The sequence below is a fragment of the Salmo salar genome, chromosome 15 (assembly GCF_965601325.2).
Source record: "Salmo salar chromosome 15, fSalSal1, whole genome shotgun sequence".
Classification (NCBI taxonomy): Eukaryota; Metazoa; Chordata; class Actinopteri; order Salmoniformes; family Salmonidae; genus Salmo; species Salmo salar.
The window spans coordinates 84780874-84836211 of NC_138305.1; the positions used below are offsets into that span (position 1 = coordinate 84780874).

The 55338-nt window shown below is 42.9% G+C and overlaps 1 protein-coding gene across 4 annotated transcripts; it reads left to right on the forward strand.

The window, feature by feature from the left end:
- The first annotated feature begins 420 nt into the window (after window positions 1-420).
- On the forward strand, window positions 421-40806 carry LOC106572016 (msx2-interacting protein). 4 transcript variants are annotated; one of them, XM_014145713.3, is made up of 15 exons: window positions 421-837; window positions 4534-4854; window positions 10746-11351; window positions 24535-24695; window positions 28074-28289; window positions 28408-28559; window positions 28670-28795; window positions 28938-29051; window positions 29183-29296; window positions 29422-29522; window positions 29621-37505; window positions 37715-38050; window positions 38220-38414; window positions 38585-38743; window positions 38891-40806. In XM_014145713.3, the coding sequence occupies exons 1-15, from the start codon at window positions 755-757 to the stop codon at window positions 39017-39019; spliced, it is 10698 nt and encodes a 3565-aa protein (XP_014001188.2). In that variant the 5' UTR covers window positions 421-754; the 3' UTR covers window positions 39020-40806. The 4 variants fall into 4 exon arrangements, with proteins under 4 accessions (XP_014001188.2, XP_014001190.2, XP_014001189.2 ...); XM_014145715.3 differs by having other exon boundaries at window positions 28074-28274; XM_014145714.3 differs by having other exon boundaries at window positions 24538-24695.
- The last annotated feature ends 14532 nt before the right edge of the window (window positions 40807-55338 follow it).

The window sequence follows — 55338 nt, forward strand, 5'->3', positions numbered from 1 at the left end:
ATTAATTCAACCTATTTAAGCACAACGTCAAATTCTTGAAAATAATACATGTCTATAAGCTTATAAATGCCATATAAGCTTAGTAAAACTGTCTAATAAAGGTTTTATTACTAAATGTGTTGTTTTTGTCATTTGCGTCTTTGTATAGCAACTGCAGTAACCTACAGTTTTATATGTTTTCTTATCCAATCGATAAGACACTATTCAATGTCACAATGTAAAACATGTTTCAATGGCCTGTTGTAGGACTGTTTTCCAGTTGCTGCCTGTGTGTGTGAAAGATTAATGTCATACCCTTCGTATACCAAAACCAATGACCCAAACCCCAAACTCACGCATTCGATGCCCACGCATGCGCAAGATGAAAGGCGATCTCATCTGAAAGCGAAAAAAAGAGTTCACACACAGTGCCACGCGTGCGCTGTGTGCGCCACATTGCGAGCAAGGTTGCTGCATCTTTTTAGGTAGCTACAAGCATTATTTCGACAGCCAAAGGTCGCATGGTGTCAGGGACGCGCCTAGTCACGGGAATGGTAATAGACCGCATGCTCGTACACCCAGATCGCGCACAGTAAAGGAAATCAAACAGAGTGCAATAATTGAACCTAATGGTTACATTGGGTCAGAACAAACAGTTGATGATCTACGCACAATACTTTGCTGCGCTCAATTTCGCAACGTATTTTACTTTGTATCGGAAAAGATAAGGACATCACAAACTCTTCTGTATGATCGGGGGACAGGAGCGCACAGTATGGTCCGTGAAACCAGACATTTATGGGTGGGAAATTTACCCGAAAATGTACGAGAGGAGAAAATCATTGAGCACTTCAAGCGGTGAGTAAACGATCTTATTCAGAATATTTGATTGAGTAGCCCACAACTGTCAGCATCTGTCTGCCTGATTCCTCTAAAATCAGAAGATGATCAATCCTGGAGCGAATTGCCCAGACAGTGACAGTAGGTAGCCTGGCTAGGCATCTGCCAGCAAAACAAGCTCACAAAACTCGGGTGAAGAGTAAGTCGATAGATATTTTAGTTAACTAACATGAACGTACAAATTGCAATCTTATGACCCACACCTGCATTTCGCGGTCTTGTAAGCCATCTTTCCCACACGGTGGACTTGGAAATAGCCTAGCTAGCTAATTGCTTTAGCAAAACAGCTATAGCTAGCGCCACTGAATACTCTTGCCACTGTAACAGCCTACCGGTTGTGGTGTGTTAAGACAGTGACTTGAATTGTGTTTACAGTTTTATGGTTAGCCTAAAACTTGCCAGTTGCGGAGAGTGTCTCGTGCAATGGAATTCTAACTAAAGCAAAAACAATTGAGGTAGTTTGCAGTTCCGCCAAGACTCACTGCAAATATTGAGGTGGCTTGTGTGAAGTGATGCAGAGCTGACTCTTGCCATCAGCATCATAATGTAACTGATATGGCGTCAATTAGCCTAATGTCATTAAATGTCAGTGGCTAAACCAGTTGACTATCAAAATAAACTGAAATGTTCTTTGAATGTTGCTATTAGTTGTTATTCAGTTGATTAACATAACATTTGGTGTAGATTACAGTGATAGCTTACAATGTCACTAAGATTTCCTTCCTTTTTATTTTAATTGTATTTATTTCACCTTTATTTAACCAGGTAGGCTAGTTGAGAACAAGTTCTCATTTGCAACTGCGACCTGGCCAAGATAAAGCATTGCAATTCGACACATACAACAACAGAGTTACACATGGAATAAACAAAACATACAGTCAATAATACAGTACAACAAAAGAAAACAAAAAGTCTATATACATTGAGTGCAAATGAGGTAAGTTAAGGCAATAAATAGGCCATGGTGGCGAAGTAATTACAATATAGCAGTTAAACACTGGAATGGTAGATGTGCAGAAGATGAATGTGCAAGTAGAGATACTGGGGTGCAAAGGAGCAAGATAAATAAATACAGTATGGGGATGAGATAGGTAGATAGATGGGCTGTTTACAGATGGGCTATGTACAGGTGCAGTGATCTGTGAGCTGCTCTGACAGCTGGTGCTTAAAGCTAGTGAGAGGAGATGGGAATCTCCAGTTTCAGAGATTTTTGCAGTTCGTTCCAGTCATTGGCAGCAGAGAACTGGAAGGAAAGGCAGCTAAAGGAGGAATTGGCTTTGGGGGTGACCAGTGAGATAAACCTGCTGGAGCACGTGCTACGAGTGGGTGCTGCTATGGTGACCAGTGAGCTGAGATAAGGCGGGGCTTTACAGAGCAGAGACTTGTAGATAACCAGTAGCCAGTGGGTTTGGCGACGAGTATGAAGCGAGGGCCAACCAACGAGAGCGTACAGGTCGCAATGGTGGGTAGTATATGGGGCTTTGGTGACAAAACGGATGGCACCGTGATAGACTGCATCCAGTTTGTTATGTTGATTAACATAACATTTGGTTAGATTACAGTGATATCTTACGATGTCACTAAGATTTCCTTCCTTTACATTGGTTGCATTCATAAGTTGTGTAAACAAACGACCATATGATGATTATAAGCCCTAATGAAACTGCGAACATATAAGAAACACGGCTATATATGGCACGGATCATATTCTCTATTGTAGACTACATGTTGATATAGCAACATTTTTTTACAATTTTTTTTTACTTTATATAAAAACGATAGGCAATTGTTGCAAATAATTATTTTTCACTACTTAAATGTAAAGGGCAATATTTTGCCACATTGTTCCATTACTATTACTTCACATTGTTATCAGTATGTCAAATCAGATTTGACGGCGAAGGCTATCGTTTTTGTGCATTAAACATTTCCCAACATCTGAATACATTTGGTTCTTGTTTCGACGCTGTGTGCGCTCTCTAGCTCCATACTAGCTGCCAAGGAAAAAACAGCCCGCCTATCTTTCGATCTAGGCACGAGGAGTAGCCTAATTAAAAGATGTGACATCCATATTATTTCTTTACGTTAGCTGAAGTGCTGCATTCATGTAACATTATGGCTGTCTATCCTGTGTTGTAGGCTAAATGGCGTATGTATTTCTGCTACGATTTCAAGCGCAGTGTTTGCTATGCAGTGCATGTAGACAATATTCATCAGACCATTATGACTTTGAGAGTATCCTACAAAATACAGTCCGAAATGGCCAAAACGGACGTTTATTTAGGCATACTTTAATTCAATGTAATCCTTAGCCTTTGATGGTATTGTCAGATGCATGGATTATGATAGCCTAACTGTTTTTCAAATCTTGCGGGGCATTTATGTCATGCTTATGATTTTAATGCATTGGTTACGTCATAAGAATGTAATATGCTTTGGCTATAACACGTATAATAAGACAAACGTTTTGGACAATTGATCGCTTACATATTGTTTTGACTTTTGAGGATGAAGCATTTTGTTGAGGGGAATGAGTGCGCGTGGAAAACAGATTTCGGGGTAGCCTACTTACTCACTGCTCTTCAAGCAGCCTTTAGTTACAGCTTTTGTAACAAGAAACAGCCAGCGTATGCAGGTGCATGACAGCTAAATTTGTGATTGGAGTCCTTGAAGATGGGGGACGGCAGAATGAGGAAGCAGTGTGAACGGTTTTCTAAAATGGCGTCGGAGGGTATTCAATGTGGGAACTGGCATGACAGAGAGACTGCACTTATGGACATTCTCAGGGTGTCTTTCGGAGAAAATAAGCAGAAACAGATTTATGCTCTAGTTTTCATTGAATAGAAAAAAAGTGTTGCATGGAGCTAAACTCTCCAAGACTTTGGCAAATAACTCCAATCACACTTTTCTTTCTCCAGTTGGTTTATAAACGCCATAGGCTACAAGAGAAATACATTTTCAGGCAGTAAACACTTTTAATTATAAGGTACATTCAAGGTAACGATTGAAATCACTTTTTTTAAATATAGGAAAACATCACTTTTTTCTGTATTTCTCTTAAGCAAGCCTTATTGGAATGCCATATTGCATAAAACATTGCACCCACAAGCAAGAGGAAACCAGGAAATGTCACGTGTAGTTATGCTGCATTGTGCCGACCTCATCAGAGTTCCATCTTTGAATAGCTAGGAGGAACTTTAGTCATAACTAGAACACATCCTCTATTGAAAAATGTATGTATAGTGCTATGTGCTTAACCAAGAATGCATTATGAAAAATAACAAATAATGTTGCCTGGTGAGGTTGGGAAATGACACCAGTGGCCAAATAAATGTTTTGTAAGGACATCCCTTTGTGGAGTGTCACCCCCCCCCCCCCCCCCCCACACACACACACACACAGAGAGCTGTGCCAGTAACCAAAATGTTGCTGGTTCAAATCCCCAAGGTGGAAAAAATCTTTCAGTTGTGCCACTGACTAGGTTTTCCCTTCCATTTCAATATTATAAAACACATAGGTCTACTTTATGGTGAACAGTAGGCTCCTTTACCCATTGACTTGTTTCCATTTCCAATGAAATATGGCATACACCTTAAATCAATTGAGTATTTGTTGCTGATCTCTTTTTCTTATAATTCCCCCTTTCCTCCATAGATATGGACGTGTGGAGAGTGTCAAGGTCCTTCCAAAGCGGGGGTCAGAAGGTGGAGTTGCAGCCTTTGTTGATTTTGTGGACATTAAAAGTGCTCAGAAGGCTCATAATTCTATCAACAAGATGGGGGATAGAGACTTGCGCACTGATTACAATGAGCCAGGCACAATCCCTAGTGCCGTGAGAGGGCTGGACAATAGCCTGTCCTTAGGCTCTCGTGGGCGGGATGTTTCAGGGTTCACAAGGGTGGCAGGGGACCTGGTGTATGGGCCCCCTGCATTGCTCCACAGCAGAGAGGGACGCTATGAACGCAGACTAGACGGGTAAGTGGACAAAGTTTCTCTGAACGCAGGGGGAACTTGGTTTCTTGTAACGCCTTACCTCCAAGCATATTCCACAATCTATTCATTTACTTGTTTGGGGGTTAAAGAGGAAAATGAGGGGAAAATAAAAGAAGTTCATACGCAGGAATAAATCTGTAGGCATCCCTTCCAAAGTCCTCAGAGCGTCGCCATCGCTCATGGATTGATATGGTAGACACCAAGATATACTGTAAATGAGCATGTATGTACATCATGCACACAATTGTATTTCTATGTGTGTAGTAAATAGCGTATTGGCTGTTGGGGATTATCTTTGTAAACTTAAACATTCCTGTGAGGTGGATATCCCATTTGCAGAGAGTATGGGGCATATTGGATATCGTAAAATTCCCGGGATTAATGGATGCTGGAGAGAGTTTGTTCCAGCGGCCTTCCCTGGGATCGCCCTGATCTGGAGTACCATGCCCTCCTTGGTGGATTAATGGGTCATTTTTGTATAACAATTCAACCAAGAATACATATTTGCATAGTAAAGATGCATTAATTCGTTTTTGGGTTAGTAGAAATTGGGTTCTCGATCATTCCGCACCCATTCCAGTGGTGTTTTCAAATGCATCACTTCCCTTGTGGTCTGGAGTCATGTGGATAACCTAAACCGGATATGTATTCCCGTTGGATTAAAACTGGCCAATCACAAAAGGATATTCTATCATTCAATAAAGTTATGGGTTTTCCGGTTTTGTGTGGGATTATGTTTTGTTTCAGGTTTTAAGAATTAAATTCTGGGAGACCTCTACTGTTGATCAACTTTGTAGAGAAATTACAGAAATGTTGAGCAAATTACAAACACTTTTTTTTTTACTTCTAACTTAATTTTGTTGGTGGTTCAAATTATTTTTTAAATATTTTTGCTCTTGAAAGAGTGAGACTGTCCAATGGATGTAGGAGGAAGCATTAAACATAATAATTTATTAGAGGTTTGGACTATTTTTGGATCATACAAATCAATACAATTACATGGAAATATGGGGCTACCTGTCTTCTGTCATTGGATTACCTGCCTCCTGAATGTGGAACTACATCTGTCCATCCTTGGATACAATTATTCCCAGAATCAGAACACGCATCATCCTGTCAACTTCTTCCCAAAGAATAAGCCTACTGCCTTTAAGGGAACTGTACATGTTCGGGAGAATCATTGGGTGAACTGGATTACTTCTGACAGGTAAACTGTGTTACGGTCAGATAATTTTTGCTTCAATGGATCTAGTTGGACTATTGCTCAATTTTGCATACAGAATGTGGCGGACTATTAAAGATGAAGATGAAAGACTTTTCCATAAAATCGTGTGCCATGATGTTCCAGACTCATTGCTCATGGGGTATCAATAGAGCACTGTTTACAGAAGCTGGACAATTGGATATCATTTCTTGATTTGACTGGACTCTGTAGCCTCATTTTCCATGATTTTATTTTTAGCAGTTACGTTTTATGTAACCATTTCTGAAAGGATAGTTTAGTCCTATGACTATTTTCCACCACAGCAAAATCTTGTTACAATTGGATTTGATTTTTGGATTATCTGATCAAAGCAAGTGAGGATTCCTGCCATACTGACGTGGATTACTATTTTGAACATAAACCTACCTATATTGTGTGCTTTTCTCTGTGGATATATTTTTACATTGACTCTTTTTGGAATTAACACCGCAAACATCTGCTTGGAATAATTTATTATCTTGGCTGCAAAGACTTTTGTTTGAACATAAACCTACCAGAATGTTTTTGATACATTTTTATGCCCACCCTATGGTTTTTCCTTTTTTTGCTCACAAAGTTCTGTCTCCCTAGATTGTATTTGGAATTGTAGGTCGGGTTACCGCTGTCTCAAAAGGTTGGTATATCCTGCCCTGTGTATTTTAGCTGTTCTCTCTAACCCCTAGTTTGAACCCCTGTCTCTCTCCATATTTTTCACTAACAGAAGTAGCTGTTAAACATACTGTTTAACTGCTTGTTGTTATTTGCATAGTCTTTACTTTTTACCTGCTGTCTCCCCTCACCTTGAACCTACCCTGCCCACTTCCCAGCTCCTAATCCCTGCTCTCCCTAGTCAATAGTACCACTTTGCTGAAGCATTTTTCACATTAAAGTGAAAAATGTAGATACAGTTTAGATCATGGTAAACAGAGAAGGAATCATGCACCTCCTCTGAATGCTTTTTAAACCATGAACAATTATGTCAGATTTAATAGTTGTATCAGTTAATCAAAATCTGATTATATTCAACCCAATTTGAATTGCTATTGTATATTACATTTTACTGTCAGATTTGCCACCACTAAAGGGTTTATGCCAATGTTTAGATAGCTAGTCTCTCATTTGGTCTTGCTACATGATCGTTAGTAGCCTAACCTTGGAAACTTGTGGTCAAGTCCTTTTTCTTCTGAGCCCAAGAGCAGGATAAGTCCAGGAACAGATTCCTGATGTAGAATTTATACTGAAAGCCAAATGATCCATTGGCTTCAGCGACCCTAATTGTCACAATTTACAATGTTGCATGTAAAATCAGAGAACTGCGATTATTATAATTTTTTGTTGATATTGTTGGTAGCATGACATATTCACACTAACCTCACAGTTTTTACATGATACTGGCAGCCACAAAGTAGCTAAAAATATGTCAGTGCCAAAGAACCGTTATTCCTTATGGCTATGGGCAGTGCATGCACTTGACAGCAACACACCTACTACAGCAGCTAGCTAGCAATCCGCTCGCTGTATACAGTACCAGCATGTGATGGTAACAAACAATTATAGATACAAATCCTGCCTTAATAGGTTGAATTATTTTAGGAATCATGAATAATTCAAATTCCATGAGTGTCAGGACAATGGAGACACTGGCATTGTACACACATTTGAGATTAAAATATTCAGAAAGTCCCAAAATAGGTTAATGCGGTTCTGTCCAGATTTGGACTAAACAGCATAGTTGCAAATATCTACATGGAGGAGTTCACAAAAGTGTGCGTCCAAACCATAGAGCAGAGATCATCAACTAGATTTTGCTGCGGGCCGATTTTATTGTTGAGTGGATGGTCAGGGGGCCGGAACATAATTTCAAATAATTAGTAGACTGCAAATTGACCGCAAGAAGCCCAAAAAGATGTAATATGATATTCGACTAAAAGATAATAATTTCAAATCTTGCTTGCATTTGTATACGATCACGAGTCTCTGTTATGCTTGGGAATAATTGGGAACACATTTCCAACATTTAAAATCGCTTGGAGCTGATTTCCTGGTGTTTTTAAATATTTTATGTCCAATAATAAATAAATAAATACAAATATTTGCTCAGAAACTTGGGGGGGGGGGGGGCATATAAAACCAGCCACCAGTTGGACCCCTACCATAGAGAATGATAGAGGCCTCTAGTGACCATAAGGCTGTATTAGCATGGGCAGCGCCATTGAGGGCTTCCACCATTTTAATTTAGTCAACTGGGTGGGACTTATAACTTCATTGACATCTCTCATGGTGACCTTGTTGGAGTCATGTCCAACAATGTCATCAGGAGGGATCAGCCAATCGTGAAGAAGAAAATATACTACTTCAAAATAAAGATGGCATGTGCAGCACCATTGAGGCTATCACAGATGGTATAATGACACAGATACAAAGAGGAGTCCTCTATATAGCTCTATTGTCCAAACATGTCATCATGCAGCCATGCAAATCTACCTGAAAACATAAATATGTATGTATTTGCTAACAGAAAAAAGGCTAGTGGGCTCAATTGTTAAGTAATAGCTCATTACAAATAAATTGTTTTTCCACTTAAGTTGACTGTTTTTGTTTCACCCAGAATGGTTTTCATATGTATTTTTCTACTTAATAGCCAAACCTCATTCAGAAAATGTTTTGGGTTCACAGCCTTTTAGCTACATAATGTATCTAAAACAACTAGCAAACACTCTAATCCAAACTATCTCTTATAAATACATTTTTGAAAAGTCACTTAATTACGCAAAAAAATCTATTTTGTTTTGAAGGAAGATCCACTCCACCAGTTTGAGAATAGGCAGTACTATATTGTATTTTGCAATTCGGGAAATGCCCCATTGGCCATTCTTCTTAAAGTAACATTAGGTTTTGAAACTTTCTAATTGTGACTAACCAATCATTTAGACTTCCATCATACTCATCACTTTATTCGGAAAGGAAGTTATGGTAAAGCTTTATTTTACAGCTAGCTATGTATCAGACGCAAGGGGGTGTGGTCTATGGCCAATATACCACGGCTAAGGGATGTTCTTTTCACGACACAACGCGGAGTGCCTGGATACAATCCTTAGCCGAGGTATATTGGCCCTATACCACAAACCCCAGAGGTGCCTTATTGCTATTATATAAACTGGTTACCAACGTAATTAGAGCAATAAAAATAAATATTTTGTCATACCCGTGGTATACGATCTGATATACCAAGGCTGTCAGCCAATCAGCATTCAGTGCTCGAATCACCCAGTTTATAATTTCAATTAGATTATATATTAGTTATACTCTGGTTTCTTTGAGATTCATAGACTCAAGCAAAGCAGAAGTTACACCGCCAGCCCCTTTTAAACTGCGTCTCAATAAGTCACAGATTAATCTCATACGTATGAAAAAGGGAATTAATCATCTAAGTGTGTTTGCTACATTGTAAGCTGTTCCATTTTTAAGTAGGCATGAATTGGGCTTTTTTATTCCTCTGCCTTAATTCACACCATTTTAAAATATTTGTTGATAATTCACCACTTCGCAAACTCATGCATTTTTTATGGACCCCAACTGCCTCCTTATTGAGGTGGTGGTGTACCTGCTATAAGAACATAAATTAGTACAATTCTATTAATTAGTTATCAGAGCAGTGCATATCAATCAATTTCAGTGTACATTAAATCTTTCGATTGGTGTTTTAGGCCATTCCGACATAGATGAAGGCTGTCACACCTTGACAAGCTACCAGTTAGGAGGTCTGGTGATTTTCTACTTTAGATAGCAAGTTGCAGTATCTTGCAGGATAATCTTCAGAAACTTCTGTATTGTACTGATTACATAATTTATTATGGATAAGCGCGGTATCTTTCTAGCTAGCAGCTACCCCTGTGAATTTACTTAAAAGATAACATAACAAATTGTGCTGTCCAGAATAGGATATATATATATATATTTTAATAACGTTAGGTTTTAGCACTGCATCCATTGAAGTCTCCAGACTCTTGTTTTTCCACATCCGGTTGTGCTCTCTATTGTGTGGGTCATGAGAATTATATAGAAACTAGTTTTATTTTCATTCTGCTTTTCTGTCGAGCATATGTAATTCCATGTCCAAAATATCTACTCCTTTTATCTAGTTTTCATGACATTTTCCAATTGAGAAGATTTGGATGTTTGTCAAATACTAGGGAAAATAAATCACAAACAAGTGAAAGATTAATCGCCGTGCCTAGTTAGTAGTTGTTCAATTTAATTTAGATAGAAATCAGAAAGTATCTGCATAAAAGTGACAAATTCTACAAAATATTATGAGCAATATGAATTAATGAGAAATGTTTACAAATATCTAATAAGTAAAGTATGATATCAATTGATATGTTTACTGTATATTTTAAGTCTCAAATAAACAGAAACACCCTTTGAACACTCAACTTGATTGCTGTCTTAGTTATTTGATAGCCTGACACTTTTATTTACCACCTTGTAAAGCTCAACTAGTTGACTACTAATTAGTGTCAAAAAGCATAACGTGTCTCTCTCTCTCTCTCTCTCTCTCTCTCTCTCTCTCTCTCTCTCTCTCACACTCTCTCCATTTCCTCCTTCCATCCCTCTCCCTGTCACTCAGGACTGCTGAAAGTCGGGATCGAGCATATGATAACAGTGACTACGGACATCACGAGCGTGCTGGCAGTAGCTTTGACCGGCAGCGTCACTACGACTCAGACTATTACAGAGATACCAGGGAGAGAATGCTTAACACTGGCTCTGGCACTGCCAGTGGAGGTGCTGGGACTGGCTCTGCAGGGGTCAGTGGAGGAGTTGTAGGTACTTGCGTCAGTGCCTGTGGAACAGGTGGTGGGGCTGGGGCTGTGGCTGGAGGAAGTGGAGGATCTTCATCGGTTGGTGTGGGATATTATCGTTCACATAGCCGGAGCCCGAGCCACTTTGATACACCAGAGCCTCAATATGATACTCGTGCCAGAGAACCCTTTATACTGGGCAGCATAGTTCACAGGGATCTATACCAAGAAGAGCGGGGTCGACGTGGAGATCGATCTTACCACGACAGTCGCAGCCGGTCTCCACACTCTTCACATTCACGTAACCTCTCTCCACAAAGGTTGGCGAGTCCAGCATCCTGGCCTCCCCGCTCCCACAGTGGCTCCGGCTCTCGCAGCCGTTCCTCCAGTTCCAACTCTGTCAGCAGCACTAGCAGCAGCACCAGTGGCAGGTAGGTAGAGCGAGTACTCATCAGTTTCACTGTCATGCATTCTGTCCCCTGTAGTTTATTAAATGATGTCTCTCAGTAGCGGCTCGTCCATTAGAGGAGGCGCTCCACTTTTGATTGGTAAAAAAAGTAAAAATATATACAGTACCAGTCAAAAGTTTGGACACACCTACTCATTCAAGGGTTTCTCTTTATTTTTACTATATTCTACAGTGTAGAATAATAGTGAAGACATAAACTATGAAATAACACATATGGAATCATGTAGTAAACAAAAAAGTGTTAAACAAATCAAAATATATTTTATATTTGAGATTCTTATAGTAGCCACCCTTTGCCTTGATGACAGCTTTGCAAACTCTTTAAAAAAAATAATATTTAACCTTTATTTAACCAGGTAGGCTAGTTGAGAACAAGTTCTCATTGACAACTGCGACCTGGCCAAGATAAAGCAAAGCAGTGCAACACAAACAACAACAAAGAGGTACACATGGAATAAACAAACATACAGTCAATAACACAATAGAAAATAAGTCTTTGTACAGTGTGTGCAAATGAGGTAAGATAAGGGAGGTAAGGCAATATATAGGCCATAGTGGCAAAATAATTACAATTCAGCAATTAAACACTGGAGTGATAGATGTGCAGAAGATGAATGTGCAAGTAGAGATACTGGGGCGCAAAGGAACAAAAAAAAAACAGTATGGGGATGAGGTAGTTGGCTGGGCTATTTACAGAAGGGCTATGTACAGGTGCAGTGAGCTGTGAGCTGCTCTGACAGCTGGTGCTTAAAGTTAGTGAGGGAGATATGAGTCTCCAGCTTCAGTGATTTTTGCAGTTCGTTCCAGTCATTGGCAGCAGAGAACTGGAAGGAAAGGCGGCCAATCGTGGAATTGCCTTTGGGGGTGACCAGTGAAATATACCTGATGGAGTGTGTACTACTGGTGGGTGCTACTATGGAGACCAGTGAGCTGAGATAAGGCGGGGCTTTACCTAGCAAAGACTTATAGATGACCTGGAGCCAGTGGGTTTGGCGACGAATATGAAGCGAGGGCCAGCCAACGAGAGCATACAGGTCGCAGTGGTGGGTAGTATATGGGGCTTTGGTGACAAAACGGATGGCACTGTGATAGACTGCATCCAATTTGCTAAGTAGAGTGTTGGAGGCTATTTTATAAATGACATCGCCGAAGTTAAGGATCGGTACGATAGTCAGTTTTACGAGGGTATGTTTGGCAGCATGAGTGAAGGATGCTTTGTTTTGCGAAATAGGAAGCCGATTCTAGATTTAATTTTGGATTGGAGATGCGTAATGTGAGTCTGGAAGGAGAGTTTACAGTCTAACCAGACACCTAGGTATTTGTAATTGTCCACATATTCTAAGCCAGAACCTTCCAGAGTAGTGATGCTGGACGGGCGGGCAGGTGTGGGCAGCGATCGTTTGAAGAGCATGCATTTAGTTTTACTTGCATTTAAGAGCAGTTGGAGGCCATGAAAGGAGAGTTGTATGGCATTGAAGCTCGTCCAGAAGTATACAGGATTGTGTCGTCTGTGTAGAGGTGGATCAGAGAATCCCCAGCAGCAAGAGCGACATCATTGATGTATACAGAGAAAAGAGTCAGCTCGAGAATTGAACCCTGTGGCACCCCCATAGAGGCTGCCAGAGGTCCGGACAACAGGCCCTCCGATTTGACACACTGAACTCTGTCTGAGAAGTAGTTGGTGAACAAGGCGAGGCAGTCATTTGAGAAACCAAGGCTGTTGAGTCTTCCGATAAGAATGTGGTGATTGACAGAGTCGAAAGCCTTGGCCAGGTCGACGAATTGCACAGTATTGTCTTTTATCGATGGCGGTTATGATATCGTTTAGGACCTTGAGCGTGGCTGAGGTGCACCCACGACCAGCTCAGTGTCACGTCCTGGCCAGTATAAGGGTTAATTGTCATTTTAGTTTGGTCAGGACGTGGCAGAGGATATTTGTTTTATGTGGTTCAGGGTGGTGTGTTAGTTAGGAGGGCGTTTGATTTATTATTTCCGGGTTTTGAGTTATGGTCTATGTTGATGTATTTCTATGTGTAGTCTGGTTGATCTATTTCTATGTTGAGTTAATTGGGGTGGACTTCCAATTGAAGGCAGCTGTGTGGTGTTGCCTTTGATTGGAAGTCCTATATTAGTTGGGTGTGTTTGTCTGTGTATTTGTGGGAGATTGTTCTGTGTTTAGCCTTGTGCCTTGCCAGACTGGCTGTTGATCGGTCGTTCTCTTGTTCGTTATTTTTGTACGTTCATTCTGAGTTAATAAATGTCAAGATGAGCTTACACATACCTGCTGCGTTTTGGTCCTCCATTACCAACGACAATCGTGACACTCAGAAACCAGATTGCATAGCAGAAAAGGTACGGTGGGATTCGAAATAGTCTGTGATCTGTTTGTTAATTTGGCTTTCAAAGACCTTAGAAAGACAGGGTAGAATAGATCTAGGTCTGTAACAGTTTGGGTCTAGAGTGTTTCCCCCTTTTGAAGAGGGGGATGAACACTGCAGCTTTCCAATCTTTGGGGATCTCGGACGATACGAAAGAGAGGTTGAACAGGCTAGTAATAGGGGTTGCAACAATTGCGGCGGTTAATTTTAGAAAGAGAGGGTCCAGATTTGTTGGGGTCCAGATTTTGCAACTCTTTCAGAACATCAGCTATCTTGATTTGGGTGATGGAGAAATGGGGGAGGTTTGGGCAAGTTGCTGTGGGAGGGGGTGCAGGGCTGTTGATCGGGGTAGGGGTAGCCAGGTGGAAACCATGGCCAGCCATAGAAAAATGCTTATTGAAATTGTCAATTATCGTCCATTTATTGGTGGTGACAGTGTTTCCTAGCCTCAGTGCAGTGGGCAGCTGGAAGGAGGTGCTTTTTGGAGTTTGTGCTACATGATGGAAATTTCTGTTTGAAAAAGCTATCCGTTGCTTTCCTAACTGCCTGTGTATATTGGTTCCTAACTTCCCTGAAAAGTTGCATATCGCAGGGGCTATTTGATGCTAATGCAGTACGGCACAGGATGTTTTTGTGCTGGTCAAGGGCAGTCAGGTCTGGAGTGAGCCAGGGGCTATATCTGTTCCTGGTTCTACATTTTTTTTGAATGGGGCATGCTTATTTAAGATGGTGAGGAAAGCACTTTTAAAGAATAACCAGGCATCCTCTACTGATGGAATGAGGTCAATATCCTTCCAGGATACCTGGGCCAGGTCGATTAGAAAGGCCTGCTCGCTGAAGTGTTTTAGGGAGCGTTTGACAGTGATGAGGGGTGGTCGTTTGACCGCAGACCCATTACAGACACAGGCAATGATGCAGTGATCGCTGAGATCCTGGTTAAAGACAGCAGAGGTGTATTTGGAGGGCAGGTTGGTCAGGATGATATCTATGAGGGTGCCCGTGTTTACAGATTTGAGGTTGTACCTGGTAGGTTCATTGAACATTTGTGTGAGATTGAGGGCCTTTAGCTTAGATTGTGGGACAGCCGGGGTGTTAAGCATGTCCCAGTTTAGGTCACCTAACAGTACGAGCTCTGAAGATAGATGGGGGGCAATCAATTCACATATGGTGTCCAGGGCACAGCTGGGGCAGAAGGTGGTCTATAACAAGTGGTAACGGTGAGAGACTTGTTTCTGGAAAGGTGGATTTTTAGAAGTAGAAGCTCGAATTGTTTGGGCACAGACCTGGATAGTATGACAGAACTCTACAGGCTGTCTCTGCAGTAGATTGCCACTCCGCCCCCTTTGGCAGTTCTATCTTGTCGGAAAATGTTATAGTTAGGGATGGAAATTTCAGCCTTCCTAAGTCAGGATTCAGACACTGCTAGGACATCCAGGTTGGCGGAGTGTGCTAAAGCAGTGAGTAAAACAAACTTAGGGAGGAGGCTTCTAATGTTAACATGCATGAAACCAAGGCTTTTTACGGTTACAGAAGTCAACAAATGAGAGTGCCTGGGGAGTGGAGCTAGGTGCTGCAGGGCCTGGATTAACCTCTACATCACCAGAGGAACAGAGAAGGAGTAGGCTAAGGGTACGTCTAAAGGCTATAAGAACTGGTCGTCTAGTGCGTTCGGAACAGAGTGTAAAAGGAACAGGTTTCTGGGCGCGGAAGAATAGACTCAAGGCATAATGTACAGACAAGGGTATGGTAGGATGTGAATACAGTGGAGGTAAACCTTGGCGTTGAGTGACGGAGAGAGGTTTTGTAGTATTCAGACCACTTTTTCACATTTTGTTACGTTACAGCCTTATTCTAAAATGTATTTTATTTTTCTAAATCCTCTTCAATCTACACACAATACCCCATAATGACAAATGAAAACTGTTTATTTTTTATTTTTAACACAAGTATTCAGACCATTTGCTATGAGACTCAAAATTGAGCTCAGGTGCATCCTGTTTCCATTGATCATCCTTGAGATGTTTCTACAATTTTATTGGAGTCCACCTGTGGTAAATTCAATTGATTGGACATAGTTTGGAAAGGCACACAACTGTGGGACCTACAGTTGAAGTCGGAAGTTTACATACACTTAGGTTGGCGTCATTAAAACTCGTTTTTCAACTACTCCAAAAAATGTCTTGTTAACAAACTAAAGTTTTGGCAAGTCGGTTAGGACATCTACTTTGTGCATGACACAACACATTTTTCCAACAATTGTTTACAGATGGATTATTTCACTTATAATTCACTGTATCACAATTTCAGTGGGTCAGAAGTTTACATACACTAAGTTGACTGTGCCTTTAAACAGCTTGAAAAGTTCCAGAAATTGATGTCATGGCTTTAGAAGCTTCTGATAGGCTAATTGACATCATTTGAGTCAATTGGAGCTGTACCTGCACAAGTCTGGTTCATCCTTGGGAGCAATTTCCAAACGCCTGAAGGTACCACGTTCACCTGTACAAACAATAGTACGCAAGTATAAACACCATGGGACCACGCAGCCGTCATACTGCTAAGGAAGGAGACACATTCTGTCTCATAGAGATGAACGTACTTTGGTGTGAAAAGTGCAAATCAATCCCAGAACAACAGCAAAGGACCTTGTGAAGATGCTGGAGGAAACGGGTACAAAAGTATTATATCCACAGTAAAACGAGTACTATATCGACATAACCTGAAAGGCCGCTCTGCAAGGAAGAAGCCACTCCTCCAAAACCTCCATAAAAAAGCCAGACTACGGTTTGCAACTGCACATGGGGACAAAGATCGTACTTTTTGGAGAAATGTCCTCTGGTCTGATGAAACAAAAATGGAACTGTTTGGCCATAATGACCATCGTTATGTTTGGAGGGAAAAGGGGGAGGCTTGGAAGCCGAAGAACACCATCCCAACCGTGAAGCACGGGGGTGGCAGCACCATGTTGTGGAGGTGCTTTGCTGCAGGAGGGACTAGTGCACTGCACAAAATAGATGGCATCATGAGGCAGGAAAATTATGTGGATATATTGAAGCAACATCTCAAGACATCAGTCAGGAAGTTAAATCTGGTCGCAAATGGGTCTTCCAAATGGACAATGACCCCAAACATACTTCCAAAGTTGTGGCAAAATGGCTTAAGGACAACAAAGTCAAGGTATTGGAGTGGCCATCACAAAGCCTTGACCTCAATCACATAACTTTTTGGGCAGAACTGAAAAAGCGTGTGCGAGCATCGAGGCCTAAAAAGCAGACTTGGTTACATCAGCTCTGTCAGGAGGAATGGGCCAAAATTCACCGAACTTATTGTGGGAAGCTTGTGGAAGGCTACCCAAAACGTTTGACCCAAGTTCAACAATTTAAAGGCAATGCTACCAAATACTAATTGAGTGTATGTAAACTTCTGACCCACTGGGAATGTGATGAAAGAAATAAAAGCTGAAATAAATAATTCTCTCTACTGTTATTCTGACATTTCACATTCTTAAAATAAAGTGGTGATCCTAACTGACCTAAGACAGGGAATTCTTACTAGGATTAAATGTCAGGAATTGTGAAAAACTGAGTTCAAATGTACTTGGCAGAGGTGTATGTAAACATCCGACTTCAACTGTATATAAGGTCCCACAGTTGACAGTGCATGTCAGAGTAAAAACCAAGCCATGAGGTCAAAGGAATTGTCCGTTGAGCTCTGAGACAGGATTTTGTTGAGGCAAAGATCTGGGGAAGGGTACCAAAACATTTCTGCAGTATTGATGTTCCCCAAGAGCACAGTGGCTTCCATCATTCTTAATTGGAAGAAGTTTGACTACCCGATCAAACTGAGCAATCGGGGGACAAGGGCTTTGGTCAGGGAGGTAACCAAGAACCCAATGGTCACTCTGACAGAGCTCCTGAATTCCTCTGTGGAGATGGGAGAACCTTCCAGAAGGACAACCATCTCTGCAGCACTTCATCAATCAGGCCTTTATGGTAGAGTGGCCCGACGGAAGCCTCTCCTCAGCAAAATGCATGTGACAGCCCGCTTGGAGTTTGCCAAAAGGCACCTAAAGGACAGGCCATGCGAAACAAGATTATCTGGTCAAATGAAACCAAGATTGATCTCTTTGGCCAGAATGCCAAGTGTCACGTCTGGAGGGAACCTGGCACCATCCCTACGGTGAAGAATGTTGGTGGCAGCATCATGCTGTGAGGGATGTTTTTCAGCAGCAGGGACTGGGAGACTAGCCAGGATCGAGGGAAATATGAACCTGTCAGAGCTTGAGAATCTGCAGAGAAGAATGGGAGAAACTCCCCAAAAACATGCATGCCAAGCTTGTAATGTCATACCCAAGAAGACTCGAGGCTGTAATTACTGCCAAAGGTGCTTCAACAAAGTACTGTGTAAAGGGTCTGAATACCTATGTAAATGTGATATATCAGTTTAATTTTTTTTAGATATTAGCAAAAATGTCAAACCAGTTTTTGCTTTGTCATTATAGGGTATTGTGTGTAGATTGATGAGGATGAAAAAATAAATAATTTAATCCATTTTAGAATAAGACGGTAAAGTAACAACATTTGGAAAATGTCAAGGGGTCTGAATACTTTCCGAATGCACTGTAATTGGGCCGCTGAAATGAGCGCTCAGATCTTCTGGACCAGGTACTCAACAGATGGCACTTAAGTTGGAATTGACAGTGTTTTAACTACTTGCAGATATGAAACAAACAGACATTACCGTGTAGTTTAATAATAAAATGGTCTGATGGTGATGTGGAAATACTTTGTATTCATATCCCGAAAGAAAGAAATGATCTCACTAAAATAAATGTTAATAGAAAGTTAGCAAAAATAGATAAGATCTTGCTATTTGTGGAGAAATCACCCTGATTTAAGTCTTTAGTCATATCCCTGTATACATATTTACTTATGGCCAGGCCTACACCTAGTGACCTGTTCTTTTTAATTTTAATATATGAGCAAAAATATTCAATTTTATTTGGAACGGCAAGCCACACAATTAAACGGGCCTATTTATGTGATGAATATAAATTCAGAGGACAGAAATGATAAATATTAAAGCATTAGACCTCTCACTAAAGGCTTCAGTCATGCAAAAGTTATAATTAAATCTCAACTGGCTCTCTAGCAGATTAGTAAGTATGTCTCACCCCATGTTCAAGAATGGCCTTTTTCCCTTTATTCAGATTACAACCTCTCACTTTATTTCATTTTCAAATAACCGAATCTCCAAAATATTGCTATTTTTAAAACAAGTCATATAAAGTTTGTTGCAATTCCAGTTTAATCCACCAGAAATGACAGAACAAATAATAAAACAAATATTATTAAAAATAACATTATTTTCTTAAAAAAAGAAAAGGTATAATCTTTGTAAATTATATCATAAATAGGACTGCTGGAGTTATGTCACACAAAATATATGCAAATGTCTGCTCTAACCAAAATTACAACCAACTAATTGCAGCCTTACCGCAAAAGTGGAAGGGGAAAAAGTAAGGAACTTGTCTGTCGGCCCTGCATTAAAGACCAAAATTGGTTAAAGAAAATTGTGATGAATAAAAAAGTATACCAGTTTCATTTAAGGACAAAAAAACAACTGTGCCATATAGATTGTAAAATAGTTGGGAAGAGATTTTTGATATACCGATTCCATGTCACATGGTTTATGAACCAAAATGACGCCGGATTCAACACTTAGAATTTCTCAATTTAAATTATTACAAAATTCTTGCAACCAATAGAATGTTTATGTGTATATATATGTATGTATATGTATATATATGTGATACAACCATCCCAGCTCTGCAGATTTTGCCGCGAAGGGAAAGAATCATTAGATCATTTGTTTTGGTAATTTTTTTAATTTATTTTACCTTTATTTAACTGGGCAAGTCAGTTAAGAACAAATTCTTATTTTCAATGATGGCCTAGGAACAGTGGGTTAACTGCCTTGTTCAGGGGCAGAACGACAGATTTCTACCTTGTCAGCTCGGGGATTTGAACTTGTAACCTTTCGGTCCAACGCTCAAACCACTAGGCTACGCTGCCGCCCCGTAATGTCCATATGTAGCTTGTTTTTGGTCGCAGGTACAGGAATGGCTGAGAAATTGCCAAATTTACCTGGAGCTAACTCTGCAAATAGCACTGCTGAGTCTTTTGGAAAGTCATAGTCTGTCGATCAATAATATAATAATACTTTTAGCAAAAATTGTTACATTTACAATCTGTAGAAGCTATGAGAATAGAAAGGTTCAGAAATTTTGTGAAACATCACTGCACAGTTGAACAATATATGGCAAATAGAAATAAAAAATGGATGGTGTTAAGCGATAGATGGGAGGGGTTGAGTGGAGCTGAAGTGTGGGACTAAAAACAACAAGATAACTAATGTAAAATATACTGTCTGTAAAATGTATATAGGTTGAGAACTTTTGTTAAACACCACAGTTAAATGTATATGGCAAATAGAAATCAAACTGAATGGTCTTCAGAGATAGATGGGAGGGGTTGAAGGTAGCTGCATGGGATTAAAAACAACTATTGTAAAATATATTGTGTCTGTAAAATGTATCTAGTATGTATAAGTTGGAAGTAAAAGCCTGAGTGTCGTTGTCCATTGGTGTAGGGTTAGGGGAAAATAATATGTATATTTATTTACCAAAACATATATGGTGAGTTGAGAATGATGCAGACAATTACATTGATGGAAGCTACAATCTATTTGCAATATAAAAAAATAAAAAAAACAACAATCACTAAATTAGTAAAAAATATCAAATTCCCAGTTCATGCTTCAAAATCAACTTTATAAGAGGTTTAAAAGTAGGTTATATTTGATTTAACATTCCATGACATGCACTAAGGCATTGTTGGCAGAATAGATCGATGCAGTTCAATGCATGATTAATATAATTCACCAATACATTTATTGGAGTCCAAAACATATTGCTATCAGGTTGTAAATCACAGCTGGCCTGGTACATTGTTTGCTGCCTCTATTCGGGATGCACTGTTTCGGTTTCAATAACTCAATATTTTGGACATAAACGGACTAATGTAACTTTAAGGATGGGTTTGTCAATACAATCAAACTAGCAAGGACTAACAAGTCAATCATAACGTGGTTAATAGGCTAGCGTATTTAAGAATTTTCACCTAAAATGACATACCCAAATCTAACTGCCTGTAGCTCAGGACCTAAAGCAAGGATATGCATATTCTTGATACCATTTGAAAGGAAACACTATGAAGTTTGTGGAAATGTGAAATTAATGTAGGAGAATATAACACATTAGATCTGGTAAAAGATAATACAAAGAAAAACACATGCATCTTTTTTATTTTTTATTTCATCACCTTTGAAATGCAAGGGAAAGGCCAATGTATGACTTAGGAATCTAGGCGCTATTTAGATTTTGGCCACTAGATAGCAACAGTGTATGTGCAAAGTTTTAGACTGATCCAATGAAGCATTGCATTTATGTTCAAAATTTTGTATCAACACTGCCCAAATGTGCTTAATTGGTTTATTAATAAATTTTCAAGTTCATAACTGTGCACTCTCCAAACAGTAGCATGGTATTCTTTCACTGTAATAGCTACTGTAAATTGGACAGTGCAGTTAGATTAACAAGAATTTAAGCTTTCTGCCCATATCAGAAATGTCTATGTCCTGGGCTAATCACATTAGCCTACGTTAGCTCAACCGTCCCGAGGGGGGGGGGGACCGATACTGTAGAAGTTTTAAGCAACGTTGCTATTCCTCAATAAAGTTATTGGAAATGTTCTTAAGTTTTTTCCTGTGTTTCTTCCTAAGAAAAAAGTTAAGAAGAAATGGGATTCTTGAAAATAATGTTTTAAGATTTTTTTTCGTGGAAAAGTACTTAACTTTAGGACAGCTAAACCCTTGTCTTGTGACAACTGGATACTTTTGTAACCGTGAATGTTTTCTTGCGCCACTGCCACAGACAGTCTGCTTCCGGACATTTAAATACAGCAAGAAAACTTATTAAATGCACATTATCTAGCTAGCTAGTAATTAACAATATATTACTATATTCTAGAAGTGTTAAATAGCTAGTGTTAGCTTGTCAATTTGGAAAGAAGAACTTGGCTAACTCTCTTGCCATACCCCCGACGGGAGAGAGAGACTCGGCCACTCTCACCCATCCTCTCTTTTTGGTCTCTGCAGTGACTCCTGCAGTTATCGAGTCTCCCAAACAGCAACGTTTTCCTGGCTGTTATTTCCTCCACCATCAATTCAAGCTCTTGTTTGCTGAAGTTGTGCTTTTCTTGGTTATCCATTTTTGTTTTTGATATAACTAGTCTGATGGCTATAATGTGTGAAAAATGTTTATTTGTGTGTATAAAGGGTTTGCGAGCCAACTAAAAAATGTATATTCTTGAGACATAAAGCAGATAAATAATAAAATGGAAATATCAACACTTTATTATAATGGGCCAAATCCTATCATCCCTGTCACAGGTTTATTTATTGATTTCAAGCACGTCACTAATGTCAATGCCACATGAGAAGATATTTACAAAGTTCTTAGGAAGGATATTTACGAAGTTCCTAAGAAAATTAAGGAATGCACTTACGAACTATCATATGAACTTCTTGTTTTTTCCCATAAGAAACTTCTTACGTTTTTTCATAAGTAGTGTTTTGTGACTCTGGCCTCAGAGCCCTATACTATGAATCAGTTTTTTGTATTTTTTTATTTAACTAGGCAAGTCAGTTAAGAACAAATTCTTATTTACAATGATGGCCTACCTCAGCCAAACCCGGACGACGCTGGGCCAATTGTGCGCCACCCTATGGGACTCCCAATCATGGCCGGATGTGATACCGCCTGGATTTGAACCAGGGACTGTAGTGACACCTCTTGCACTAAGATGCAGTGCCTTAGACCGCTGCGCCACTCGAGGAGTTAGTGAGGTAACTTTGGTCAACTCGTTATAACTGCTGACACAGTGGCTCACCTTTTAGCCAGGTCAATTTCTATGGCAACAAATCCTTCAGAACAAACCTGCTCCGGGGAAGACTAACTCGAGGTTAACTCTACTTATCCTGAATGAAGTGTGTGAGCCATGAGTTGATGACCAATCAAAGTAGATTCCCTTCCTCTCGGAGAGTGTGTCATCATCCCTTCATTCTCCGGACTATATTTGAGGAAGATGACGGATTTAAATATTTTATTAATCAAATGTTCTTGTGTACAAAAATAAAAATAATAATAATATTCAAATACATATCACACAACACATTTAGTAATGACAGGACTAGGGTTGCAGAATTCTGAAAACGTTCAATAAATTCCCTGATTTTCGCTATATCCCGGTTGGATGATTCCCGGAATCAGGAGAGAATAAGCAGGATTTCTGGAAAACCAGGGTGTGCACTCTGCTGCACATGTGGTTTCAGGGAGAAATGCTACAGAGAATGTTTGGAGATGGCTGGTGCATTTTCTCACTGCCTACCTCTGTGTATGGGTGATAGCTCCCCCCTCCGTGAGATCCAGTTGGAACTGGACATTTCTGGCCACTGCTGGCTCCCTGCCCACTCCCACAGGCCAGGCTCCATTAGCAGCACTTCCGGGAGTGTTTGAGAGAAGGAGGAGGAGCAGCAGGAAAGAATTGACAGGGAGAAGGCTGAAAAATGGAGAAAGGAATATTGGGGTGTACTATTAAGGGAAAATTCTTGCAAATGGGAACATATTTAATGGTCATGTATACATATAGTGCCTTCAGACAGTATTCACACCCCTAGACTTTTCCCAAATTTTGTTGTGTTCTAGCCTGAATTTAAAATGGATTCAATTAGATTTTGTCATTGCCCTACACACGATACCCCATAATGTCAAAGTGGAGTTGTTTTTTGAATTTTATTCAAATTAATAAAAAATTAAAAGCTGAAATGTCTTGAGTCAGTAGGTATTCAACCCCTTTGCTTTGGCAAGCCTAAACAAGTTCAGGAGTAAAAATGTGCTTAACAAGTCACATATTAAGTTGCATGTGTGTGCAATAATAGTGTTAAACATGATTTTTGAATGACTAACTCATCTCTGTACCCCACACATGCATATAATTGTAAGGTCCCTCAGTCGAGTTGTGAATTTCAAACAGAGATTTAACAGCACAAGCAGTCTTCCGTCCAAATTGCGCTCTCTTTTCCCTATTGTAGTAGTTCTATGCTACTCTCCCAACCTTGGTTGTTAGTCAAGGTGATTTGATTCAAATACATATGGGCACGACCTGCTGAACATTTTGTGAAATTGGAACAATGGTGGCCAATATTTCAAGCCTTAATGCACTCGTGGGATAATTTGTATATTGAACGGTTATGCAGAATTTTCTGCTTCAACATATGAATAGAATAAACCCCGTATCAAAACAGATTTAATTTCATGTTGATGAATTGGGCCGATAACAGTGCCACTGCAAGACAAGTAATGGTATTACATATCTTCATGTTAGTTTAACCTTCATTATTTCCAACCTCATACAGAGGGTTGTTCAAACAAACCTGATTGAGTGTGTAATGGATTGATGATGTTTACGATATACATCAGATCTGTGAGCTATATCAAAATCTTTTGTAATTGTTCAGACAAAAGTACACCATTTCTGAATTGGAGTTCTTTACAGGGATTTACTCCTCTTCTTATGTCTGATATGTGAGATTCTGTGACATTCACAGTACGCTATTTTCCATTAAGCCTCTGTTCCTCTCCGGCAGCAGTGATTCCAGCAGTAGTTCGAGTGATGACTCCCCAGCACGTTCAGTTCAGTCTGCTGCCATCTCCGCACCTTCAGCTCTGGCTTTATCTGCCGTTGACAAGGATGAGCCTCGAAAAAGTTTTGGTGTCAAGGTCCAGAATCTTCCTGTGCGTTCTACAGGTGAGGATTTGACCCCTTTTCTGCTGTGTATATACCATACATTGTCTAGTCTAGACTACAGGTTAAATACAATGTTAGGATTTGGCAATAATTACATTTGTTGAGTTAATGACATTGTTGTTGAGGCTCTTTGTACTGCAGATATGAATTAGTCACTATGTACAGTGTATTCGTAAAGTATTCAGACCCCTTGACATTTTCCACGTTTTTTGTTACGTTACAGCCTTATTCTAAAATGGATTAATAGTATTTTCCCTCATCAATCTACATACAATACCTCATAATGACGAAGAAAAAACATTTGAGACATTTTTGCAAATTTATAAAAATAAAAAAATGAAATATACATTTACATAAGTATTCAGAACTTTTACTCAGTACTTTGTTGAAGCACCTTTGGCAGCGATTACAGCCTTGAGTCTTCTTGGGTATAATGCTACAAGCTTGGCACACCTGTATTTGGGGAGTTTCTCTGCAGATTCTCTCAAGCTCTGTCAGCTTGGATGGGGAGCGTCGCTGCCCAGCTATTTTCAGGTCTCTCTAGAGATGTTGGATCAGGTTCAAGTCTGGGCTCTGGCTGGGCCACTCAAGGACATTCAGAGAAGCCACTCCTGCATTGTCTTGGCTGTGTGCTTAGGGTTGTTGTCCTGTTGGAAGGTGAACCTTCGCTCCAGTCTGAGGTCCTGAGCACTCTGGAGCATGTTTTAATCAAGGATCTCTCTGTACTTTGCTCTGTTCATCTTTACCTCGATCCTGACTAGTCTCCCACTCCCTGCTGCTAAAAACATCCCCACAGCATGATGCTGCCACCACCATGCTTCACCCTAGGGATGGTGCCAGGTTTCCTCCAGATATGACGCTTGGCATTCAGGCTAAAGAGTTCAATCTTGGTTTCATCAGACCAGAGAATCTTGTTTCTCATGGTCTGAGAGTCTTTATGTGCCTTTTGGCAAACTCCAAACGGGCTGTCATGTGCCTTTTACTGAGGAGTGGCTTCAGTCTGGCCACTCTACCATAAAGGCCAGATTGATGGAGTGCTGCAAAGATTGTTGTCCTTCTGGAAGGTTCTCCCATATCCAAAGAGGAACTATAGAGCTCTGTCAGAGTGACCATTGGGTTCTTGGTCACCTCCCTGACCTAAGCACTTCTCCCCCGATTGCTCAGTTTGGCCGGGCGGCCAGCTCTAGGAAGAGTCTTGGGGGTTCCAAACTTCTTCCATTTAAGAATGATGGAGGCCATTGTGTTCTTGGGGACCTTCAATGCTGTGCCTTGACACAATCCTGTCTCGGGGATCTAAGGACAATTGCCCTGACCTCATGGCTTGGTTTTTGCTCTGTCATGCACTGTCAGCTGTGGGACCTTCAATAGACAGGTGTGTGCTTTTCCAAATCATGTCCAGTCAATTGAATTTACCACAGGTGGGCTCCAATCAAGTTGTAGAAACATCTCAAGGATGATCAAAGGATACCGGATGCACCGGAGCTCAATTTCGAGTCTCATAGCAAAGGATCTGAATACTTACAGTTGAAGTCAGAAGTTTACATACGTTTAGGTTGGAGTCATTAAAACTCGTTTTTCAACCACTCCACAAATTTCTTGTTAACAAACTATAGTTTTGGCAAGTCAGTTAGGACATCTGCTTTGTGCATGACGCAAGTCATTTTTCCAACAATTGTTTACAGACAGATTATTTCACTGTTTCACAATTCCAGTGGGTCAGAAATGTACATACACTAAGTTGACTGTGCCTTTAAACAGCTTGGAAAATTCCAGAAAAAGATGTCATGGCTCTAGAAGCTTCTGATAGGCTAATTGACATAATTTGAGTCAATTGGAGGTGTACCTGTGGATGTATTTCAAGGCCTACCTTCAAACTCAGTCCCTCTTTCCTTGACATCATGGGAAAATCAAAAGAAATCAGCCAAGACCTCAGAAAATAAATTGTATACCTCCACAAGTCTGGTTCATCCTTGGGAGCAATTTCCAAACGCCTGAAGGTACCACGTTCATCTGTACAAACAATAGTACGCAAGTATGGGACCACGCAGCCGTCATACCGCTCAGGAAGGAGACGCGTTCTGTCTCCTAGAGATTAACTTACTTTGGTGCGAAAAGTGAAAATCAATCCCAGAACAACAGCAAAGTACCTTGTGAAGATGCTAGAGGAAACTGGTACAAAAGTATCTATATCCACAGTAAAACGAGTGCTTATACGGACATAACCTGAAAGGCCGCTCAGCAAGGAAGAAGCCACTCCTCCAAAACCGCCATAAAAAAGCCAGACTACGGTTTGCAACTGCACATGGGGACAAAGATCGTACTTTTTGGAGAAATGTCCTCTGGTCTGATGAAGCAAAAATAGAACTGTTTGGGCATAATGACCATCATTATGTTTGGAGGGAAAAGGGGGAAGCTTGCAAGCTGAAGAACACCATCCCAACCATGAAGCACGGGGGTGGCAGCATCATGTTGTGGGACTGGTGCACTGCACAAAATAGATGGCATCATGAGGTAGGAAAATTATGTGGATACATTGAAGCAACATTTCAAGACATTAGTCAGGAAGTTAAAGCTTGGTCGCAAATGGGTCTTCTAAATGGACAATGACCCCAAGCATACTTCCAAAGTTGTGGCAGAAGGGCTTAAGGACAACAAAGTCAAGGTTTTGGAGTGGCCATCACAAATCCCTGACCTCAATCTTATAGAACATTTTTGGGCAGAACTGAAAAAGCGTGTGTGAACAAGGAGGCCTGCAAACCTGACTCAGTTACTTACACAAGCTCTGTCAGGAGGAATGGACCAAAATTCACCCAACTTATTGTGGGAAGCTTGTGGAAGGCTACCCAAAACGTTTGACCCAAGTTAAACAATTTAAAGGTAATGTTACCAAATACTAATCGAAAGTATGTAAACTTCTGACCCACTGGGAATGTGATGAGAGAAATAAAAGCTGAAATAAATGATTCTCTCTACTATTATTCTGACATTTCACATTCTTAAAATAAAGTGGTGATCCTAACTGACCTAAGACAGGGAATCTTCACTAGGATTAAATGTCAGGAATTGTGAAAAACTGAGTTTAAATGTATTTGGCTAAGGTGTATGTAAACTTCTGACTTCAACTGTATGTAAATACATTTTCTTTTGTTATATATTTAATTTAAACATTTGCAAACATTTCTAAAAACCTGTTTTCCCTTTGTCATTATGGGGTATTGTGTGTAGATTGATGATAACAAATGTTTTAATCCATTTTAGAATAAGGCTGTAACATAACAAAATGTGGAAAAAGTGAAGGGGTCTGAATACTTTGAGTGCACTGTATGCACCTGAAAGTATTTAGTCAAGCTTTTATATTGTCTTTTTTCCCTCTTTCAGATACAAGTCTGAAGGATGGCCTGTTCCATGAGTTCAAGAAGTATGGGAAGGTGAAGTCTGTGCAAATCCATGGAGCTTTAGAGGAGCGCTATGGACTTGTGTTCTTTCGCCAGCAAGAGGACCAGGAGAAGGCCCTTTGCGCATCAAAGGGGAAGCTGTTTTTTGGCATGCAAATTGAGGTCATCGTCTGGAATGGCCCTGGTGCGTCCACAACTGGTATATAAAGTGGCTTGAGTTTTTCCTAACCACTTAACCTGACCAGGAATATCTCTGGGCTCTACCTTTTTAAACATGATTTATACAGGTTTATGAAAACATTAATTTCTCTTTTTAGAGACTGAAAGCGAGAATGAGTTCCGGCCTCTGGATGAGAGGATAGACGAGTTTCACCCCAAAGCCACACGAACTCTGTTTATTGGCAACCTGGAAAAGACCACCAGCTACCATGACCTGCTCAATATCTTTCAGCGTTTTGGGGAGATAGTGGTATGTAAAATACATTCTGCATGTTGCAAAGGAGATTTTGTGAGGGAGGAATTGCCTAATTCAACACTGCCTCTCTAAATGTAGTGTTGCCTTTCTTTCCATTCACATAGGATATTGACATCAAGAAAGTTAATGGTGCCCCTCAGTATGCCTTTCTACAGTACTGTGACATTGGCAGTGTTTGTAAGGCCATAACGAAGATGGATGGAGAGTACCTCTGCAACAATAGGCTAAAGGTAAGGACAGCATTATAACTCACACTTTACACAAAACACTTATTTTGAATGTACAACTGAGATTTTAGTTGTTGATAGTAGTGACAGGAGTATTGTCAACAGGATAATATCGTTGATATGTTATTTATCCCTATTTTTACAGCTGGGATTTGGAAAAAGCATGCCCACAACTTGTGTTTGGTTGGATGGTTTAGCCTCCAACATCACAGAGCAGTATCTCACTCGTCATTTCTGTCGTTATGGACATGTTGTCAAGGTAAGCCTGCTGCTTATTCCTGTTTAAGCCATTTTCTCATGACACATTTCATTTCATTCCACATGTTATCTAAAGGAAGATCATATAGTTTTGCCAAATTTTTGTCATCCTTCTCTCCCCTCCCACCACAGGTTGTATTTGACAGACCCAAAGGAATGGCCCTTATCCTGTATAAAAACATTGAATATGCGCAGGCCGCTGTCAAAGAGACCAAGGGTTGGAAGATTGGTGGCAACAAAATTAAGGTCAGCAAAAAAACCATTTTGAACTAGAATGCCTGTCGGTTGGGGAACAGGTCAGATGATTGAAGACCATAGTCCAAACAATCATTTTTGTCCGCCTTATCAATTTCCATGTGTTTTGTTTGCAGGTGGACTTTGCCAATCAGGAAAGTCAGATGGCTTTCTATCGCTCAATGCAGGCATCTGGGCAGGACATTCGCGACTTCTATGAAATCCTATCTGAAGGAAGGTTTGTATAATTTAGCTCTAGATTTCTTTTGTCACAGATCCCCCATTGAAAAATAATATGATGATTTTGGTTCCTGTGTATATTTTTGTGTTTTTCAGTGATGAACGCAGGCCGCAATATGAGTTTGCAATTGAACGGCCATTCTTTGACAACAGTGTGCGAACACCTGGAGGAGCCTTAATAGAAGACCCCCGTCGCAAGTTACCTGCCAGAGGCCGCGAGTCCTACACTGAATGGGACCCATACCAGGGAGATTTCTATGACCCACGTTACTTTGATGACCCGCGTGAATACAGAGATCACAGAGACCCCTATGAGCAGGACATCCGCAAATACAGTTACTTGCAGAGGGAGCGTGAGAGGGAGCGCTTTGAAACAGACCGTGAACGTGACCATGGGCGGAGGACAATTGAACACAGCCAGAGCCCTTCTCACCCTAATCACCCTGTCAGTCCTACAGTGTCCCCCTCTCTCTCTGAGCGTCTACCAAGTGACTCTGATCGCCGCATTTGCTGTAGATCCTCAGAGCAAAGTGGCAGCTGCAGTTCACTCTCACCTCCAAGATTTGACAAGCCTGACAAGGAACACCCTGACCGGTATAATAAGAGTGATAAGCCAGAGAAGGAGAGATCCTTTGAAGTTGAACGTGGTATTGGCGGTGAAAAGGAAAGGCGGGCCGGGCGCAAGGAGAAGGGTGAAAAGGAGAAAGGCGAGAAACTGAGGCTGAGGAAATTTAAGTTGCTATCTCCCAGCATTCCATCGCCTGAGACGGACCCTGAACTTGAAAGAGAAGGTAGTCCAGGCCTTCGAAGCAAAGTCAGCAAGTTTCCTCCTAAGGAAAAAGAAGGCTTGGGCAAAGGACAGCTAGACCTACCACCTTGTGTGGTGCAGCTAACGCGTGTGAAGGAGAAGGAAGGAAAATCGCTTGGTCATGCTGTCCTAGAAAAACAAAAAAGTGGGAATGACAGTATTCGGCTTGAATCACCTTCAAGTGACCAGAACAGTCCTCCCTTTCACATAAAGCCTCAAAAAGGAGATATAATCAAGCATAGAAAGGTGCCAAAAGACAAAAACATGGCAAGACTGGTTGAAGTTGTAGAAAATGATGTTAAAATGAAAGCCAAAATACATATGAAAGCTGGCCCTGGGTTTGATGGTTCTAACTCTGTGGATGTTGACCGTCTAGCTGCACGAAAGAGGCGTTTTGAAGAATCCATGCTGAAGACCGATCGACTGAAGAGGGCTAGTCAGGAAGAGGAAGAGTGTGGTAGATTGGGACTCAGGAAGCCAGCTGACAGCGCAATGGCAGAGGAGAATGAGGGTGACAAGAGCCTATTGCAAAAAGGGGTTCATAAGAAAGAGCATTGCAAGGCTAAATCTGAGAGACTTGTTACTGTTTTCAGTCCTAAAGATAAACAAGAGTCTGATATTGTCCCCATGGGAATGGGCCTTGGACTCAGTTTGGAACTTCAGTCACGACTTGGAGAACCAACAGAAGATGAAACTGATCCATTAGACCCACCCTGTCTGAAAATTGAGTTTTGGGGATCAAAAATCCAGAGGAGTTCAAGTCTCATGAAAATCTCTGATGATGGGAGTCTTGACCAAGACCCATTCAAGGTACAGCTGCAAGAAGACAGTGGCGAGCAGGGTGTAGGACTATACAAAAGCAGAGGGGAGACTGAGGAACGACTTGCGTCTGACATTGACCACTCTCAGAGCTGCAAAAAACAAATGGAACAGAGCCAACGGCTTTGGCAGAAGCTAAAAGAGCCTGACAAATCAGATAAAACTGAAAGCCCACAAGGCAGCAACACAGAGGACTTTGAATGTCGCAGTCTGTTGCATGAGGTAGGAAAACCACATCAAGATGTCACACATGATTCTCCATCTAACAAACGTAATAAATCTGATAGTTTTGACTTTGACTTACTAAGTGCTAAGAGAGAACGACACTACAGGTCTTCCCAGGAATTAAATGAAGACCTTTGCCGGAGTGTCACATCCTTTTCTGTCTCTGGTCACTTTCCCTCAAATGAAGAAGTGTGTGCTTCCCAGTTATCACAATCAGTTACCAATAAAGAGACTAAAGACTCTCCTAAAAAAGAGGACAAAGTCTACTCACATGTAGATTCATTGAAATACAGCTTGGACATGACACCCAATTGTCTCAGTTCCCCGAACACAGAATTTCCTATGTCTAAGACAACATTGCTTGGGTGTGATGAGGAGCTACTCCAACGATGGGAGAGCGGAATCAAATCTGACTTCCTCAGAATGGACATGACCTTCCCCAGTAGCATTGTGAAACATGAAAGCATTCGCAAACGTCTTGTGCGTGAACTAGAGCCTGGAGAAGTACAATCAGATTCAGATAATGATGGGGAGAACAAAAACCACTCCCCTAAGCCCAACACCTCACTGTCCTCTATATTCAGGGAACATGATGAAAGGTTGACAAACCTGAAGTTCTCAGGCTCCCTGGAGAAGAATAAGTTCTATTCTTTTGCATTAGATAAGACTATAACTCCAGACACAAAAGCACTTCTTGAGCGAGCCAAGTCATTGTCCTCCTCAAGGGAGGATAATTGGTCCTTTCTTGACAGAGACTCTCGCTTTGCAAGTCTTCGCAGTAGATCAGACAAAGAAAAGGTAGAGTCTGCACCACGACCTATCCCGTCTTGGTACATGAAGAAGAAGAAGATTCGTACTGACTCTGAAGGTAAACTGGATGACAAAAAGGAAGACCCCAAAGCAGAGGATCAGCAACGGCAGGAGCTGTTTGCCTCTCGTTTTCTTCATAGTTCAATCTTTGAGCAAGATTCACGGCGTTTGCAACATCTTGAGCGCAAAGATCCAGATCCTAAGTCGGGATTTGGTAGACATCATTCCAAACAGGATTCTGTTGAAGGACAACCTGAGCCAGGAGGAGTGGACCTTCAAGAGCCCATAGTGCTTTTTCATAGCCGCTTTCTAGAGCTTCAACAACAGAAGGAGACCTCAAGGGACCACTTTCCACCAGAAATTGAAAGCGTTGATGTGGTTGATAAGAGTGAAGGAGAAGAAGTTCAGAATGAACAACAAGAAGGGTCTTCCAAGGTTTCAGAGTTCATGCAGAAGGCTGATATTAAATCAGTCGGTCCTTCTCTCATCCTGCCAATTTCACTGTTTCTTCCTTCACCCAGAGAGATATTGCCACAGCAGGAGAAAAAGGCTGTTTTAACTTCCTCATCGGAACAGACTGTCTCACCGATTAAAGAGGAAAAAGTGGAACATAATTGTGATTTGTCCCCACCCCAGTCTCCTCCACTAGTAGAGATCCAACCACCATCCTCGATTGTAATCACACCCCTACGGTCTGTCCTTTCAGAGGCTGAGGTTAAAGTTGAACTTAGAGAGGAATTATGTGAACCCAAAGTTACAACTGAAAGCAATATTACAGTGGATCATGCGTCTATCTTTGATGATAAGCTTCCCACTCCTGGTGCCTCATTAAGTTGTTTTGATGCAGAGGCTGCCGAATTCCCCTGCTCTGCTTCCCCCAAGATTGAAGAGAATATGAACATGGTAAAGATGGAGGTCCAACCAGAGAAACCAGATTCTAAGGACTTTGACACACCTCAGAAATCTGAAGCTTCCCATGAGGTTCACATGCCAGTTTCAGAGGCTGAAATGAAACCAGCAAAGCCAATTCGCAAACAACCCAAGAGTAAAAGGGCTAAGCCAAATGTGTCCGTAACACAAATCCTGAAGCCCCCCGAAACAGTTGTCTCTGAGAAAGCAGTTACTCGAAAGAGTGAGCGAATTGACAGAGAGAAACTGAAAAGGTCTTCATCTCCACGAGGAGAAATATCATCAGAGCCTATAACCACAGCCAAGTCACCAGTTCATGCCCTTGACCCTGAGAATGAATCAAGCCTATTCCTCGGAAGGACTAGACGCCGAAATGTTCGGTCTGTTTATGCCACACCATCTGAAGGGGAGTCCCAGCCACCAGGTAAAGAGGTGGTGGAGTATTCCCGCGCCACACGTAAACGTGGTGTTGACAAAGATCCAGTGCAGCAGCTGCAGCAGGACACATTGAACACATCTACTAACACAAGGCGAGGTCGCCCATCCAAGTCACGCAGGCGAGGGGAAGATGTGTCACCAGTGAAAGGAGACTCACAGAAGGCAACAGAGGAAGACATTGATATCAAAGAGCCTGTGAACACTGGAGAGGGTTTAAGAATGTCTGAGGGGTGGCATTCACCCCGTATGCAGAAAGTGCAGACCGCTCAAGTGTCTTCACCTACTGGAACCTCTGTTGGCAGGAGAGCAAGTAGAGTAGACAAACAATCTGAGAGTGCAACATCAACAGGAGAGAAGTCGGGTGAAAGTACAAATACTGACGAGCCTGAGCCCAAAATAAAAGATAAGTCTGAAGAAGCAGGGACATTATTAGAGGAAGCAAAGCAATGCTTGCCAACACAGAAAGACGAAAAAGACAAAGATCTAACTGATCAAATTGCAAAAAAGTTATCTGAAGGGGACATTGAGAGGATAGAATCTACTCATGTAGAGAAAAGACAACAATCTGAAAAGAGTGGGAAAGTAAAAGCACCAAGGTTGACACAAAATGCCAAATTGGTGACAGAGGATAAATCGCATTGCTTGAGAAACTTTGAGATTCGTGTCAGCATAGATGATGTGAAAGGGTTGCTTTGCTCTGGGGAGGATGAGTCTGTATCTTTTGAGACCACTGTTAAAAAGGCCAAACCAGGAATACCAGATAAAGAAGAAACAAGGACTCAGTATCTGAAAGAAGCATCAGAGCTCAGCCCAGAGGAAAAGGAAGTTCTATTAGACCCTGAACCACCGGTGGACCCAGCAGCTGCTCTTTTGGCACGTCAGATGGAACTGGAACGGGCAGTGGAGAATATTGCAAAACTTACAGTTGAGAAACCTATTCAACCCTATAAGGAACCACCTGCAGAGCCACGTACCCTACTGCCCCCTGTCACTGTAGAACCAGAGGACGAAATGGAGGGGGAGAAGTCTGCTAATCCTGCCAGTGAAACCGAACTGGCTGCTGCCATTGATTCCATTACTGCTGAAGACATATCTACTGATACAGATGGGTTCACAGCTCCTCCAACTTACACTGCACTTGTTCCTACCCCAGAGCCCCTGGTCTCACCCTCTGCCGATGAGATTTTGGAACCAGAAACACACATTATTGACCCAGAGATGGGAGTTCTGATTCCCAGTGTAAAGCCCTTGATGCCAGATGCTAACGCCTCTGAATCATCTTTCTCTGGGGCCTCTGCCCAAGATGATTCCCCTCCACCAGAAACACCCAAGAAAACAGGGAAAGCAGTCAGAGCTAAGACTCCAAAGAGGTCCAGGGGACGAAAGGCTTGTATCAACAGGAAGGGAGAGACTGCTGAAGATGTACCAGAAGCTGAGACCTCCCCTATCAAGCTAATAGAGTCCATTCCTGAAGACATGGAAATCATCAACTCTAAGGCAGCTACTGCTACAGCAACAGTGGATGTCACATGCACCATGACTGTGGACACCCCTAAGGAGGCAGAACAACCTGCTGTGGAACAACTCGTACCTGAAGAATCTGCCTTTCACTCTAGCACCAAGAGTCCTCCTCATTTCAGAAAGTTACAAATATCAGCAGTAGCCCCTGCTCTTTCTTCCTCCCTTGCCCTCAAACCATATCCAACCCAATTGAATGTCCCTCCACCCCGCCCAGGCACAATGCCTGTTTCACCAGACTGGCTTCCCAGATCTGAAGAAAGTAGAATTCATGCTACTCCTGCAATTCAAGTTAATATAGTCACCCCCTCTGCACAAGCAGTAACTGCACTTGGGAACCAGCCAGCAAATCCACCCATGCCTCCTGATACTAAGGCATCGGATATTGACCCTAGCTCCAGCACTCTAAGAAAGATCCTCATGGAGCCCAAATATGTATCAGCATCAAACAGCAATGCCATCCCTACTACAGTCCTAACGACAACGCTGGCAGACATTCGCATGTCAGAGAATGAGAACTCGTCTGACACAATGACCGCTTGGCACAAGCATCTTAAAGACAGAACCTCGCCTTTGATACCAAATCCCACTTTTCAAAAACCTTCCCCGCTCACAGAGACCCAGCAGAACTTTGGAGAGAAGATGGTGCATTCAGTAATTTCTTCGCCTACTACCTCTGTCATCAGCCGGATTCCAATGCCCTATGATACTGAGGAAGCACCTCGAATCTCCCTAAGTAACCGTAATGCTGGCCTATCTTTACCCAAACAGAAATTCGGATCAAGTATGAACGAGAACAATCGTTACCATGGAGTGGATGCGGCAGAGGATTTGAACAGCAGAGGATGGTCTGTAGTTGAGAGCACACCCTACAACACAGACTCCAGTCCTGGCCTCAGGGTGAATACATCACAGGGTGTGGTAGTACTAAGTTACTCAGGGCAAAAAACAGAGGGACCTCAACGGATCAGCGCCAAAATTAGCCAGATCCCACCAGCCAGTGCAGTTGACATAGAGTTCCAGCAGTCTGTCTCTAAATCTCAGATTAAGCAAGAACCGCTTACCCCATCCCAGCCTTCCACCCCCAAGGGACCCCTGACACCCACAGGGTACGGACACCCTGGGGTACTCTTAACTGGCCAGTCATACAATTTTCAGCCTGTCATCTCCACCATTAAGCAGGAAAGTCCTGGTTCTGACAAGTCAGAGTCGTCATATCACACTGGACTTCAGGGTAGCACAGTAATGATGATTCAACCAAAGATGATTCAACAACCGGTCACTAGTCCTCAGGTATTGATGTACAAGAAAGGGCTTGGAGTAGAATCCATACCAATGCTGGCAGATATGGCAAAGGCACACCAGACATCCAACCTCAGTCCAATCATGAATCCACATCACCCATCTTTGACTGGAAACCGTATGAGTCCTAGTCCCAGTACCCCAACTGATCAGTCAGTCCCACACCTCAAGCAAGAGCCCTATTCCCCTCGAACAACAGGCCACTCACCTTCACCCTTTGCCAAAGTTTGCCCTCCCAGCAACTCAATGTCCCCCCATGGCAGCTCTATGGTTTTGCATCCTGGTATGCCTGAGATGTCTCTGTACATCTCCAGTATGCACCACCCCAATCCAGAGCAGTCTGTTATCATGAGCCCAGTGTCGCATAGCGTCACCCAGTCAGTGTCTATGGGTCGCCTCTCTCACAGCGAGGTCAGGATGAACACCCCACACCTTTCTGGAATGAATTATGGAAGACGGGCGGATTTCCTACCATCTTCCCACACTGGGCCCCCTCAGCGCTCCAACATGCCAGCCGTGATCAGAGACATGGTGGTGCAGTCCCACGTGGCCCCCACTCGGGGAGCCTCAGACCGCAGCGCCGAGGAGGGCATAAGGCACTACCACCAGGGGCTGTGCAGATCCTCTGCACCCCAGTTCCAGTCAGATGTGATGATGATGCAGGCAGAGAAACAGAGAGGGCTGCATCACGCAGGTCTACGTCTGGACCAGTACAGCATGGCCTCCCGAGACATCAGAGACATACGGGACATGCGCATCCTGATGCACCATCAGCTAGGAGAGCACACCATCGCAGAGGGACGTCAGTCACGAACTCCTGAGGCAGGAGCAACCTCAATTACCAACATCTCTGCTGCTTCCAATAGTCCCTTGGTTGGAAAAGGCATGACACAGATGGGGAAGGAGACTCCCAAACCATTGGAAGCAAAGATGTCTCACCCACCTCATACCGAGAGCAGCAGGATCATGGGGGTCCATTCATCCGTCCCTGTTATGGTGTCTCCTCATCATCCTCAAGGGATTCAGCTGATTCATCCAGGCGGCGCTGGCTCCTTCCCAGTGTACAGGGATATGCGGGGCTTCCACTCCCAGTTTTCCAGTCACTCTTCGATGGGATTTAACCTGGCTTCCCGCGGCATCACACCTTCCCAGGTCAGAGAACAATGCATTCATGCTTACATTTAGTTCATTAGTTTATAAGCTTTCATCTGTTCAGTGTTTTAGCCATAGTGTTTTCAGTTAGGATTGACTTTTACTATTACATTGTTTCTCTCCTACATGATTACTTCTATGCATGCAGCACTGTAGTCCTATTTGTTACTTATGTTTCTAAACATCTTGTTTTTTATTTGTTTCCTCAGGATGGTGATCTCAGCCACAGGGGAAAGCTGTCTCAGTCACTATCTGCTGGGTCACTTGGTGGAGGATGTGAAACCAAGTCGGACAACTCCCACCTCCGTCACACAACCTCCATGGACCTATCCCACATGCCCCGGATACAGAGGGACACCATTTCACCCTCTTATACATCTCCCATGGCTCTCTCCCACAAGCAAGAGCTAGTTCTGCAGAAGGGCCCACCAGTCTTCATGTCGAGCCCTCCAGCAGCACCCCTCTCAAGTTTCTCAGAGTTGCGCCCTGAGGGTAAACTGGGGCACTCAGGATACCGGTCCGTCGATATGGTGCAGCTTTTAACGGTAATGAGCCTGATCATGGGAATTAGAACAATTACTAGAGGGACAATACTGAAGATATTCAGTCGTCATTTGTAAGATTAGAATTAGAAATCTGTTTAGGTAATATTGCTTGTACTTAAGATTTAACCTATTTATCTGACCTGTCTTTTCTTTACTTTTGTTTGTGCAGAAATACCCCATAGTGTGGCAAGGCCTGCTGGCACTGAAGAATGACTCAGTTGCCGTGCAGCTCCATTTTGTCTCTGGCAACAATGTGCTGGCTCACCATTCACTGCCACCCCTGGAGGGAGGTGCCCCACTCCGCATTGCACAGAGGATGAGACTGGAAGCGTCCCAGCTGGAGGGCGTGGCTCGCAGGATGATGGTGAGATGCTAGCTGTTCGCCATTAAAACAATGCATTTTTATCACGATTCTTAGGCTCTTTGGTGATGTTTTCTGTTCAGGCAGCTAGTTCTCATTACAACTGTGAATGTAAACATGCTTAATATTTCAGTAGAAAAGCTCAACCGATTTAATTGGGTTGTTGTTTACAGGTGGAGAATGACTACTGCCTCTTGCTAGCTCTGCCATGTGGACAAGATCAGGAGGACGTTCTCAGCCAGACCCTTCTCCTGAAAGGAGGCTTCATCACCTACCTACAGAAAAAACAGGCAGCTGGGATCATCAACGTCCCCAACCCCGGCTCTAATCAGGTATGTTGTGCATTGACTGTTATGGCATGTAAGCATCCATTTTCAAACAGACCGGTTCCTTTCTGTATTCAAGTAAACATTAGTTGGAGATGGGAGTATGCTACTGAACTGACTTCAATCCATGTGTTTTTTGTATTCCTTCTCCAGCCGGCATATGTGGTGCAGATTTTCCCACCGTGTGAGTTCTCAGAGAGCCACCTGTGCCGGCTTGCCCCCGACCTCAACAGTATCTCCAGCATCTCCCCTCACCTCATGATTGTCATTGCCTCCGTGTAATACCTCTCCATAAAAAAACTCAATTTTCTTGAACCCACCAGAACCAAGCCAACACCAGCCTTTTTGGACTTTCATCCAGTTTAGAAAACTGGAAATGCCTCATAGTTTGGATGGGTTTGACCATTTTTTGTTTTTAAAATATGTATTTCTCTTCACCAAGTCCTTAAATCATCCTACCACCTCTGATTCCACAACTCTCTGCCTTTACAGAGAGCATACGGAAGGGTGGATTAGGAGTTTTGATGATCAATTCTATGATCATCCATTTCGCTTTTGCCATTGTTGAAGGTTAACTGGATTGCGTCTTGATTTTCTAAGCGTTCAAGGGGACAAGGGAACTAAATTAGAAGGATGGCTAAGGGATGTTTTTTATCCAAATAATGTTTGATTTTTTTTTTCTTTGCGCAATGACTGGTCGGAATTGTTTTCTATGTTGAGAAAACAAAATCAAAAAGGAAATCAAAAACATGACATTTTTACAGAGAAAAAAAGGACACATATTATAATAGACATGCTCCAGTGACCAATCTTTTGTACTTTTATTCTTCTACCATCTGCCAATTTAATTTCCTTCTACTTCATTTCCAGTCAGCTTTCCTCAATGTTCCATCCCCAGGAAGCTATATGGGAACTTTGAGTTGTACAGTTTATACTTAATGCCTCAACAGGAGACTAATATATATATATATATATATATATATATATATATGCCTCCTTTTCAAGTCTAATGTTTAAAGATGAAAAAGATTTAGGGAGACCAAGTGGATTACATGACAGATTATCACTTTTAAAATGTTGGGGGTATAGAGGGGTGGCAACTGACAAGGACCCCAACAAAACTCAGTCCAGTGACGTTTATGAACCTTTGTTTTTACAATTGATTATGTGCCAAAATGTATTTTTCAAAGGAAAAATCACCACAATGTCTCTAAATAATCTGAACCTATTTTCATACTTGAATTTGTATTCGTCACTCAGATCTACTGTAATAGCCTCTGTTTTTGATATATTTTCTTCATCAGCCCAACCTGTTACAGCCTACTGCTACTCCATTGTGAAATCCTGTCCTCATTTCAATTGAGTACCATTAACAGTTCTATTTGAGGTTCAATTGTGGATACAATTTAGCAAACTAGTAAGCATAGTCCTCTCTCCTTGTGTCCTCCACTGCCCGCTACTGTTCCTCTGAAAATACCCCTGGATACCAATATGTGTTCCCAAAGTCAAAAAGCTAATTACTAAATTACAGCTGTAGCATGCTTAACTTGAAGAAGTAAAGGGGAAATCCAATCCATGAGGCAACAAATGTGACTTGAACTTTAAACAATGCCAGGAATGGATGTGTAAACTGTCCATCTCTCTTTCCTTTCTCTGAACTAGTGTCTCCCTGAGCCAATGCTGTAAATACTCATGTTCCCAATCTGTGCTCTTGTGTACTTTCCCTTATTATGGTCTCCGTTCAGGGTCCTCATATTTTGATTTGTGTTACAAAACAAGGCAGTCTGAAAGACACAGCTAGTTGTGAACCGATGCAGAAAGTAAACCATGATTCTCAGTTTTTGTTTTGTAAATAGTTATATTACTACAGGCTGAATACTCTCATGGTAATGTTGAAGGCACTTAATTTTGATATACAAATGACAAGAAAATACAAAAAAAAATCTTACTGTCTTTTGATCAAATCTTATTTCATAATTTGTGTATTTTGCTGTTCCTTCCTCTATGAGGACACTGTAAAATAGTTGTTTAACATACTTACAGATCATTAAATGGTCTGTTACTCTTGATTGGCGTTTTCTTGACTGTGTCAGTTGTCTTGGTATGGCTTGTTCCACTATAGATACATTACTGTATGATAATATAATGCCAACGGTTTATCATAATGTTATTACTATATGTTGCAGTGCACCTTGAAGTCACAAGATGTCAGCATAGGTAAGTATTTTGCACGTGTCTGTAGCCTAAAGCCTCACTAATGCTCTTATGGCTGAATGGAAGCAAGTCCCTGGGAAATCTTGCCCATGATTTTGGAATGAGATGTTCGACAAGCAGGTCTCCACATACTCCTCTTCATCTTTTCCCATTGGCTGGAATGTATTGTAATAAGCATCAATAGGTTGACAAATCTTTTCCCATTGACTGTAAATGTATTGACATAAGCATCAACCCTGTGACACTCATCTTTTCCCATTGAATGCAATGTATTAACAAAAGCATCAATTGGTTGACGTATCTTTTCCCGTTGCCTGTGATGTATTGACATAAAAATCAAGCTTGTGACACCATTATTTTACCATTGAATGCAAAGTATTAACATAAGTGTCAATTGTTTGACACTCATCTTTCCCATTGAATGCAATGTATTGACATAAGCTTCAAATGTAAAAAATGTAAAAATGTAAACCCTATGACACTCATCTTTTCCCATTGAATGCAATGTATTGACATAAGCATCAACTGGTTGACACTAGAGGTCTTCTCCGGACCCGAACAAACCAAGGACCATCAGACCCAGAACCCGAATGGACCCAACGACAACCAAACCAAGACCCAACCCGTACCCTAATGGGTCCGGGTCTAGAACAGACCCGATTGGACCGGAGTGACAAAATTATTTTTATCAGCCAAGTTGCTCTTTTGGTTTATGAATAGGATTTTAGATGTTGGTTAGGCCATATATAAGTAATAAATTAATCTTATTCGGGTCCACTCGGTCAATCAACGGTAGTTAAATAGACCCGAGACCCGAGGACAATCAATCAGGACCCGGCCCGGAACTGAGGAAAAAGTTAGAATTTTGGACCTGGACCCGCTCGGATCCGGGTCGGGTATCTGGTATTTGGGTTTGGGTGGACCCGTGAAGACCTCTAGTTGACACTCATCTTTTCTCATTGAATGCAATGTATTGGCATAAGCGTCAACCATGTGACACTTCTTTTACATTAAATGCAATGTATTGACATAAGTGTCATACCTGTGACGATCATCTTTTCCCATTGAATGGCATGTATTGACATAAGCACCAATTGGTTGACAGTCATATTTTCCCATTGACCATAAATGTATTGACATAAGCATCAACCTTGTGACAATCATCTTTTCCCATTGACTGTGATGTATTGACATAAGCGTCAAGTGGTTGAGGCTCAGCTTTTCCTATTGGCACCGCAAAGCCTGCTGGGAGCATGGCCAATTGACATAAACATAAATTGTTTAATGCAAAACTTTTTGCAAAAACATGACACGATGACGTTTTCTCTTTTCATTACAGGAGGAAGAAGGGAGTGTGACTACGGAAAGATGTGAAGCGCAAGCAATTTATAGTGCCTAGACAGGCTAAGACAAGGAATGTTAACTAAGGCCCAGCATGAGAAAAAGCAGAGATGCTGGGACACTGTGAGGGGAGGACACAAAGCAAAGTGGAAACTTAAGATACTGCTCCTCTCCTCACATTGCCCCCCCTCCTAACAGCAGCTATAGTACAAAGGATACAAGTTATGCGTCCTTAATGCTTGCTCAACCAACTTCATCTTTCTGTCCTTTCAGTCTGTTTCTTGAATGCTTAGCCCCAAACATTACATTCCAAAGGCCAAATGTAGGTAGTAAAAGAAAATACAAAGAATGTCAAAAATGCTGGTTTTGGCTTTTTCTGACACTGATAAGTGCTTGTTTTCTTGTTTTTTGTTTTTTGGCTTGTTGCTGTGACATTCCATGCAGATGTTGTTCTGAATGTATTATCCACAGACAAATTTCAACACATGATAAACACAACTAGACAGGAAGAATTACAATTATGTAATCCATTTATGAAATGCTTTCCTCTGGGTCTGTAAGAGATACCCCGAAGTTACATTATGTAGGGGTAAACTCACTTCATCTACCATGCATGTGGACCATCCACCTGGGTGATGCAGGCATCCATTTTATGACCGAATGATCACCTTACCTAATCAGGTTCTGTCATGCAAAGGCATAAAAAGAAAATAATGGGATCAGTGGTTCTACAGCATTGCTGCTTAACAATCTGTGAAAGAATCCTTAAGACCACTGGAAAACTCAGATTGACATTTTAATTGCCTGAACAATAACTGTTGCAAGACCTAGGCTGAACCATTCGGAAGAGGTCTAGAGTGGGGGCAGCAAATGTGCCCTGGAGTGAATTGTGACCCCAAATGATGAATGGGATGTTCATTGTTCAGTAAGCTCTTCATTTGGGGGATCAGACCAAAGCAGCCTGCGTTTTACATGTTTGGCTTGTGGATACTCTGGGATGGGAGATTTCAGCGGCATGGCTCACCCCTCCCTTGACTGTGTGTGGGAGGATTTGATAATAGGGTGGTATGGAGAATTCCAGGTCCCTGTCTAAAACTGCCTAATTTGAGGGAATATGTTTTAAAAGAACACCCCCTCACTGCGCCTTTGTGATAGCGTGAGCACGGCTAACACCACAGCTACTTACAGTCATTAAATCCAACTTTTGTGAACAATGGTAGTGGAGAAAATAAATTTTATGAGGAAACACTGTTGGTGGCAATTGGTCCCCGGGCTCCCATAGTGAAAAAGCTGAAATTAAGTGTTTTAACATTTTATTTTCAGGACAACCAGGGCTACAAGTAGAACACAAAACAATTTGACATAAACAGTTTCATTCATGAGTTTTATTGACAAATGTCAATATACAAATAAAGTTTGCCATGCAAAAACCTGATAAAAATGCATTTATAACAATGCTGCAACTACATGCAGTGCCTTCAGAAAGTATTCAGACCCCTTGACTTTTTCCACATTTTGTTACGTTACAGCCTTATTCTAAAATGGATTAAACAAATCCTCAGAAATCTACACATAATACCCGATAATGACAAAGCGAAAAATGTTTTTCTTTTATATTTGCAAATATATTACAAATAAAAATAGAAATACCTTATTTACATATGTATTCAGACACGTTCCAATGAGACATGAAATTGAGCTCAGGTCCATCCTGTTTCCATTGATCATCCTTGAGATTGATTGGAGTCCACCTGTGGTAAATTAAATTGATTGGACATGATTTGGAAAGGCACACACGTGGCTATATAAGGTCCCACAGTTGACAGTAGATGTCAGAGCAAAGACCAAGCCATGAGGTTGAAGGAATTGTTGTCTGTAGAGCTCCGAGACAGGATTGTGTCCAGACACAGATCTGGGGAAGGGTACCAAAGCATTTCTGCAGCATTGAAGAACACAGTGGCCTCCCTCATTCTTAAATGGAAGAAGTTTGGAACACCAAGACTCTTCCTAGAGCTGGCCGCCCGGCCAAACTGAGCAATCGGGGGAGAAAGGCCTTGGTCAGGGAGGTGACCAAGAACCCAATGGTCCCTCTGACAGAGATCTATAGTTCCTCAGTGGAGATGGGAGAACCTTCCAGAAGGACAACCATCTTTGCAGTACTCCACCAATCTGGCCTTTATGGTAGAGTGGCCTGATGGAAGCCACTCCTCAGTAAAAGGCACATGACAGCCCATTTGTAGTTTGCCAAAAGGCACATAAAGACTCTCAGACCATGAGAAACAAGATTCTCTGGTCTGATGAAACCAAGATTGAACTCTGGCCTGAATGCCAAGCGTCATATCTGGAGGAAACCTGGCACCATCCCTAGGGTGAAGCGTGGTGGTGGCAGCATCATGCTGTGGGGATGTTTATCAGTGGCAGGGACTGAGAGACTAGTCAGGATTGAGGGAAAGATGAACGGAGCAAAGTACAGAGAGATCCTTGATGAAAACCTGCTCCAGAGTGCTCAGGACCTCAGACTGGGACAAAGGTTCACCTTCCAACAGGACAACGACCCTAAACACACAGCCAAGACAATGCAGGAGTGAAGTCTTTGAGTGGCCCAGCCAGAGCCCGGACTTGAACCCGATCGAACATCTCTGGAGAGACCTGAAAATAGCTGTGCACTAACGCTGTCCCATCCAACCTGACAGAGCTTGAGACGATCTGCAGAGAAGAATGGGAGAAACTCCCCAAATACAGGTGTGCCAAGCTTGTAGCGTCATAGCCAAGAAGACTTGAGGCTGTAATCGCCGCCAAAAGTGCGTCAACAAAGTACTGAGTAAAGGGTCTGAGTACTTATGTAAATGTAATATTTCAGTTTTAAATTTTTTATACATTTGCAAAAAATTCAAAAAACCTGTTTTGTTTTGTCATTATGGGATGTTGTGTGTAGATTGAGGAATAAAAACATTTAATCAATTTTATAATAAGGCTGTAATGTAACAAAATGTGCAGAAGGTCAAGGGGTCTGAATACTTTCCGAATGCTCTGTAAATTGTTTTCTCAGTGGGAAATAATAGACAGTGACTGTTTGGAGTTTGTGACAGCAACTATGCAAGCTTTTTACAGCATTATAGACACCATGTCTCGGGATTTCCTATGATATTCTATGTATAACAACCTCTTACCTTCTAACGACTCTTGTGTGGCTTGTAAGCGTCATAGAGCAAAATAAATTACATGTGCGTGAGAGTCTCAACTTTTCATAGTTGGCCCATAATACACTGAACAAAAATATAAACGCAACATGTAAAGTGTTGGTCCCATGTTTCATGAGCTGAAATACAAAATCCCAGAAATTTTTCAAAAAGCTTATTTCTCTCAAATTTTGTGCGCAAACTTGTTCACCTCCCGGTTAGTGAGCATTTTTCTTTTGCCAAGATAATACATGCACCTGACAGGTGTGGCATATCAAGAAGCTGATTAAACAGCATGATCATTACACAGTTGCACCTTGTGCTGGGGACAATAAAATGACACTTTAAAATGTGCAGCTTTGTCACGCAATCCAATTGTCACGTCCTGACCAGTAAAAAGGGTAATTTGTCATTGTAGTATGGTCAGTGCGTGGCAGGGGGTGTTGTTTTTGTGTGTTTTGGGGTTGGTTTGTTTCATGGGGATTTGTTCTAGTTTTCATTTTCTATGTTCATTTTCTATGTGTGGCCGAGTATGGTTTCCAATCAGAGGCAGGTGTCTTTCGTTGTCTCTGATTGGAAGCCATACTTAGGCAGCCTGTTTTTTCCTGTGGGTTGTGGATGGTTGTTTTTTCGTATAGTCTATGTTACCTTACGGAACTGTCGTGTGTTGTTTAGTTATTTTTTTGTTTAAGTGTTCATGTTACTCTAAGAAAAGAAGATGAGCACTTAACACGCTGCTCCTTGGTCCAGTCCTTCCGACAGTTGTGACAGAACCACCCACCGACGAAGGACCAAGCAGCGTGGAAGGGAGCAACTGGAGAGTTATCTGGAGTCCTGGACCTGGGAGGAAATCCTGGATAGCAAAGGACCATGGAGGCAACCTGGAGAGTATCGCCACCCGCTGGAGGAGATAGAGGCAGCGAAGGCGGAGCGACGATACTACGAGGCTTTATACGCACCGAAAGGCAAGGCTGAGAGGCAGCCCCCACCAAAAAATTTGGGGGGGGCATACGGGTAGTTTGGCTAGGTCAGGGGAGCCCAAAGGTATGTGGTACTAGTCTGGCGCCTCCTATACCAGTCCCACATAGCAGACCTCCAGTGCGTCACCATAGCCCAGTACGTCCTGTCCCTGCTCCCCGCACTAGCCTGAAGGTGTGTGCGACTAGCCTGGCGCCTCCTATGCCAGCCCCACATAGCAGACCTCCAGTGCGCCACCATAGCCCGGTAAGGCCGGTGCCTGCTGTGAGCACGCGGTCCGAAGTACGTCTCCCCAGTCCGGTGAGACCAGTTCCAGCGCCCCGAGGGAAGCCTCTAATGATAGTCAATGGTCCGACATCTCCAGCGATAATCCATGGCATGAAGCCTCCAGTGATGATCCATGGCCCGGAGCCTGTAGTGTTAATCCATGGCACGAAGCCTCCAGTGATGATCCATGGCCCGGAGCCCGTAAGGATGATCCAAGGCACGAAGCCTCCAGTGATGATCCATGGCCCGGAGCTTGTAGGGATGATCCATGGCACGAAGCCTCCTGTGATTATCCATGACGCGGAACCAGTAGTGATGACCCATGGCACGGATCCTGCAGTGAAGGTCCCCAGTCCGGAACCTACAGAGACGCTCTTCAGCGCGGAGCCTCCAGCGACGTTCCTCAGCCCGGAGCCTCCAGCGACGCTCCTCAGCCCGGAGTCTCCAGCGACGCTTCTCAGCCCGGAGCCTCCAGCGACGCTCCCCAGTCCGGAGCCTCCAGCGACGCCCCCCAGTCCGGAGCCTCCAGCGACGCCTCCCAGTCCCGAGCCTCCAGCGACGCCTCCCAGTCCCGAGCCTCCAGCGACGCCTCCCAGTCCTGAGCCTCCAGCGACGCCTCCCAGTCCCGAGCCTCCAGCGACGCCTCCCAGTCCTGAGCCTCCAGCGACACCTCCCAGTCTGGAGCCTCCAGCGGTGGTCTACAACCCAGAGCCTTCAGCGGTGGTCTGCAGCCAAGAGCCTTCAGCGGTGGTCTGCAGCCCAGAGCCTTCAGCGGTGGTCTGCAGCCAAGAGCCTTCAGCGGTGGTCAGCAGCCAAAAGCCTTCAGCGGTGGTCTGCAGCCAAGAGCCTTCAGCGGTGGTCTGCAGCCCAGAGTCTTCAGCAACGGTCTACAGCCCCGAGATCCAGCGGGGGTCGGCAGCACAGAACGGGAGCTACGCCCGGAGCCGGAGCCACCTCTGTAGTTGGAGGATTGGCGAAGGGAGGGTGTAGCACAGGAACCGTCGTTGACGGTGGCCACCCTCCCTTCCCTCCCTTTAGGTTTGGGGTTGTTTTTGTGGGGTTTTTTGTTTTGAGGTGCAGTCGGGGTCTGCACCTTCGGGGGGTGGGGGGGTACTGTCATGTCCTAACCAGTAAAAGGGGTCATTTGTCATTGTAGTATGGTCAGGGCGTGGCAGGGGGTGTTGTTTTTGTGTGTTTTAAGGTTGGTTTGTTTCATGGGGATTTGTTCTAGTTTTCATTTTCTATGTTCATTTTCTATGTGTGGCCGAGTATGGTTTCCAATCAGAGGCAGGTGTCTTTTGTTGTCTCTGATTGGAAGCCATACTTAGGCAGACTGTTTTTTTCCTGTGGGTTGTGGGTGTGTCACGTCCTGGCCAGTATAAGGGTTAATTGTTATTGTAGTTTGGTCAGGACGTGGCAGAGGGTATTTGTTTTATGTGGTTCGGGGTGGTGTTTTGGTAGAAGGGCGTTTGATTTATTATTTCCGGGTTTTTGGTTTATGGTCTATGTTTATGTATTTCTATGTGTAGTCTGGTTAATGTATTTCTATGTTAGGTTGATTGGGGTTTGGGACTCTCAATTGGAGGCAGGTGCTTCCTCGTTGCCTCTGATTGAGAGTCCTATATATGGGTAATTGTATGGTGTAGGTTTTTGTGGGAGATTGTTTCTGGTTTAGTGTGGTTGCACCTGACAGGACTGTTGGCTGTCAGTTTTCTCAGTTTGTTTTTGTTATAGTGTTCTTTCTATTAAATTCAAGATGACGAACACTAACTCTGCTGCATTTTGGTCCTTTCCTGAAGACAGCTGTGACAGAATCTCCCACCACAAAAGGACCAAGCAGCAGAGGAAGGAGCAACAGGTGGACTGGAAGGAGCAGAGGGAATTTGAATTGGACAAACGGGAGAAATGGACATGGGAGCAAGTTATGGCCGGAGAGGGCCCATGGAAGAAATGGAGCAAAGACCGGGAATGCTACCGAGGAACACGACTGGCGATTAAACCCGAGAGGCAGCCCCAAGAAAACTTTTTGGGGGGGCATATGGGTAGTTTGGCGGGGCAAGTTTGGAGCCCCAGGCCAAATCCCCGGACTGTTTCACAGAAGCCAGTTAATGGACAGGTCTCGTGCTTCGGGGTAATGAGTATTATGGCGAGGCCAAGTGTCTTTAGGCCAGTACGCGCTATACCAACGCCCCGCATTTACCAGGGGGTAGTGGGCATTCAGCCAGAAAGGGCGATGCCAGGTTTAAGCTCGAGACCGCCAGTAAGCCTCCAAGGTCCTCTATATCCTGTTCCCGCTCCACGCACTAGCCTAGAGGTGCGTGTTCCCAGTCTGGCACGTCCAGTACCAGCACCACGCACCAGGTTTCAAGTGCGTCAGCCCAGTCCGACTCGTCCTGTTCCCGCTCCCCGCACTAGCCTGGAGGTGCGTGTTCCCAGGCTGATAACCCCAGTACCAGCACCACGCACCAGGCTTCCAGTGCGTCGACTCAGTCAGGAGTCGCCAGAGCTGCCCGTCAGTCAGGAGTCGCCAGAGCTGCCCGTCAGTCAGAAGTCGCCAGAGCTGCCCGTCAGTCAAGAGTCGCCAGAGCGGTCCGACTGCCCGGAGATGTCAGAGCGGCCCGACTGCCCGGAGATGCCAGAGCGGCCCGACTGCCCGGAGATGCCAGAGCGACCCGACTGCCCGGAGATGCCAGAGTGGCCCGACTGCCCGGAGATGCCAGACTGGCCCGTCGGCCAGGATCAGCCAGAGTGGCGGTCGGCCAGGATCAGCCAGAGTGGCCCGTCGGCCAGGATCAGCCAGAGTGGCCCATCTGCCCAGAGTCTGCTGATGACCAAAAATCAAGGGAGTCTAGCAGCAACCCTAAACTGAGTAAGCCTGACATTTCAGAACTTAAAGTAATTAACGGTTTAATTGACGAGTCTGCATACACGGTGGAAAGGAGGAGGTCTGCCCATGATCCAGAGCAGGGGGAGTCTGCCTACGGTCCGAGGCTGATCGGGTCGGTCGGCACTCTGGAGGACAATAGGCCGGAGCCTGAACCACCACCTGCATAGGTGGGTTGGGGAGGGGGGGTGTAGCACAAGTGCCGTCGGTGACGGCAGCCACCCTCCCTTACCTCCCTTTAGTTTAGGGGGATTTTTTTGTTGTTGTTTGGGGTTTTTGTTATTCTTGAGGGGGGGGGGGGGTACTGTCACGTCCTGGCCAGTATAAGGGTTAATTGTTATTGTAGTTTGGTCAGGACGTGGCAGAGGGTATTTGTTTTATGTGGTTCGGGGTGGTGTTTTGGTAGAAGGGCATTTGATTTATTATTTCCGGGTTTTTGGTTTATGGTCTATGTTTATGTATTTCTATGTGTAGTCTGGTTAATGTATTTCTATGTTAGGTTGATTGGGGTTTGGGACTCTCAATTGGAGGCAGGTGCTTCCTCGTTGCCTCTGATTGAGAGTCCTATATATGGGTAATTGTTTGGTGTAGGTTTTTGTGGGAGATTGTTTCTTGTCTAGCGTGGTTGCACCTGACAGTTGAATAAATGTTCAAGATGAACAAACACAGTCCTGCTGCATTTTGGTCCTCCTTTTCCGATGATGATTTCGCTATATCGTCTGACGACGACGACAACCGTGACAGGGTGGTTGTTTTTTCGTATAGTCTATGTTACCTTACGGAACTGTCGTGTGTCGTTTTGTTATTTTTTGTTTAAGTGTTCACGTTACTTTAATAAAAGAAGATGAGCACTCAACACGCTGCGCCTTGGTCCAATCCTTCCGACAGTAGTGACACCAATGCCACAGTGGTATCAAGTTTTGCGGGAGTGTGCAATTGGTATGCTGACTGCAGGAATGTCCACCAGAGCTGTTGCCAGTAATTAAATGTTAATTTCTCTACCATAAGCTGCCTCCAAGGTCATTTTACAAAATTTGGCAGTACGTCCCTTTTGTGGGGAAAACCCCATTCTGGTTGGCTGGACCTGGCTCCTCAGTGGGTGGGCCTATGCCCTCTCAGGCTGTGCCCTGGCCAGTCGTGTGAAATCCATAGATTTTGGCCTAATTTATTTATTTCAGTTAACTGATTTCCTTATATGAACTGTAACTCAGTAAAATCTTTTAAATGTTTGCATGTTGTGTTTATAGTTTTGTTCAGTATAGTTTGCAGCTCAAACCATTCAGACTTTACAGTTGTTGTGAGAAGAACCGTTTTCAGGATCTACCCTTGTCTCACAAACACTGTTCTAGTTCAGCACCCTTCAATTGCACAGGCTAATGGTTGGTATCGGTGGATGTAGAGAAATAGACAAATCCAATGCAAAATCATCAGGCTAGGTAGTCCTGAGGCATGGTCCTAGGGCTCAGGTCCTCCGGGAGGGGAGGGAGAGAGAGAATTAGAGGGAGCATACATAAATTCACACAGGACACCAGATAAGACAGGAGAATCACATAATGTTTAAAAGGGGTTAGAAGCACTAAATCACTCAGGCGTGAAAGTGGGACTCGAGGTTAATGTCTTAAGTTGTAAGTCAAGATGAAGACCTCTTAAGGATCCGCCCCTTTTTTTCAATTTTCGCTTAAAATGACATACCCAAATCTAACTGCCTGTTGCTCAGGACCTGAAGCAAGGATATGCATATTCTTGATACCATTTGAAAGGAAACCCTTTGAAGTTTGTGGAAATGTGAAATTAATGTATGAGAATATAACACATTACATCTGGTAAAAGATAATACAAAGAAAAACCCATTCATTTAAAAAAAATGTATTTTGTACCGTGATCTTTGAAATGCAGCCCCGGCGCAATTTAGACTTTGGCCACTAGATGGCAGCAATGTGTGTGCAACGTTTTAGACTGATCCAATGAACCATTGCATATCGGTTCAAAATATTGTATCAAGACTGCCTAAACGAGCTTAATTGGTTTATTCATACATTTTCAAGTTCATAATTGTGCACTCTCCTCAAACAATGGCATGGTATTCTTTCACTGTAATAGCTACTGTAAATTGGACAGTGCAGTTAGATTAACAAGAATTTAAGCTTTCTGCCCATATCAGATATGTGTATGTCCTGGTATTTTTTGGGGTTTCTTACAACCTCATGCTAATCACATTAGCCTATGTTAGCTCAACCGTCCAGCAGGGGGACACTGATCCTGTAGAGGTTAATGTTGTTGTCCTCTGTGCATTTTCTGTGAGTTCCTGATAAGCTTCTGGTATTTATGTTGATACTGGTATTTACCAATCTTGGGAATATTTACCAATCTTGGTGGTATTCACCAATCTTGGTTCTATTTTCTCCTTTTATTATTTGCAATAATCGGTTAATGAATGGTATTTACGGCTATTGCATTTCATTAGTAATAGGCAATTGAATGCAAAGTGTTATGAGAGTAACATAGACTGGAGCCTTTCTGTAAACTCCTTAATCCAAGAGCCTTGATATGAACACAGACAACGTGGAGAGAGACAGATGACAGGCTGCTTGTAGTAGCAGAATAATAGTAGAAGCAGGAAGTACAAGGGAGCAAAGATCATGTGTATAGATATACACACAGTTTATGCAGTAATGCAAAACATCACACAGTCTAATACCACTAATACTACATTTGGTCTCTGACTCATTCTTTCAACATCTGGCTTTTGGCCCATTTTTCTCAGGAGAACATGGCTATGCCTCCATACACTCCTATATGTACAGTTTAGCACCTCCCAGTCCTCTTTTGTCCCTATTACCTGGTCATAAGAGAAAGGTGTCAACCCACAGTACATACTGTATGTATGACACATCCCACATGCTTTCCTTTAAGTGAGTTCACATCTGGAGGCCTTTTTGTCAAGAAGGTCAATGTTATCGTCTAAACATGATAGGACCAGAGAAAGGAATAGGATGAGGTTATAGTTCAACTTTCTACAGTCAATACCCCAATACAATGCCACAGGCGGAATTGCGAGCTCTAAAGGGTCATGGTACACGTTGTAGAGTAGACTCTTAGGTTGGGACAGGAAGGCAGAGCTCCGGTTATGGGTCTTTACCAGGTGACTTAGAGTCACCATAAATACATAAAAACTTGTTATCATCCGGGTTTCATCAGCTCCTTTCCTCCCAGGCTGAAATCTGATCTAGGGCCATATGTATCAAGCATCTCAGAGTAGAATAGATAATTTATTGTTCATTGGTTAGAACGGACGCACACACACACACACACACACACACACACACACACACACACACACACACACACACACACACACACACACACACACACACACACACACACACACACACATTGAGGGACACAGGGTCAGACGCAGTGCAGCGCCCCTGGATGGAGAGCTATTGGAGGGGAGTAGGAGTCCATGTAATCTTATTCATTGTGATCTAAAAGGCTGAACTGATCCTAGATCAGCATTCCTATTCTGATACACTTTATGAATAAGGCCCCTGAAGCACAAGTAACAAGCAGATATGTATTACATGATTTCTCATCACCTCTCTTAAGTTCTTGTTTTCTTCTCCTGTTTCGTCACAGTGGGTTTTGCATGGTAATGAAATGGAATGTGGCTCTGGAGGAACTTGTGGAAGTGATGTCGATTGTGTTCGTTTCACTTTCGGGGTTTAAATAAAATAGTGTTTTTGTGGTTTTTCAATTCTGTGGATACAGTGCAGCCCCCTTCTATTTTGGCTATAACCGTTCCAGAGTTGAAATCCAATATGCCAGTGACAGTGAATGAGTGTGAGAGATTGTATCTGTTGGGTTTTTACTGTAGGTAGATGGTGAAGCAGGATTAAAGTCACCTCAGGTTATTTTTCATTTTGTAATTCCCCAAGAGGGGTTTTGTTCAGGGCTCATCAGAAAAAGGGTGGGGTGGGATGGTAGTGAAGGGGTTAGGAAGGGTCACCAGCATTTACTGGATCGTTGCAACCATGTATTTGTTTATTGCTGGTTGAAAAGTTCCCTTTTTTCTTTCTGCGTCACAATTTGTGGTGACCACTGTGGCATCAAGCACAATTGCAAGTTTGATTTTCTTCTCACATTGCAAGACAGCCAAAGTGAGTTTTGATATCACCGTTGCAAGATGCTAGGAATTTACTGTAGAAAGTCAGGTATTTAGTGAATTGACATTGGGGAGGATACAAAAAAACTTTATTGATGTTATTTCATAAAACCAACTCTACCTCTCAATTTGCTTCCATTCTGATTTTGTCACGTCCTGACCAGTAAAGGGGTTATTTGTTATTGTAGTTTGGTCAGGACGTGGCAGGGGGTGTTTGTTTTATGTGGTTCGGGCTATGTATTTAGGTAGAGGGGTGTTTGGTTTATGTGTTCCAGGGTTTGTTGGTTTATGTACTATGTTAATTATTTCTATGTTCTAGTCTAGTCCTTTTAGTTCTATGTTTAGGGTTTTGATGGACCTTCAATTGGAGGCAGCTGTTCCTCGTTGCCTCTGATTGAAGGTCCTATGTATAGGGGTGTTTTTGTATTGGGATTTGTGGGTAGTTGTCGCCTGTTTAGTGTATGTTCGCCTGACAGGTCTGTTAGTGTTGTTCGTTGCGTTTGTATACGTGTTTTGTTTGTTTTTTTCCTTCTTTTTATATAATAAAGAAGATGTGCATACACGTTCCCGCTGCACCTTGGTCCACTTCTTACGACATCTTTGACAGAACTACCCACCACCAACGGACCAAGCAGCGGAGGAAGGAGCAGCAGTTGGATTACAAGGAGTTTTGGACTTGGGAGCAAATATTAGCAGGAGAAGGACCATGGAGGAAGACTGGAGAGATCCGGGAATGCTATACAGGAACACCGGGATTGGAGCACCAGGGTGAAGGATGGACATGGGTGGACAAACGAAGGAAGCTAGAGGAGACCAGGGGGCAGCCTCAAGAACATTTTGGGAAGGAACTCACAGGAAGGTCGGCGGAGCTAAGGGTGGAACCAGAGCCAGTCGGAGTGAAGTTGGAGGTGAGCAAAGGGAGCGAAACAGAGACAGTGAAGGAATTAATGGGGAAATTGGAGGAGAGAGCTATGAGAGAGCTGCTGTGTTGGTGCATGAGGCACGACATTCGCCCTATGGAGCGTGTCCTCGAATTATTGTCACCTGAGTTAGCTCTCCATACTTGTCCTAAGGTGCGTGCTAGCCGTCGAGTGAAGACAGTACCAGCACCACGCAGCAGGCCTCCAGTGCGTCAGGCCAGTCCAGTACGTCCTTTTCATGCCCCTCTCACTAGCCCTGTGGTGCGTGTTGCTAGTGTGGTACCTCCCGTACCAGTCTCACACAGCGGTCCTCCAGCGCGACAGCCCAGTCCAGTACGTCCTGTTCCTGTCCCTTGCACTAGGCTTCCAGTGCGTCAGCCCAGTCCAGTACGTCCTGTTCCCGCTCCTCGCACTATCCCTGAGGTAGGTGTCTCCAGTCTGATACCTCCAGTACCAGCCCCACGCACTAGGCTTCCATTGCATTAGCCCAGTCCAACTCGTCCTGTTCCTGCTCCTCGCACTAGCCTTGGGGTGTGTGTCTCCAGTCTGGTACCTCCACTACCACCCCACGCACCAGGCTTCCAGTGCGTCAGCCCAGTCCAACTCGTCCTGTTCCTGCTCCTCGCACTAGCCTTGGGGTGCGTGTCTCCAGTCTG

Excerpts from the sequence above, each read along its gene's own strand:
- LOC106572016 (XM_014145713.3), top strand. The coding sequence starts at position 755 with ATGGTCCGTGAAACCAGACATTTATGGGTGGGAAATTTACCCGAAAAT. Across the intron at positions 24,696-28,073 it reads TCTTCCTGTGCGTTCTACAG|ATACAAGTCTGAAGGATGGC; the intron begins GTGAGGATTTGA and ends TCCCTCTTTCAG. Across the intron at positions 29,052-29,182 it reads GTTATGGACATGTTGTCAAG|GTTGTATTTGACAGACCCAA; the intron begins GTAAGCCTGCTG and ends CTCCCACCACAG.